General features: G+C 38.9%; 1 protein-coding gene across 1 annotated transcript; it reads left to right on the top strand.

Annotated features, from left to right (window-relative positions):
- Positions 1 to 30,460: 30,460 nt before the first annotated feature.
- Positions 30,461 to 50,426, top strand: TBCA (tubulin folding cofactor A). The gene is made up of 4 exons (XM_089495259.1): positions 30,461 to 30,536; positions 45,876 to 45,981; positions 49,623 to 49,709; positions 50,346 to 50,426. Exons 1-4 carry the CDS (start codon positions 30,484 to 30,486, stop codon positions 50,424 to 50,426), a joined length of 327 nt encoding a protein of 108 aa, XP_089351385.1. The 5' UTR covers positions 30,461 to 30,483.
- The last annotated feature ends 21,663 nt before the right edge of the window (positions 50,427 to 72,089 follow it).

The following is a 72,089-nucleotide window of genomic DNA, read 5'->3' as shown; positions in this document are numbered from 1 at the left end:
TGTTGGACAACAGAGGAGGTAGGGAGCTGCAACTTCTCCCTAAAGCATGTGCTTCATTTGTTAAAGAATGCATATTAAAGTATTCATAATGTACTTTAATAGGCATTATTTTTGTTGAGGCTGTCTGAGACATTAAACTATCCATGTAATCATTGCTCAAATTAGACTACTTCAAAGGAGCTACAGTTACATTTACTGAATGCTCTATACTGGATCAGGTGGCAATTTGGGTTGAGCTGTGCCAGTGAACTAACGCAGTGTAACAATACGCAGTTTACCAGTTCAGCATCAGTTGTGATAAGAAAGACATGTTATTGCTTTATTAACAGAGCCTTTTGCCCAGGGGCAAGTAATGCTAAGTGCCCCTGGCATCCCTTCCCCATGTACATGCACACACACAGGTGGGCACATATACACAGACACACTAACTCTTACATAATATAGCTGCCAAAATGTAAAAAATAATAAAATAATAATAATAATGCATTTTTAATCATGGGGAATCTGTATCACTTTTGTATAAATCTCTTCCTTCTGACTTCCGATGAGAGTCCCATAAATCAGTGGGGCCCTATGCCATATGGAACCACCATCTAGGTACATTCTTCTTCACATGTTTATCGATTGATGAAAAAATTCAAGCTTGCAAAACTATTTTGATAATCCATATGAATATTTGGTGGGCAAGTCTGAAAAAGAGTTTTGTTTGTGTATGTAAAATAGCCTGCTATAAAGCGGGTTATTCTTGCTTGGCCTCGACCTAATGAAGGCTTCAGCTTCTAATATGATTGATGGATTGATGCAGAAAAATCTAATTTGACTACATTGCAGATATGATTTATTTTTTGGCTAGGTTCTACATTTTTGGGAGGCTGCCACATTGTGGCATTTTTGGGATCATTACCCTTATATTACATTGCATTATGTTCATGTACTTTTACACAATAATAAGCTTCTACATCATTATTGTACACAGATGCACTGCAGAATTCAATACGATATAACACAGTGGCATTGTTTTCGTTTAACCCTTTAAAGATTACATGGATTGCATTGCTCATTATTTATTTAGCTCTTACATTTTTTTAAATTCAGTTATCATATTCTGGTGCACAACACATATCATCCTGTTTCTTCTTTTCATTTTCATACTACAAAAACATTATGTTTGTTTTATTATACATTCATTCCCCCTACTGGTGAAATCTATTTTTTATTAATTTATATATTTATTTACAGTAGTTTACATTTGTAAAGTAAATAGACATTAAAACATGAAATATATTACCCGCCGTAAGTTTATAAATTATTATTATTTAGTGTTAGTGTTCTGGTATGTTTTACATGAAAAATTAGATAGATTTTTATATTATATAGGATGAAGGCCATTTGACCTAAAAAGTCTTGCATCAACTCTGGAATGGCTATAAGAATAGTGGGTCTATTAAACCCTTTTGGTGCCCATTCTCTTCCCTGATGTCCCTGTTTTCTAGGAGCTCAGAAGGCTTGCCGGGTATGAGTGTATCACGTGTGTTCTACAAAAAGATGTTAAAACAGAAAGCATGTCCGTAAACTAAACTGTATAATTAAATATATATATACTGTCCAAATATATAGTGTATACAAAAATCAAGCAAAATAAACAGTTATAGGTCACACACCTTGCCCATAATGATGTCTTGGTCATAAAACACCTTTACCATGAAATAAGTTTTACACAAAACCTCAAAACACCTAAGAAGCACAAGTCATTAATGCTAAATGGAAAAGGTGCATTGAACTAACCACACCAACAGGCACATAGGCTCTTGGATACAAAAATAGGCATCCTTTTACCCTATGTGGTCCAGGAGGCCCAAGCCTCAAGAATGAGTAGCTTTATTCTTCCCTCGCTGTTAAGTTACTGCTCCCCTTGTATACAAAGTTAATTCATGAAGCCATCCCAAAGCCCCTGATTGCATGTACATCACCCAACATGGCTTCCGCTTGCAGGTGCCCATAAATATAATAGAGTAACACTACTATATTTTGCATTGTAATAATATTTTAGTTCCAACAGCTACCCCAGAAACAAAAAACAAAATACATTTATCGTAATGCAAATCTAGCACAATCTGGTTACTAATAATCAAGCTTACATTGCAACACTTCTTGTAACAGCACATCCGTAGTAAATACTACAAACTGGTAATATTTATTACACACATATATATATATATATATATATATATAATGTGAGCTTGCTACATAGTGTAAATCAAATGAGCGTTTGGGGCACACAACCCCCTACTTCCCAGTTAATAATATCCATTGTCATTTTTATAATTATAACAGTTATATATAGTTATAATTTTAAAATATACCACATTTCAATGACACTCGAAAAAGCAGATGAAGACACCCTTAAACATATTCTTTGTTGAGCACAAAACAACAGGCCCAGAAGCAAACGTGTTATTAATAAATTTGGGGAGCTTTCCATGTATTTAGACACAAAATTTTATGTATTTTGTAACTTTAAAAAAAAAAAAAAATTATATTTCTGTATCATTATGTTACCATATATTAATAGCTATAGGCATACAACATATATAGAAGACATACATTATATCACATGTAACAAATTTAAGTAAAACTGCCCATTACTATTTCTTTAATAAGTAACGTTCTATACATATTTTGTGTGCGTTTGGAGCAATTCCAGAATTCCGATATTATAAGATATTTTTGTACATACTGTGTGCTTTAGCCACAGATAAGCGCACATAATGAGAGGAACATTGAAACACGGTCAGTAAATGTCACTGAAACCCTACATTAAAGCTAATGGCCTGTAATTTGCAACTCTATCAGCGTAGAAAAGGCAGTAAACATAAATATATTCAGTCTAAAACCATCGCCATCATGCTGCAGTGAATTGTAGGAACTGCCAGTGGAAATATATTCATTCTATATTGTTTTACTCTCCATTACTTTATTGTAATTATAGATCTTAAGACAATCTATTTGTATCCAGTTCTCTTTTTTTCATATTTTATCACGCCAACAGGTATACTACAAACGGGTATTAATACATGCATCATTTCAATAAAATCGATAGTTAAATCCTAGATTTAAACTATATAAACTAACATAAAGTCTACATAGTGAATAGTAGCAAGGATGGAATTTTAATGAGGAAGACTATGGACTCACCCCATTTTTAGGGGGTGAAACAAGTGACAAAAGGGTTCTAAATAAGAATTAGACAGTTATGGAGCACCAGCAGTTTCCATAGCACTGTTACAATAGGGGTGTAATACAAAATATGTTTATACAGTTCTATACAAAAGACTTTACTATATTGTAAAGTAAGTATCATTTTTTGACTCATCAGTCCAGACGACCTGCTGCCATTTTTCTCTACCCCAGTTCCTGTGTTTTCGTGAATAGTTGAGTTGCTTGGCCTTGTTACCACATCGGAGGTATGGCTTAAAGACTTCTGACCAGACTTCTCCAGACAATAGACAGGGTCCCACTGTTTTCTGCCATTGCTGAGTTGATGGCACTGCTAGACATCTTCCAATTGTGAAGGGAAGTCACCATGATGTGTCTTTAATCTGCTGCATTAAGTTTCCTTGGCCGACCACTGTGTCTATGGTCCTTTTTACATTGCCCGTTTCCAATATGTGAAGATTATACGTGTCCTGGAAAACATGGCTGATCATGTTTCATCCTACACACTTTATAATCTAATCTAGGCTCACCCCTACAAAATACTATTATTTCTTTTAAACAAGGCAAGAAAAAAAAGAAGAAATTTTCCGCTCAAATAAAGACACCTCTGTAGCTAGGAATTTGGGGAACAACGTAACATAATGTTATTTTAGCGTTGAGTGGTCAACAGAGTGGTCCAATCAGCAGGAGAATTTTATTGATTGTTTTGGTGATAAACTTTTCACCAGAAAGGCCACAACCAATGTTCCCTCTAATTTTTCTTAGGTGGTGTGCGCAGAAAATTTCTCTTGTGCTACATTTTGTGCCACAATAAATTGTTATTCTATATTTTTGGAACAGCTCGCTCATGGTTAATAACACTACATTATAGTGTGATAATGTAGTATTAGTTACACAACAGTATTACTTACTATAATGTTTTTTTAAAGGTGAAATTCTCACTACATAAGTAAATTATGAGCGGATCACGAGCGGAGGCTCCAGGCCGCATAAAGGATAAAAAAAAATTGGGAAAAACTGTTGTGCGCAGGGGCGTACCTAGAGTATTTGGCACCTGGGGCGGCTCCTGTACGTGGGACCCCCCCACACACACAATTTAAAACTGCATAGCTTCTATCGTTAGGCAAACATTGACAGGGGTACAGCATAACTGTTATCATTATTTACTAAGGCAGACATTGAAGGTGGTACAACATAACACCTATCACTATATACTGAGGCAGACATTGACGGTGGTACAACATAACACCTATCACTATATACTGAGGCAGACATTGACGGTGTTACAGCATAACTGCTTTCATTATATACTGAGGCAAACATTGACGGTGGTACAGCATAACTGCTATCATTATATACTGAGGCAAACATTGACAGTGGTACAGCAGAACATCTATCACTATATACTGAGGCACGCACTGACTGTGGTACAGCATAACACCTATCACTATAGAGAGAGGCACACATTGACCGTGGTACAACATAACACCTATCACTATACATTGAGCCAGACATTGACAATAATGCAGCATAACCCCAATCACTATATACTAAGCCAAACATTGATGTGGTGTAGGCCTACCACTTTAGTGTCTGGCCTAGTATCATATATATATATATATATATATATATATATATATATATATATATATATATATATATATACACACACACACACACACACTATATATATCTATATAGGGATGCACCGAAATGAAAATTCTGGACCTGAAAATGTAGCATTCATTTGACTGAAACTGAAAATGACCCCCCCACACACACCTTTAAAAACAAAAATAAAAAAAACACTTATTAAAAGTAAAACCAAAATTAGACAAAAAAATCAATAACATATGTATATATATATATATATATATATATATATATATATGATTAACAGCAATCACACTCCCATCATGCCCAGGTTCTAGCATGTACTGGTTGTTTGGGCATGATAGGAGTGGGATTGCTGTTAGCAATCATATATATATATATATAAATTAAAATTGTTATCAAACTTTTCTGTCCAATTTTGGTGTGTTACTTATTTGTAATAAAGGTGTGGTTAACACACCAAAATTGAACAAAAAATATATATAATTGCTACCAGCAATCTCACTCCTATCATGCCCAGGCAGCCAGTAAATGCTGGAACCTATGCCATGCTATCCCCCCCACACACTTACACATCCATGCTATCACACACACACTCATTCACAAACATTCAGTTTAAACTACAACATAACACCCATCACTCTCACACACTTACTAATTCACTCTCACAGAGTGTTTTCCTACCTTTTCTCTGTCACTTTTCCTCCTCTTCGTTCTTCCTCTTCTGTGTCCTCTCCTTCCGGTGCAGTAAAGATGGTGGGCGTGGCTTCAGTGCTGTGCGCCGGGATCTGACATCAAATCCCGACGCACAGCATCAGTTGCCGCCTGCATCGCAAGGGAGCAGGATTGAGCCGCTCCCTTGATTGATTTTAAGCCGGTTGGAGGGAGATCCTTGATCTCCCCAACCGAGCTTGCTCCTCTAGCGGCGGACATTACTGTCCGTCTCTGGAGGGGTGCTGTGCACACAACCGGTAGCGGACCGCCCCCCCCCCTTCGGTACGCTACTGGTTGTGCGCACAATTTTTGTTTGTGTGCGCTCCCTCTCAAAGCTATGTGCGCGCGCACAAGCGCACAGCTTAGAGGGAACACTGGCCATAACCACCTCCATCTCAGCTAGTGAGTTAAGTTTTTGGTGCTTTTTACTCATCTCAGTGTTTTTTTATTGGCTTTGGTAGTAGAGAAGTATCCTTCTCTACTTAAATACAGTTAAGGTAGATGGACTGCCAGACGTTTATAGTTCAATGCTACGGACTTGGTAATGAACACATGGGGAAATCGTGTGCTCCTATGCATTGTCTCGGAACTGATAAAGTATGCCTCACAGCTGCAAGACATGTAGTACATTTTTTACTTATCGTTGTTTGCCACTTTATACTGGAAGTCTGGTGACAATATTATTGTTATTATTATTTTCTTAAGTTATATAGCTCCAACAGTTTACACAGGACTTCTTACAATACATATACTCAAGGAATATGACAACCCCTATCTTTTGCTAAATTAATCAGTTGACTTCTTTTGCTTCTTTGGTTTTATCTACAAATAAAAAAAACACTAACTGATTTTATCTTGACCTCTATGTCTTGCATCTAGATCTTATATAGATATTTAAGTAAATTTTCAAGTTTTATATAGATATACACGTAAGCTAAAAATCCATGTGGTCCATTAAATATTGTGTTAGGAACATATGGTTTTACAAAAACATAGCAGAATTCCTCTTCACATAGTTATTTCAACTTCTTTTTAATTTGTTATGATAATGGTAGCTCTGTGTCTCCTGGTCACTTTACTCATTCTCCAGCTGGGGGGCATTGTTTGGCCATGCCCAATTCCCCCTATCTCCAGCCACCTTAAGCCTATCTGGGGCTTGCTCCGACCCACCCGGACCATGGCTAGCCCCATGCCATCTTGAAACTTCCCAGGTATACATATCATTAGATGACAAAATGTCACATCTTAAGACCATATGGCACTTTGTTATAGTTTAGCATCTATACGGTTTCATCTGCACTGCTATCATCATTAATATGTGTTGAAATGGTTGTTAGTACCATTTATCAAAAATTATAGTGCCATCCTGAATATATTTATAATAGTTATTAACACCTGTGAAATTAATAGTATAGAGTAGCTGCCCCCCTTGTGTAGTGATACTGCCAGCAGTATGGGGTCTGCACATCACTTACAGCCACCCTGTACCAGCATGTACTGGCTGACTTGGCATGATAGGAGTGTGATTGCTAACAGCAATCACAGCGAGCACAGTCCCATCATGCCTAGGTACCAGCATTTACTGGTTGCCTGGGTATGATAGGAGTGTGATTGCTGTTAGCAATCACACTCCTATCATGCCAAGTCATATTGCTAATTTTGTCCAATTGTGTGTTACATACTTTTATTAAACATGTGAGTTTTTATTATTATTTTTAAAGGTGGGGGTCATTTTCAGTTTTGGCTAAGTGAACCCTGAATGTTTTGGTCCAGAATTTTCATTTTAGTTCATCCCTAGAATAAATCTAGGGAATCCTGAATTTGTAGTCGCAAAACTTTCAAGGCCCAGAAATCAGTGAGAGGAAGAGTAAAGGTTTTGTGTCATTTTACTTTATTTTAATCTGCATATTTTATTAAAGGCCATATTTTTTGTCACAGTGAAAAATGAGTGCGGCCCGCGCACGTATACAATTCTGATGAAGTGGCCCACTGCAGAAAAAACTTGGACACCCCTGGATTATGCCCTTTGTACATGCGCCCCTTTTTCTTTGATTTTTTTACAGATATGATTCAATATGTAAATTGAATTTGTTGAAAAAAAATTGTTGGGTAAAAATCATGTTTTTTTGGGGGGGTGAGGGGGTGGGGGGGCCCTTAACAGATTCTCGCACCCGGGCCCTGAGGCGTCTAGTTACGCCCCTGTATAGAGACTTTATTGTCATGTCATCTGCTCTTACAATTGGCGGTAGTTACTATTGCCGCTTTAAGGCTCGAGATCTTGTGCGTGGGTCATTCCTGGCAGGAAGCACCGTCGAATGCTTATAACGTTATATATGATCATGTAGAGCCTGAAAGGTCATCACTATGGTTTTTCTGTGACAGAAATAGAAGCAAGGCCTATATAGAACACCTCCAACTTTTAACAATGCCAGAAGAAGCACCAAAATCTGAAAAGTTAATAGCTCATAAAATAGCATGACCTGGACAAAGCAAGGCTTCACCCAGACTGTGGCTCGAGTTCCGAGGTACAATATGTTTATATATATATATATATACGGTATATGTATTTCTTGCATACGGTCACTACTTGTTCTATAAAAAAAACAATGTCAGGAAGTAAGTGAAGTTGAATGGGTTAGGGGGATAAGGTGACATCCGTGAACTTGAACTCTCTTTCAACTTGAGCACAACTCACCATTAACTTGGGGTTAAACGAGCTGCTCTATTTTTTTTCATCGCCAAGCGGCCGAGTTGCTATTGAGCTGCGGTTAGTGAATCTGTGAAAGGGCCATTTTTTGTCCAACTCACAAAGGTCTTTCTTGCAAACTTGATTCAGCCGCCATCTCAACTGCACTTGACCTTTAGTGAATAGATCTCTCTAAATGTAATTGGCAACTAATGTGTTTCCAATGTGCATTAATGATAATGTTATCCTAATACGTATTTGTCTTATGAAATATATTTTATGTTCGCATGCATAAAAACACTTTTCAAGCATATGTATGAAAATCTAAATGCGAGTTTCAAAAAAACATCAGAAAAGGAAATTCTTTGTGTCTCTCTCCGTTCACTGCCTGGGAGCTGTGGTGCAGGCAGGCTGCAGACAGTGCAGGCATATTGCGCATGCGTAGTTCCTGCCTCCCCCACCCATTCCTACTCACTGGAGAACTTGGCTTCTTGCCCATTCAGGCATTCATCGCGAGCTCCTCTGGGATCAGAAGGCAAAGTCACAGTCTGCACAAACAGAGCTTTCAAATTCATAAAATTCATAGGATTTTTCACAAATGAATGAACACAATTTTCTACCAATTTCCTCATTATGCAAATATGCAAAATATCAAATTTAGGCCAATTAGGGTCCTCCACAGTCCCAAATTCACCCGTTTAAGCCATAATTGCAGAAACTATCAAATAATTACGGTCGCTAATTGGAAATATTTGTGACAGATACAACAAATTCTTGCACAAATTACATTTCATTCTAGGAACCACTGCGCGCCACTGAAATTTTATCGAAGTCTAATTTAACTTACATAATGAGTTGAATTGAGTACTTGTTATCAAATTTGAGCAATTCATAGCCCCGTAATGTGGAATGATCAAATAAATTAAAAAGGAATTTATTCAATATTTTGTTGTGATCCTTTTTTTTTTAAAGCTATTGCTATTTTGGAGGGGTTATCCTGAATGCCTGGTACCTTAATCCTCACAGTACCATGAAGAGTTAAATCGAAGGGTAGTATTTATCCTGATTTCTTCTCGCCACCGCATCCTTCTTATAAAGGGCAAGAACATCTGATCGACAGGCACAACAAGACCTTTATTCTTCGCCTCTTTTTGCGCTAGTCTTGAAGGGTAAATACATCCGGGTGACATTAAATCACTTCCTTTATAACACACATGCTCTTTTATATATGTTTATCACCGTGCTATTGCTACAATTTTTATTACAGTAACAATTTCATTATTTTCTTAAGTATATTTTGGATTATACTTAATGTATATATTTCAAAATACTGTATGCTTTTTAGTGTGTGCAGAAAGAGTTATGAAAATAAATAGCTTAATGTACACCTTGCACTATATTCCCCTTATAGAAGGTCAAACTCTGGACATGGTCATTTATTTTTCTCTGCACAACACCGGTATGTCTTTTTTTCCCCCCCAACCGCCTTGTGGTCCCCTTTGGCGGATTATAAATGTCTCCTTCTAGCTGTGATTTGTTTAATCCGTGGAAATGGTGCCGGTTCTATGTAAACAAGCCAAGTGCGGAATGAAGGCAGCCATCCATGCGTAGCCAGCCTGCCTATTTGTCAGAAAAGCTTCATAAATACTGAGCTGGTCTGGGCAAGATGATGTCTCCATTTTTGCCAGCAAAGGGCACTGGAAGACAAAGGGAGGCAGAGCAGCGTGTAACCTTTAAGGGACATATAATGTGCATAGCAATGAGCTGTAAGTCACTGGCAGAGGGCTAGTGCTATTAGCCTTTTTCATGCCGTTAATCTACCTATTACTATTTAAACCCTTTGGTTCCATGGTTGTGTGCAAAGTACAAGGGCTCTCACTGCAGCATTCAGGGGGTTAACAGCTACCAATAGCTGCTACTTGCTCAAGCTATAGCAATTTGAAGCTCGTGGTGCATTTTAACCACAGAGAGGTAAACTACTACAACCCCCATCATCACACCCTGCAAGTTTCTTGTGTCAATGGCTGCATTTTTTGCCAAGATTTGGGGAGGAAACAGAAGGGGTTCTCTATAACTTTGTGTACATCAGCAATGCCCCTGCAGGGTCATTTCAAGAACTAGGGAAACGGTTATGGGTAATTGGGGGTTTGGAGCATAAGAAGAAAAAAAAAAAAGAAAAGTGAGGAAATTAATATTAGAGAAAAATTTACATTTTCCCTTCTAGTGTCTTGTACTGCGAAACAACATGTGAGTAAAATAATAATAATAATAATTTGCATGTTCCCAATCCCATCCACCCTGTAGCCTTAAGTATTTAAAAAAAAACATAAAAGGACAAAAAAAACCCACCCTGCTGTTTTAACTCTTTCAGTACCAGAGTAGTTAGCAGTTATGTGTGGCTCAGTATGTCTTCTGGCTCGCCAAGTGTTAATATTACAGACCGTCCCTGGGCTTTGTGGATTGAATAGCTTTCCTGCACTCACTCTGCGTCCTTTGGAAACGGAATTAGAATCCCAGGAAAACGCAAAATGCTTTTTTATGGCAATAATGCATATGTCCTTCATTAAATTCCCCTTATTAATTGCAACAATCACCTGCTCTAATTACCTTGGTCCTTTCTTATTTAGGAAGGACTTTTACCAAATGCCTGGCATTAAAACCTGCATGCTGCTATTAATCAAATTTTTACACTTTCCTTATTTCAGGCATGATGCTGGGGATTATCATAAATCTATTCTGATACTAACACAAGAATAATGAGTTCAGTAATGATAGCAATAATGATCCTAATGATTTTAACCAACAAAGAACGGATGAGATTTATAGCTAATAACACGGTGCAGGAAACCCCTTCATTAAAAACTATAGGTGCTCTTCATTATATAGATGAGCAGAATAAAAACATGCCGTTTATTACTGCTTGTATTGATAGTCGATTAATAACTATTTAATTTTTTTTTCCCTCTAAAGGCCACAATCCTTAAAAATCCATGTAATAAAAGGTCCATGATAAGGACTTAAAATAAATATTTTAAAACAAAATATTTCGAGTCTAGCTGGAAATAGGGGAATCTGACTTAATTTAACGCGCAGACGTAAATTCTAACTTTTTATTCTGTTATGTAAATACATGAGATTTAATGCATTTAATCAGCGAGTGTGTTATTTGCAGTTCGTAGATCCACGGGAGCTCTTTGTAAAAATTTGTTCTGATTCGTCGTGGTCTGCATATGGTGCATGTGACAATTAGCTAAATAGTTTTCATTAAAAGTAGAACGGTATAAGCAAAGGCTTTAGATATTCTGATAACTAAGTTACTAATTGACTTCCTGATTAATTAGGTAGCGAACTAATTTGTCGCTGAGGCGTTGAAAACAATGAAGCCGTAAAACTCGGCAGTGTTAAGAGGTATATTCAGATGTGATCTGATTAATAAATATACGAGATTGGCAGAATTGCTGTTCAAATCCTAGTTTAACCTCCAATTAAAATATTCATGAAATGCCCCAAAGTATACATGTTCAATATACACCCATGAATGACGTACTAATTAAAATATAAGAATTCCCTGCATGCATCCTTCAGGTATAACCCCACACTTTAAGATCACATTTATAAATGGGCATTTTTCTTTTATTTATACATTTTTAACCCATCAATATACAATATCTTGCTCTTCTTAAATATGATTTGTGGCTTTAAATATATTGCCAACCTGTATTTCACCCAATTTATCTAGTAATTGTAGTTGAAAACCATATTTACTTTAGATCCACCAAAATGTGTATTTTAACTGAGTGACAACGGCATAGTTGGCATCTGAGTTGAGTGTCATTTCCATTAGCATGTAAAGCAGGCTGGCCGAGCGTATGGCTTCTTCTCCAAGAGCTGGTGTGTGCGTGGCCCCGTCCTGTAGAAAGCATTTTGCCTTATGGCAGATCATTCTCTAACTGAATAGAGATGAAGGCAAGGATATTAAGAGACTCTATAAAACATCCCGGACACAATTGTGTGATTGATGGAGGACAAAGTAGGAACAGCAGGACACAGGATCCTGGAGAAGCAACCCTGTCAATTGAAGAAAGCCATCTCTGGAAGCCGCCTGTCCTGGAGGAGTTTGCAGTCTATTTGTATGAGTAATCAGCTGGGCCCCCTCTCTGTCAGCCGTGTTTACTCACTGATTTTCTCAACAAGACAGCCATTGACACCGAATGGATGGGGCTAATCTGGCACAGAACTGGTGGCTTTGCTAAGGCTACAGGTCCCGGGGATGAGGTTGCAGGTGCCCGGGCCCCACAGCTAATCTACAGGCTCCAATCCATCATTCCCTATTGACAGGGAACAGACAGAGCTAGGCTGGGGCCGGCAATGGTAAGGGTATGCAAAGGCGAAGAGGCATGGGAAGAGACTATTATGGTGCAGAGTCCCTGACTAATTCTACAAATATACAAGTATCTATACTGAACACTACACCGGCAAATGAATAAAACAAATACCCAACACAGTAATAATAACACTAAAAAAATAATAGCAAAAAAAAAAATATATGTTACGTACAATGAGATTGTGCATGGAGAAGCAAAGCGATATGGAAGAGATTTGTCTAAATATACTGTCATTTTCCATCAATCCAAAAAAATGATTCTAGCGATTGTTCCAGCTCAATGTAATTCCCATCACATAAAGGAATTTATATTGCATTATACCGGGGAATGTATCTACATATTACGATTTGTATGCTAACATAAGAAAAGAAAAAACAGGAATACAATTTCCGTTTATTGATAATGCCTAGTTAAGGACCATTGGATTTCCAATTAAAATGCTATACGACATGTAAAGCATCTAAAATATCACACATATATACGTTGACCTATGTAAATAAATAGGTATATATATTTATATATATGTAGGTATATATATATATATTATTTTTTTTTCATAGATAGATAGAGAGATCGATAGATAGACAAGACTTGATATTGTGGCCTTATTTAAAGTGACATGCTGTCTTTCTAGCAGTGTATCAGTGTTGTTTAGATGGGGATTTGCGATGCTTTAAATAAGGCAAACACTTTTCTGGCAGGGGCTGTGCACTGAAAAGAAGATGTAACAGAAGAAGATATGTGAGCTCCTGCTGGTGATCTGGGGCTGGAGGAATTGAATAAAATGACAGCCTTAGATTGGAAATGTCTTTCACCTAAACTGTCATATTTCCAGCTATACTCTTTTGGATGTGGGGGAGAAGGGAATTGAGATATCCACGGCAGAGCGGCTGCAAGGAGCTGTTACTCGATTTCAAGGGGGTGCCATGATCAGTGCCTGCTGCTGCTGCTGCTGCGGCTGCCCTCGTACCCATTCAGCCCCTGGCACTGGTCTCCCCATCTCTTCCCTTTCAGAAACCACTAATTGCTTTGCTCCCTTCCTTCACACACCTCCACTAATTTTCCATTTCTCATTCTGCAGAGAGCTGGAAGGCGTCTGAAGGAATACAGCGCATTCTCTTAGCTACAGCATGCATATACCGAGCCATGTCCATCAAGTCATCTGTAAGGGTCGTTTGTTAAATTAACAGCTGTGCTGTATAATCAGGCACTCACCACTGAGGCCAATGTGCTGCCCGGCTTAAACAGGTGAGATTTCCGCATCTAATGGACTGGGAGGTATGACACAGATACTAAATTATCAATTAAATCACACAAATACCATTCCATTTCAATTCTAGGTCACACATAGGTTATTAGGAAATTTGCACTTTGCAGAACATTTAAATGTTTTTTTTTTTTTTAACAATAAAGTAATTTGATAGAAGATATTACAAATACCGTCATTTTTAATATAGCAGCATCTTTCATTTAGATCATCTGATGGTATTTGATTCTGTATATTATACTTGTAAAGGTGGCGGTGATTATTCCATAATCTCCAGCCATGTATTCATTATAGAAATCCTTAAACAGCGAGATGCTATAAAGTTTGGGGAAGGGTAAATCGCTGACATTTTTCTATCAGAAACAGGGACAAAAAATAACCCGAAATGCATGATTCACAGTAATGTTAAAAGCAAGCGGATGTGTTAGGATTATCAGGTAATCGGTGACGTTCAATTTTATTTAGGTTAACTATTTACCGGTATTTAAGAAGAATTCAGAATACATTTAGTTTTCCTGTAAGAAAACATTAAAATATTGCATTCAAAAAAGCTAAGCTTCCCGAATACACATTTAGATGTATTTCTTCCCACCACAAGGAAACGTCGGCAGGGATTGATATTTAAATGTAACCCTTACCTTACCAGCGCTGTTTGCAATTTATTATACTAGCAGTGAAGGGGTTACATGAATGTACATCTGTTCTCTGAGGTTAATTCAATGGTACAGATATATATTCTATTTAGGGTCACAATAAGAACCTTGACACGTTAGATCAGAAAAAAAAGAGGTAGAAATAATGTTTCCAGATAAAATATAAGAATTTGGGAAGTGTGTCCAATGTATGGTGTATATTGATAAACACCTTCCAAATACAGACACTTACAATGTATTTAGCAATTAAATATATTGTATACTAATGTAGACATATACTATGAAATATATACGTGTTGATTTATACTAAACCTTGTATACTTGTTTTTTGATACAATGTATAATGTTCTTGCAACCCATAAATTTATAGGCGCAGTGTTTTGTATATATATTATATTATATCTGTACTGTGTATATATATATATAGGACATATCGTGTATATTGCATATGCTGTCTTAATATGCCCGTAGACTGCTTTTAAATGCAATTAATCTACCATCGTATAATATGAAGCCAAATGAATTGCTGTGTTTTCCAGTGCCAGAAGATAGCAGGTCTTGGGAAACAGAAATAAAAGTGAACATCAGAGCATTATGCCAATAATTAAGCTGTTAAACCACAATACTAATACTATGGGAAATTGGTATTATTTAGTACGTGTTTAGTGCTACCTTAACAAGGTACAAAACCAAAGGATTTCTCGTGCAATGAGCATCAGATGCATTAGCTCAGTCAGCTGTCAGATTCATTTGTAAAGAGAATTAGGTGGCAGTCTGGGAAATCAGTCAAAGGGAGGCGCTATAGCAAATTCCTAAACCTATAAAGAACATGAAGTATTGATGCAACCTTAAAAAGTCTACCAGAAGGAACAATATGTGGTTTAAAATAACAAACCTCTACATTTAGTGACTCCCAAAATGTAGTCATTTTAGGTACTTATCCCCCCAATTATGGAGATTATGTATATCATGCAATTCTGGTGCTAAAATTCATCATTTCATCGGTTGCTATGGAGAGGAGACTTTGCACCTTTCACTTTTAATACATAAGCTTCAAAAAAATGTCTAAGTTCACAAAAAGGTTGTGTGTTCATTTTTGTGTTTATAATATACACTATATATATTTTACAAATAAATAAATATATATATATATATATATATATATACTTTTGATATTTCCGTAGATGAATGAGGCATAATTATTCCTATTCAGTGTTGACGTTGACATATTTTGTAAATGTTGGTGGGATAAAATAGTATGAGGTCCACTGATAAAAGCACTGTTACAAAGATCCGTGGCCGTGTTCGTAGCGCCTTGCAGGCATCAGTGAATGATTGGTGACGATAATAAGAAAAACATGCTTCAAAATGGGCGGAGTACATTGGTTGGAGGAGGTGGGGCTACCACTAAGCCCCACCTACACACATTTCCTCCTCTAGAAAAATGTTGCCTATGGTGCCCTATGGAGAATGTGGCCCATGGTGGTCATGGTGCTTTGCCTTTTGTTGAAGGGTTTGATACAGTAACATAACATCAATTGGCCGGTCGGGTCTTAGTGCGTTCCGGCCTGTATATGTTTATCTGATCGTGAAACTCTCTGGAGAGCTATGTAATAGATACTCTGTATAAGAAAGTTTTAACGAGGTATGGCTGCAGCAATGAAAACGTATGCAAGCTGTGTTTCTGTTTTTCCATCCCTCCTTAGGAGTTTATGTAAAGATCAGTGGTTTCTTCTAGTGTGTATACTGGAGGATCATATGCCCAAGGGGTCTCTAGCTGAATTGTGCACGTTTCTCTTTGCATTAGCAAAGCCCAAAGTCATCCAGTTTGCGCTAATCACCACAATTAGTCCAGAATTATCACCGGACTCTGACAGACGTTCCTTGTAACTCTCTTTTATTTCCAACAGCCCTAATCAGCAGCTCTCATTACAAACGCTGATTAAACTGCAAATTATCCAGCAGTGGCCCTGTTCCCGTCTACTAGCAGCTCGTTCAATATCAATTAAGTCAGCAAGCAGCAAATCTGCAGCCTCTGAGAGCTTCCAACTGCCTGATAGTGGCACTTATTAGTTTGGAAAACCAGGAAAATACTAATAATCCACAACCAAGGGAAAGAAAAGCCAACCATAGACCTGACTAGGAAAAAAAATACGCATCCCAACTCAATGTTCAAATGAAGCCCCAGTGGCTGTGGGTCTGACTGGTGACAGCCCAGTTACACCAGAGGTCAGGGTGCAGCTAGGAAGTAAAACTGTATTAGATAAGCTAATATCTGCAGCTTATTGAAGTCAGTTTGGTTTATAATGAATTGCATTAAGGCATATAAAAAATGTGAAATCCGACATCATTAGGTCGTTCCGGCTTCATTTCTAATTGACGACTTTTCTTATTTGACCTACTCCTCCTCTAAGTGAAACGGAAGCTAATGACAGTTGATTTTATTTATTTATTTTCCTAAATTGCATTTAGATACGCACATAAAGAAGCATTGTCTATTTATTATCCTTGATGAAGCTGGAGGGGCAGAAAAGAAGGGGTAAACTCTATAATGAGTTATTGCAACAATCAGGTAGAGAACCTGACAATGGCACTGATGTCCCTGGGGAACGTCTGCATTAACCTCTGAATGACTGACAGGTGGATAATAGGTTGATAGTCAAGGGTTAAAAATGTGAATTGAGACTGGTGGATGAAAATCTAGTGTATCGAAGTATAAGGAATAATATGTCCCATGGTGGGTTATTTTGTCTAATAATTGCTGAAGGAAATAAATGATTACATATTCTAAATGTTAACAGAATTAGTCGTCAGTATAGTGACCGCTCATAGCTCATATGTATTTATGCATCCAGTTGTGGACCGGCTTATAGAAAACTGTCTAAGAGACCCTAATGTCACTCCTATGCATGTTATTGTGTGATAGAAGAAACACTCTGCCCAGCCATGTATATGTATACTTTGTGTTGGTACAAATCTAGCATATGTTTTTTTGTCCTTGTAACCTAGAAGAGGAGATAACAACCATGTTTCTAAGAAAACTAACAGAGTTTAAACATTTAAAAAAAAAAAGGAATACTTAAAATATAAACTTCATGTATGGGCCATCAGTAAAGTTTTATCAAATTTTTGGTGCTGGTAGAAAACGCCCCAGATAAGGTTATGTATAAAATGTGACTGATGCAAAGTTTGGTCTTATCACTATAGCAACCAATGCAACTGCTCATTCATTGAGGATGTTATTCCGGTAGGTTGCTATGGAGATAAGTCTACATTTCAAACTTTATCACACTCGTTTTTTCACCTTAACTCCTAGTGATGTCATGTTCGGCTGGACTGTGCTGTAGAAAACGACGATATATCATAAATCATTAAACAAATCAGTAGAATGGTGACATTTCTGCTTATGTACCCCTTTAGTAGAACACATTACTGGAATATAGGGAAACAACGTGGTTTCTTCATTTTGATCGCAGAAACCTTTTAAACATGATGTCTGTTTTTGTGGGTAATATTTATTACTTGTTGATGGTTCTTAAATAAAGGTTCAGGCGCATTATCTTTAGGAAGTAGGGGAAATTAGTATTTTTACCTTATTCACACTAATTGATGTGCATCAGACTAGAGAACTAGAGAAATGTAGGTAGCGAAATCCATCTAGGTTTATTTTATGCTGTGTCGTTTTTGGTTCATTGACACATTTTAGATTGGGAGTTCAGGTTTTACATCTCATACATCTGTTGCCACTTTTCACACTGAACCACAATTCTTAAAGCGGCAGAAGGCTTCGGGAGTAGGTTACCCCATTCACACACGCACTCTATACTAATAGGGTAATCATATGCACACCCACATTTCACATCACTAACCTCAGCCACAATGGGATACTTTTAAATAGAATGAAAATGTCAAATTGCACCAAGGTTTGACCGTGTTTATCAGCATACAGATGTCCCAGAAAGTAACAATGTTTTTAAAATATTAAAAAATATAAACAAGGATATACTCTGTTGCATCGCTAACCATCTAGAACAATCTATATCAATGCAGGTTCTTAACAAATGAAGAAGTGTTAATAGGACTACCTTGTGGCAAATTCTACTTTGTGGAAAATTCTGTTCCTATTTGGAAAACAATAAAATTTTGACCGTATAACAATCTATTTTTTGGTAGAAATTCTAATCAATCTGTCAAAACCTTAGGAATAAATAAAGGCAAATAATGATGAATGGGGTGTCGTACATGTGTATTTGCATTGTGTTTACATTACTAATTGTGCATTGTTGCAAGGAAACGTGGACATCATGTTGTGTGTACCTTTCAGCATTAAACAGGAGAGGGAGCCAAGTTAGAATGTGTACTAACTCAAGGTCCAAGGTTTGTTAGGATTTCTGTAATATAATGATCGTTTTCAGGATTTATTCAGGATTAAAATTGTAACAATAGTTATTTATGAACAGGTCTGTATTTTACTTAGTTTTATAAACTCCCTATTTTTATTCTAAAACTATAAGCATTTGTTGTGAACAGTATAATGTATTTTAAATGCATTAAGTCACTCTGCTAACTGGCATTTCAATAGTAAGCTAAAAAAAAACATTTTTAAAGAATAAATGGTCCAGAATGGGTAGAATTAAAGCTGATAATGGTAAATCGCTGACTGGCATTACATAAAGCCTACATTACAGCAAAGTGTATAGGATTGCTGAGAAGTATGCAAATACATCTTGTGTATTTATCATGACACATAGTAATCTAGAACGCTATTGTAATAAGGAGCCATTCAACCCATCTAATCTTACAATTATTTACCAAATACCTCAAACCCAGTTGTTATGCTTGTGTTATGTTTAGGGCAGCCTTATGTATTAGAGAATCAGCCATATAATAACTCCATACATCTGCTTGCTAACATCTTGGCCATGTCGCGTACCAGCTCAGAGCCCAAGGCAACCACCTAAACTGCTGTTATGGTAAAGCCTCCATATGCTTAATTTCCCTTCTTGGATTAACCTGTATCCAAGAAACTAAAACAATAAATTGTGCCAACAATTGCAACCTTATCAAAGAATGGATCTTTTGTTCAGTCTGTAGACAGGACAGCACTGTCACTTTAATGTAATAACCTGTCTGTTACTTTGCATAATCTAGGAAGGAATTTATCCCTCTGTTCTATGTATTAACCTTGCATCTCTCTTTCACACCGTGTCAGCCGATAGGTAATGGAGTTTCCATCTAGAGATAGCATTGTGTACTTGTCACGGAACATTCTATGAATATTGTGTCATAATTATAATAATGTTATAATAATGGCATGGCATCCAATATATAGTACATTATATATATATATATATATATTTATATATATAAAACATCCAAAAATAGTTACCGGCACTCCAGGGACTTCTTTAAATAATCATGATTATTTAAAGAAGTCCCTGGAGTGCCGGTAACTATTTTTGAATGTTTTATGATTTGCTGTTGCAGCTACTTGGCACCGGGCTAAAAAAGTGGTAATTGGTGTGCAATTGTTAATTTTGGACTTTATATATATATATATATATATATTACCATCCAAGTTTACCTGTGATGATAAACTAATAATCGGGGGTAATTGTTCCAACAGAACTTAATAATCGTATGTTAAAATTTGAAGAGCTAAATTGTGTTAAAGTTTACGGACACTATATATATGATCATAGACTGTAATCTACATGGTAGTAGGATCCTCTTTTCTTATGTATCCATAATTATTGGACCACAATCAACATGTCTGTGGACCACTATATATAACTGAACTCCCCATTATACTGTAAAATACAAAGAGGCTAATACAGTGAGGGAATTAAAACATGTATGGGATAAGCATAAAGCTTTCCTGAATCAAGATCAAGGACTGATTAATGTTGGAGTCTTTAACATCAGGAAAAATGGGCAGACTAGATGGGGCCAAATATTTCTTCTCTCTCATTAAATTCTGTTTCTAAAAGAAAATTTCTAGTTAAAATGTGCTATTTAATGCCAGTGAAACCTAGTTGTATCTGAAAACCTATTAAATCAAATTATTCAATATGAGGCTAGCAAGAGGGAACTTTCTTTAAAACATAACATTTTTATTAAAATGTGTTTAGAAAAAACGATAATATAAATTAACAACTACATGGATTACCATACTGGTATGGATTATGGTTACCATGGCACTTAAACCTTCTGAAGATTATATTTTACATAAAATTAATATTTGTTAAAAATATGCACTGACTAAGCCATAAATGGTTAACAAAATATTTAAAGAAATTAAAGGTATTTAAGAAATTGTAAAACACTAGTAAATATATGTTAATTAGAAGTGTATACTGAATTGTGTGCCATATTGAGACCTTAACCCTTTCTTTTGCCATGGAGGGTTAGCTGTGGAAAGTTCTGATAATAAAGGCATGACAATACAAAGACATGGCTGAGTGATCTGGAAGAAGATGGGTCAAGAATGTGACAGATGTTGCTTGTGTCATGGAGATGAGTTGTTGTCTAATAGGACCTCACTTATTTCAAAAGAGATAATTCAGGAGCAAATGAAAGCAGTACAATGTATACAAAAAACAAAATACTGTCTGCGCTTCTCACCCTAATAAAGTTGGCAACAAATATATAAACATAATATAAATGAGAGGTTTTGGTTATATGAATTGGCCAAAGCATAATTAAGCTCACCCGCCACGTCAAGGCACACTCTCAATAGGGTGAGAACCTACTCTCAGTGCTTTGTGTGCCCACTATGTAGGAGGTGAGAGTAGGTTCTCACCCTATTGAGAGTGTGCCTTGACGTGGCGGGTGAGCTTAATTATGCTTTGGCCAATTCATATAACCAAAACCTCTCATTTATATTATGTTTATATATTTGTTGCCAACTTTATTAGGGTGAGAAGCGCAGACAGTATTTTGTTTTTTGTATACATTGTACAGCCAACACACTGTATTTGCAGCATGCTTACACCTGTTTGGTAGGCCTCGTATTATACATTTGTATTATTTGAGCCTGAGACTAGCTTAGCGCACCGACATTTTTTCTTTTCCCTTTTTTTTCTTTTCCCTGTTTGCAAATGAAAGCAGAAAGGGTGCTCTCATCTACATTTTCACACAGTTTCCTCTTATTTCTTAATTAGAATACATAAATATGAATGATCTCTTCTCTAAAGCTCAGTATCTGTAAAACCCATTTATTGAGTAGTAAAGAAGAGATCTCTGAAAGGCATCCTTTCATCATGATTTCTTAATGTCAGCAGTAATGAATGTTTGTTTATGACACTCGACTTAAGTGAGCTTGTAGTGTGTACATATTTAGTAAACAGGGACACAGCGGTGACAAATAATAATGAGAACAGCCAAGGCTACAGGTGCCCATTCTATAAAATAGTGCTACAAACTTTAAAGGAGGCTTGGCTGGACACTATTGAGTAATGAGGAGGCAAACTGCCTATTGTATACTAATTTTCCTTAATTTTGCAATGATAATTACAAGATGAACGGGAGCTGTGCTTGAAGAATACGTACTGCTTTTTGCTAACAGTCAACACTCATTGACCTCTTGTAGTAAAACGCAAGTCCTCTACAGTGTGGATCACAAAGATTACTTGGAAGGAATGGGTCTCTGGGCAACTGTAAGTCAAGTCTGATGTTTACATCAGACCAGAGTGTATGATCTTGATGAAGGTCTCATGCCCACCCTTTTTATCTCCTTATAGAAATTACCTTAACCTTTTTTCAAATAAACTAACAATACCCAACATATATGCCAGCCACTCAACAGTAAATATAAAATAATTTAAAATGTGCTACTTTATAAAAAATAGTTAAATATGAACTGTTTTGAATAGAACATTCAAAACAATGCAATGTTTAACCCCTTCGTGACAAAGGCTGATTTTACTTTTTGTACCCTTCGTGACAATGGCCGTTTTAACATTTCTGCGCTGCTCGTGTTTAGCTGTAATTTTCTTCTTTCCCGTTTACTGAACCCACACACATTAGATATTGTTTTTTTCAGGACAAGAAGGGCTTTCTTTAGATGACATTGTTTTGATTGTATCATATTATTTACTATTAAAAAAAGTATAAAATATGGTGAAAAATTTTGAAAAAAATGACTGTTTCTAACTTTTAGTTGAAAAATCTTTTACTCATCTATAAAAGGTAATAAAAAAACCTGCTAAATAGATTCTACTATTTGTCCTGAGTTTAGAAATACCCAATGTTTTTATGTTTTTTTGCTTTTTTCTGCACGTTATGGAGCAATAAGTACATGTACCGTTTTGCTATTTCAAAGCCATTTTTTCCAAATCTGGTAATTCTTCCCCCCATGTGCCATTTCGGGTATCTTTGAAGCCGGCCAATGCAATTTACCCCATCAAGTCATATATTTTTGAAAACTAGACAGCCCAGGGTATTCCAAATGCTGGTATTTTAACCCTTTCCAAGCACTTATTCTACCATCAGCCTTTGTCAAACTTTATGGTAGTAATTTTTTTCCATTTGTTTTGTCACACACATTTTACTTCAGGTATGAATTAAAAAGTTCTCGTATATGTCACTATCACAAAACACCCCAATATGTGTTCAGCAACATCTCCTGAGCGCAGTGATACCCCACATGAATGATTTTGCCTGGCTGTTCGGGGGCAAAAGAGCCACATTTGGGGCATGCACATTTTTCAATGTTGAACTTTGGCATTTGGGGATCCACTGCCCGTGCCCTATTTGGTACATCTTTGAGCCGGGCCATTTCAGTATGCCCAACAAAACCATATATTTTTGAAAACTAGACACCCCAGGGTATTTTAAATGCTGGTATTTTAACTCTTTGCATGCACACATTTTACCACCAGCATTTTTTTAAAGTTTGCAGTAGTATTTTTGTGTGTGTATTTTTCCCACACACACCTACTTTATGTATGAATTTACAGCTCCTGGTATATGCCGCTGTCACACGACACCCCAATATGTGTTCAGCAACATCTCCTGAGTACAGTGATACCCCACATGCATGGGTTTGTCATTTTTGGGGGGAACTAAAAGGCCACATTTGGTACGTGTGCATTTTTCTAATTGGAAATTAGATGTGTGGCCATCCTTCCCCCCCGTGTTAATTGGGACCTTGTTGAACCCGGCCAATTCAATTTACCCCATCAAATCATACATTTTTTAAAAGTAGACACCCCATGGGCATTTAATATGCCAGTATTTTAACTCTTTCCATGCGAGAATTGTTTTAAGCTAATATGCTAATTTTAGGACTTGCTCACAAAAATATATTTTTTATATATATATTTTTTTTTTTGCCTTTTTTTTTTAACATTTTTTTTCAACTTGAAGGTTCCCCTGATAGTGACATCAGTGGGAAATTATTTTTACATTTTACTGTTTTTTTACTATTTTTTTTCTAATTATTATTAATTTTATTTTATTTTTAATTTATTTTTTCTAATCACACTGTGATTAGAAAGCTGAGCTCCATTGACTTGCATGGTTGAATGCAGTACCTATATTCAACCTGCAAGTGGAGCCAGAGTTCTCTAGAGGGTCTGGAGACCGTCTAGCGAACTTTTTAGACTTTATTGTTTCTGTATTGAATTTTCATCTTGCAGATGGCGAAGATCACCGGCAGCTGCGGCTGTGACCGCTCTCCGGAGCGGTCACAGCCCATCCAAAGGTAAGTGTTTGGTGTCGCTGGATGCCTCCTGATCGAGGCATTCCAGCGACACCATTTAAGTTTAGGAGGCGATCGTTGATCGCCTCCTAAACGCTTTTAAAACGGGCGTCCGCCGCCATACAAAGTATGGCGGATGTTGACGCCCCGGGGAGGGGCCAGAGATGGCCCCTTTGTGCCGATAATGGCGTTGCTGAATGCCTCGAGGTCGAGGCATTACAGCAACGCCGTTTCGGTGCAGAAAGCGAAAATAGATCGCTTTCTGCACCCGTTTAATGACGTGCCGGTCCTGGCACGTCATTTGTCGTTATCGACATGAATTTCCGTGACGTGCCCGGACCGGCAATTGTCATCAAGGGGTTAAATGAAAAGAAACATCAGTGTGACAGGGCCAGGCTAGCTGGCTCATGTGTCATATGAAGTTTAGCCGGGTCACGGAGCACTTTTGTGTCCGGTTCCGTATACCGTGACCCGGTAATATTTTATAAGACGTTTTATTGTGTGACCGGCCCAGAGACTGATGTGGCTTCAGCTCCAGCCTTCAAAGAGACGATCCTATAATCTGGCTGGGGCTCTTAATCAGCCAACACAGCCCTGTCTGCCCAGACGGCACCCGCACTACAGGGGGGATAACACAGGTGGGGGAACCCATTGTATTCTGTAATCCCCTCACCTGATACATCCCCTGTATACTGATGGGATTTGTGATGGGATGTGGCTGATGGGATTGGGGGTTGGGTTTGGTACACATTGCATTGAGATTGTATATAAGTTCTGTGTGTTTGTAATAAAGAGAGTTCTTCTTGGTTTACTACGAATGGTGGTCTGGATGATCCGTGGATAGCTGAGTGCTATCCGTATGAGGGACTGACTGGTGATTCCTCAGCCCTCAAACAAGGGTACCCAGCCTTGGGTACGGTGACCCTGTAACAATCAGGTAGGAACCCTTGTAGTCATACCTTTTAGTGGTAAAATCAAAATGTAAAAAAAGATCTTGGATACATCCCTGAGTCTGCCACAATATATATAGAGAGATCAGGTTTAGCTATTTGACCACAAAACAAAGCAAGAATTCAACGCATGGCCAGAGAACACCATTCAAAAAACACAGATCTAAGGCATAACTATTGGGGATTCCGTCACACTATATGGTCATATATTGCTTAGCCCACCACTACATCAAAGTACCCCAAGATTGGCGAGTCCTATCTAATTTTTCATGGCTATATTGCTTACCAAGGAGCTGAATCAGTGGGACTGTACTTTTTAAATGTACAATTTAAAGCCTTCTCTGGACACCATTGATGACGCACCTGTGTGGCCGCAGGGGCTGCTCATCACTTAGGTTTGGTCAGAACCTGCAAATATGCACAAAAAAACAACTATTCGATACATGCTTGGCTGGGCCAAGTTTTGGTGGTTTTCTCTAGCTTTATTTAGGTGACAACCTTATAGGTATGGTAATGGAGAAACCTTGCCAACCAAGTCTCCTAGTCTCCCTTTTGCCATTTGACAATGGTTCAAAACCTGTGAGCTCAGGGTACCTTGGCTCTTGTGAGCTCCGGTGGCTCTGTAATTGTAGTATTACAAGTGCCCTCTTGCAACTTCCTCTTTATTGTGAAAGATTATGACAAACTGATCAAAAAAGTTGGTATCTGTAGCTTGGTAATCAGTTTTCCTAGTGTTGTTAGTGTAAACAACTGTGCTTCAAATGACAACTATGGACAGCTAGAGGTTACCTTTCCTTACACCTGAGGATTTTGAAGACCATATTAAAAATAATAATAAAGGTAGAGACTAGTTTTGCATAATATCATCTTAAGATAATGTTAGACAAAATAATGTTCCTTCTTTTAGTCTTAGTATGAATGGTGGTCTGGATGATCCGTGGATAGCTGAGTGCTATCCGTATGAGGGACTGACTGGTGATTCCTCAGCCCTCAAACAAGGGTACCCAGCCTTGGGTACGGTGACCCTGTAACAATCAGTTAGGAACCCTTGTAGTCATACCTTTTAGTGGTAAAATCAAAATGTAAAAAAAGATCTTGGATACATCCCTGAGTCTGCCACAATATATATAGAGAGATCAGGTTTAGCTATTTGACCACAAAACAAAGCAAGAATTCAACGCATGGCCAGAGAACACCATTCAAAAAACACAGATCTAAGGCATAACTATTGGGGATTCCGTCACACTATATGGTCATATATTGCTTAGCCCACCACTACATCAAAGTACCCCAAGATTGGCGAGTCCTATCTAATTTTTCATGGCTATATTGCTTACCAAGGAGCTGAATCAGTGGGACTGTACTTTTTAAATGTACAATTTAAAGCCTTCTCTGGACACCATTGATGACGCACCTGTGTGGCCGCAGGGGCTGCTCATCACTTAGGTTTGGTCAGAACCTGCAAATATGCACAAAAAAACAACTATTCGATACATGCTTGGCTGGGCCAAGTTTTGGTGGTTTTCTCTAGCTTTATTTAGGTGACAACCTTATAGGTATGGTAATGGAGAAACCTTGCCAACCAAGTCTCCTAGTCTCCCTTTTGCCATTTGACAATGGTTCAAAACCTGTGAGCTCAGGGTACCTTGGCTCTTGTGAGCTCCGGTGGCTCTGTAATTGTAGTATTACAAGTGCCCTCTTGCAACTTCCTCTTTATTGTGAAAGATTATGACAAACTGATCAAAAAAGTTGGTATCTGTAGCTTGGTAATCAGTTTTCCTAGTGTTGTTAGTGTAAACAACTGTGCTTCAAATGACAACTATGGACAGCTAGAGGTTACCTTTCCTTACACCTGAGGATTTTGAAGACCATATTAAAAATAATAATAAAGGTAGAGACTAGTTTTGCATAATATCATCTTAAGATAATGTTAGACAAAATAATGTTCCTTCTTTTAGTCTTAGTATGAACTGGGTAGGGTGCATTTTCATTTAACATATAAAAGCCTATCTACTGATGGGGTTCTTATGCTGCAACATGGGGTGTACCAGAGGGAGAACTATGTTATGCCAAAATCAGTGTGAGTTTGAATATAGAGACTCCTTTTTGGAAGTTAAATTTCGATTGGGTTAACCTCATTACTGCTTTATATTTCATGTATCTGTAAGAGAAACGGAAAAAAATTAGTATAGAATGAGCAGCTGCTTTAATTGACTTATTCACTTTTGTAGGTGATTTCATCTTCTAACGCTGCACACGAGCTTATTAAACAATTCTGATTCTAATTTTTTGACTATGCCCATGACATTTTCCTCGCACTTACCATCATTAAAAACTTGGCTCTTGAGCTTTCGAATTACTATGAAGGGCTATTGTAAAATGAAGATACTTAAATAGTACTTTAATATCTTAACATTACCTTCAAAAAATGTAAATTATTACCAAGAAATCATGTGTGTGACATGTGGATGGTACCCATGCCTCTGTTCAAACTAAATATTTAAGCACTGATTCTTATTAGGTTACAAAATGTAACAAATGGAAACATTTCCAATGAGAAATTTAACTAGGCAATTTAGTTAACCCTTTGTGTGACAACAGGGCAATCACCATACATTGACATGTCATGGATAGCACTCCAGGTATTGTGGAACTACAAGTCTCATCATTTTATGCATATTATCAACACTGTATATTTTCTTTTAAGATGCTGGCTGAGTTTCTTGAAAACTGGAATTTCACGACTGTTCTATAGATATAACTTGCCCAATGTTCATAGAGCTCACTCACTTACTAGGACATGGTGTTTCAGGGCATCCTAAACAAACTACATTATGATTTCTCCCCTATGTGCCCTAAGCAGCCATCTTGTTTGCCTTTACTGTTGGGACAGCTCTGCTTAGTGACAGATCATAGGCACCTTGTTAAAGTATGCATTTTTTTCATATTTAGCTGACATTCCTTCACCCTTCTTGTGTCTCCAGAACACATCCACCAGAAACACTAAGCAAAAACCTCACTTGCCTTTGCTTTGCATTTCTCAATTTAGAATTGTTCATCTTGGCCCCCATGTCCTATTTAGAACATATGTGAAACTGGCCAATTCAATTTACCCCATCAAACCATATTTTTTTGAAATAGGGTATTCCAATTAGTGAAGTTACTCTTTAAATGCACTAATGCTATCGTCGCCAGCCTTTGTCAAATATTGTGGTAGTAATTTTTTTGTGTGTTTTTTTTCATGCACATAGTATTTAGGTATGAATTTACAGCCCTTGTCATATGTCACTGACAAACACCACCCCAATATGTGTTCATCAACATCTGAGTACAGTGATACTATGCATAGGTTTGTCTGGTTGTTTGGAGCTAAAAGGCCACATTTAGGAGGTGCGCATTCTTTTCATTTTGACATCTGGTTACTCTGTGCCCATGTTGGGATAACTTTGAACCCGGCCAATTTACTTTACCCCATCAAAACATATTTTTTTTTTAAACTAGACACTTCATGGGTATTTCAAATGCTAGGATTTTGGGGAATATACAGCACTATTTCTTAGCAATGCTCATAAAATAAACATTTTTTTTTATTATTATTTGTTTTACATTTCATTGGAACTGGATGTTTCCCCTGATGGTGACATCACTGCATAATTATTTTTATATTTTACTAATATAATGATGAGATAGTGATTAAAAAGCTGGGCTTGCACGGTTGAATGCAGTACCTGCCTACTGTTCACAGGAGGGTCTGGAGAGACACTCTTGGAAGCGTATTCTTTAAAATGTGCCGCCATCTTGCAAAACCTCTCATAATGCCGCTTTTGACTCTTTGGACCGGTCACAGTGCATCCTGGGGTGGGTTTTCATTGTTGTGAATGCAAAGTTTGGTGGAGGAGGGATAATGATTTCGGGCTGTTTTTCTGGAGTTGGGCCCCTTACTTCAAGTGAATGGAAATGCTTCAGCATACCAAGACATTTTGGACAATGCTATGCTTCAAACTTTGTGGAAAATGTTTGGGGGGAGGCATTTTTCTATTCCAAGATGACTTTGGCACTCCAATTTTCAGTAAAATGGAACAGTATTGGAGAAGGAGCTCCATTGGAGATTATAAGGGAGGACTCGGATCTGGGCAAGGTGGCACCCAGGCGGAAAGTAAAGTCAAGGGTAAGCCTAGGGCTGGAGGCACCTGGGAGCAGTATTTCATTGTAGGCCTCAGTTGTAACTAACACACACACATATACTATTACACAAACTGTCTTTCAAAACAAACATACTAGCACCATACCATAGCACACACTCAAACATTGATATGCTCACACATACACTTTAACACCACACACCAACACATACACTCATGCTAACACCATACACTTATGCTCTACCACTATACACTCTACTTTCATATAACTGATTGAACAAGCTGCCACACGCTTGTCTTGCGGAAAGCTTGCCTTCAAGGTAGAGAAGCTGCACAATTATGTCAGATTTGCCAAAGTAACTCCCTGTCCCCATTCTGCCTACTCTCCACCAATTTACCCCTTGCTTCCCACCCGATTAGCGCTCACAAAAGGCTGTCTGGGGTTAGCCCTGCCCCTACGGGTTGCCGCCTGTACCTGGGAACTCTCTGGGTGAAGCACCGCTTCTCTAGGTTAACACCCGAATCCTCCGGGTCCCGGGTCTTGACACGCTAATTTCCCCTTTAAATGGGGCTTTTCCTGCAATTATGTCAATTATAATTGTAGGTGGGAATGCACCTGACGCATTCCGCAAGGGAAGGCTCCAGGTAGCCGGAGCTCAGAAGTTGCCAGGTATGTTGCCTACCCATGGAAGTTCACAGATATGTTCATACAACCTTGTGGTGAACCATAGAATGGCTCAGACTTAATAACCCTGTTTAACATTCTGATTAATAAAAGCCTGTGCATGAAAAGAATTCATTGGACAGGTAGGACTTCATTAGGGTCGCCGTAAAGAATCTTTACGGCCTCCAAGTCTGTAGATAAAAGATGCTTACTGGAACAAAAGGAGCTACAACCCCATCAGTGTACACAGCGCTGTATTTATAAAAATAATTATAAAATAATTTTCATGGCACTTGTCCTTTAAAACTTCAAGCAAACGAACGCGCTCGCAGGCACGCACAATGACAGAGAACGCCGTCTCCACGGCAACGAAGGATACGCGGGCACGCGCACTTGTTCTCCTGCTCTTCGTAGTGTGTTTAGCGCGCCCAATCTTTTCTTCAAGCAGCCGAGTCATTGCCGCGTTTTGTGTCCGTACAACCCGGTAACATGGCGGACCCGCGCGTCAGGCAGATCAAGATCAAGACTGGGGTGGTGAAGAGGTGAGTGAGAAAATAATTTTTAGCGCGGCGGTTGAACCGGAGCCGTGGCTTTGCTTCTGTATTGCAATCAGGCAGGGTGTGGAAGGCTTCTGACAGGGCCCCGAGCAGCAGCATCACCAGCCTGTGAACGCAGCATCCATGCGGAAACGGGGAGTTCGTTTAGGCCTCGCCAGTTTCAGCGTGCGGGCTGGAGAAATGACAGGAGCGGCGCAGTTATAAAGGAACCCGTGTGGGGATGCTGGGTTTGTGTAGGCCGCACAGGGGTCGCTGACGCAGACAGTGTGACAGCTACTTCACAGACAGAGCATCCATTCCACGCTGTACAGACGTATTTACGAATAAGTGTCAAAGTTATTAAAAAACTTTTTTCTTATGTCTAATTGCCAGGGGCGCGCCCCTCTGGAATACCGTGTGACCCCCTGTACAATGCGTCTAATGAAGTGTAATAACTGAACGGTGACTAGCGGCCACTGCCATTCACGCTGCTGTGATGGCAAGGGGTCATCGAATAGGCCTGGCCAGTCAGTTGTGTGTGTATGTATATGTGTGTCTATATATATATATATATATATATATATATATATAATATTGGCGTGTCTGTGCAGTGGGCATTACAGTCGGTTAGTGCTGGATCATGGTTAGTGCTGGATCATGGTTAGTGCTGGATCATGGTTAGTGCTGGATCATGGTTAGTGCTGGATCATGGTTAGTGCTGGATCATGGTTAGTGCTGGATCATGGTTAGTGCTGGATGGGTCCACACTGTGTTTCTTTCAGGGCTCCAGTAATTTATGGGGTTGACATTTCTTTAAATTGGTTAAATAGGCTCTTCGTAAGATTGGTTAATAGGACAACAATATATTAAAATGCTTAGCTGCCTTTTGTTTAACAAAACAACTTTATCCGCTGACGATTCTGCAGCCCCCTTCCTTTTCACAGGCATACATCAGTGGGAGTGCTCTAAGGAAATGCATGTGGGGGTCTTGTTAGACATGCATTTCAAACATTTGGGTTATAAGGTGACCCTCAGCTGTCATATCCACACAAGTGTACATTTTAATGGCCGATATATATTAGATCATTATAAAATGGCACAGCCACTTGGGAACCAGATGTAGAAGTATGGGTGCCATGGCTTTCTGACTGCGACTGCAGGCTTTGCTGATTTGGCACACTCTCCATAGTGTGGATGGGCCAGTTGAGGAGATCAAAGATCTACCCTGTAACAGGTCCATTGAGCAACAGAATACTGGGGGGCCTTATCGCCCAATAGGATGATCTGTCCCCTGGTTTGACAGCAGGGGCATTTCCCCCCCCTCGGACCTGCCACCCTAGGATACATCGATGCATGGATGATATATTAAGTGGCTTTTCATTTGGGTGAGAGTGAAATCTACATGTGAACAGTTACAAGGTTGAGTGGTACATAGGAGCTAGCCACCAACAAGTCTAACTAGAATTATGTAAGTACTTCAATACGTATTTTTCTAAAATGGAAAAATCTAAGGTAGAAGCTGAAGCTCTGCAGCTGTCGTCTTCTCCGGCTGAAGTAGCCAATCCGTGACCAGAATTGTTGGAACACAATTTAAGTAGTTCTCCCCTCTGTTCCTTGCTGGACTGTTTGGGGGTAAATTACAGAGTTATCTCAACTCATTGCGAGAGTTTGCATGAGGGTTGTGGATTTAACTTCCTGAATCCCCTATTTATTGTGAAGGACCAGCACTTAGGGCTGAGCTGGCCCTGTAAAATGCATAATTTAATGGGTTAGATGATGAATCGAACAGATTAAACTGTACATCATATGGGGCCAGAAAAGCTCTTTCTGCTACAAAAGCTTACTGAGGTTTGTCCTTTATAATTATTGTGAGGTCGAAACACAATTCTCCTTTATTTATTTTTTTAATAAACCAAATTGACATCGTTATTCATTATAAAGGTGCAATCTCACTGAGCTTTTGCTTCAGAAGGCACTTGTGTAATGTACAGTTTAAGGATCGGGCTGTTTCTTATGTTATTTTACTCTTCATGACTGAGGCTGTTAACATTTTTGCTAGTGAACCCACACTAGTTATATATTGTTTTATTTTTCAGAACAAGAAGGACTTTCTTCAGATACCATTTTTTTTATCATATCATCTGATTTAATCTAAGCTAAAAGCAATAATAAAAAATCCTTTACTCTTCTACAAAAGCTAATGAAAAAACTGTTAAATAGATTCTACTATGTGTCCTGAGTTTACCTAATGTTTTTATGTTTTGTTTGCAAGTTATGGGGCAGCAAGTAAAGGTACCGTTTTGCTATTTAAAAACTTTTTTTCCAAATCAGCTTATCCTGTCCCCATGTCATATTTCGGACATCTTTGAAGCCAGCCAGTTCAATTTACCTGCATCAAACCATATATTTTTGAAAGCTAGACATCCCAGTGTATTTCAAATGGGAGTATTTTAGCCCTTTCCATGCACTATTTCTACCACCGGCCTTTGTCAAGCTTGTACTAGTCATGGGGGGGGTGAACGTCTAGGGCGGACAGTGGCATGCCTGGGGTCAGATGTGTATAACTGGGGGACAGGTTGGGAAATAAAAGGAAATAAAAACAAGAAATGCATTTTTGCATAGTTTTTTATTGAATATGAAAAAATAGTTTACATGTGAATTAATATTATTTTTCCTATAGGGTCGTCTTATATTCAGGCCTTTTTCTTTTTTTCCTAAAATATTCAAATTTTGGGGGGTCGTCTTATAATCAGGCAAATACAGTATATTATATATAAGGCAGATTTATGTGGTGACAATAGCTTCCAAGAGCTTATCTATGTGTAGTAGTGTCCTCCCCCTTCCAGAACTTTTAGTGTATCGTGGGACTGATCGGCAGCCATCTTTGTTACCTACGCTGGAAGTTGTCTGTTTTAACTGTTCACGCAAGTTACAGTTCAATGCAAAGGCTTCATTCATGGAACAGAGAACACTGCTGATCAGTCCATGACAGCTCACATGTTTATATCTTTACTATATAAATGTTAAAAAAGCTAGATGATCTTTGGTGGACCATACATCCCATCACCCTCATCCAGCCAACCTATGTGAAGCTGGTGTGCAAGTATGTACAACCATATCTACTGGATATATTTACTGATGGGATTGGATGTAGTTTTGTGTTTTCGCTATTTACTCTTGTGTTTATATTATGTGCTAGAATGGAATGCTTACCCCCTTAACCCCTTAATGACAAAGTCCATACATGTACGGGCTCAAAATGCATTGTTTTCAATGGGTTTAGGGACCGCCCATTGTCCTTAAGGGGTTAAGGACCGGGCTCATTTTTTCTTTTTGTACCCTGTGGGACCGAGGCTGTTTTAACACTTTTGCGGTGCTTGTGTTCAGCTGTAATTTTCTCCTCACCCATTTAGTGTACCCACACATGTTATATATTGTTTTTTTCAGGGCAAGATGTGCCCTTTTCCAGATACCATATGTTTTGATCATATCACCTTATTTACTATAAAAATAAATAAATAAAACATGGTGAAAATTTGAGAAAAAAACCCCACCTTTTATGACTTTTCTTTGAAAAATATTTTACTCACCAAACCTTTTTTTCCAAATCTGGTCAGTCTGCCTCCATCTCCTCTTTGGAACATATTTGAAGCCGGTTAACTCAATTAATCCCCATCAAACCATATATTTTTGAAAAACAGACACCCCAGGGTATTTCAAATTGTAATAAATATAAGTCAACTATTAATCTCCAAGGACAACAGCTGGATCCCAACACAATGGGATTCCTCTTGAGTAAACCAGTTTCAAGGAATTACACTAGTGGCGAAACCCAAATGTCCAGGAACTCACAATACATCAAAGAGCTATCTCTCTACCAGGTGGGAACAATAAACAGGAGATACAATCTACAATCTCCTACAACAAAAGGACTGCAGGAGATAGTATCTGGGCTGGAGACAAGCACGTGTTTCTCCTACAACAAAAGGATTGCAGGAGACAATATCAACCCACCCTGAATTTGCCCTGAGGACCATCAACTTCACTGTGGGGGCAATCTAACTTCCTGGACAAGAGCGGTCTCTACAGGCAGCTGGTGCAGGTACAAGATTGTGCCTTCCTAAGGATGAGTGGACACAAACTAAGAAGATGATTGGCTGGGACTGTTTGGGCATAGTGGCTATAAAGGTGTTGTGTGAGCAACAAAGACAAGAGAGAGAACCAGAAAGAAAGAAGGAAGGATAACATCAAGGTGACAGGGACACCCCATCCTTACATGCACACATAGTCATTAGCATAGTATAGTAAGTATAGTTAGAGTCATAGAGCCTTGTATTTCAGACGCTTCTCTATATACTCATATATATGTATTTGTTATTTTAATAAACCCATTGTTTTAAGCCACTGGTGTAAGTGGAGTTTCATACGACGAGGAATCTGTAGTAGTTAAAGGAAAGCCAGACGGGTGAAGGTTATATATCCCGGGATTCAAAAGGGCTTTTGTACACAAATGCATTTGTATTTTAACCCTTTCCATGCACTAATTATACAACCACACTTTGTCAAACTTTGTAATAGTACTTTTTTTAATTTTTTTCACACTAATTGTAATTTAGTTATAAATATAAAGGTCCTGGTATATGTCACTGTCAAACAACACTCCAATATGTGTTCAGCAACATCTCCTGAGTATGGTGATACCCCACATGCATAGGTTTGTCAGATTGTTTGGCTGGTAAAAGGCTACTTTGGGGACATGAGTAATTCAGGTAGTCATTTGGTCAGTCAACCTCTATCTCCTCTTTGGAACATCTTTGAAGCCGACTACTTCAATTTACCCCAACAAACCATATATTTTTGAAAACTAGACACCACAAAGTATTTCAAATGCTGGTATTTTAACCCTTTTATGCATGAGATTCTACCACCTGCCTTTCCCAAACTTTAATTTTGTATTTTTTTCCACACAAATTGTACTTCAGGAATTAATTCATAGCTCCTGGTATGCGTCACTATCAAACAACCTCCCAATGTGTGTTCAGCAACATCTCCCGAGTGCAGTGATACCCCACATGCATGGGTTTGTAGTGTTAGTTGAGATTTAAAAGGCCATATTTGGGAAGTGCACTTTTTTTCTCTATTTTGGTCAGTCTGTACCTACTCTTTGAGCCCGGCCACTCCAATTTACCCCATCAAGCCATTTTTTATTAAATTAGACACCCCTTGGTTATTTGAAGTACTTTTATTTTAACGCTTTGGTTTTTTTTTTTAGAAATTTTAGCACTTGCTCAAAATAATAAACTTTATTTTTGTTTTTAAATTTTTATTTTTTTTTACACATTTTGCTGGTACTGGATGGTTCCTCTGGTGACATCACTGCATAATAATTTTTAAATGTTAGCGCATTTTTTTTTTTTTAAAGCATTTTTTTCATTTTTATTTTTTTTTTATATTTTACTAATCACATTGTGATTAGAAAGCTGGGCTCCATTGACTTGCATGGTTGAATGCAGTACCTGTATTCAACCTGCAAGTGGAGCCAGAGTTCTCTAGAGGGTCTGGAGACCTTCTAGCGAACTTTTTCAACTTTATTATTTTTTTTTTTTTACAGGGCGGCCGCCATCTTGCGGATGGTGAAGATCACCGGCGGTGGCGGCTGTGACCGCTCTCCGGAGCGGTCACAGCCTGTCCTGGGGTAAGTGTTTGGTGTCGCTGAATGCCTCCTGATCGAGGCATTCCAGCAACACCATTGAAGTTTAGGAGGTGATCGTTGATCGCCTCCTAAACTCTTTTAAAACGGGCGTCCGCCGCCATACAATGTATGGCGGATGTTGACGCCCCGGGGAGGGGCCAGACATGGCCCCTGATGCCGATCTCGGCGTTACTGAATGTCTCGACGTCGAGGCATTACAGCAACGCCATTTAAGTGAAGAAAGTGATCGTTGATCACTTTCTAAGCTTATTTAATTTTTTGACGGTTCAGGACCGTCAAAGGTCGTTAAGTGACCGTTTTTCCGTGACGGTCCTGAACCGGCAAAGGTCGTTAAGGGGTTACTCTCGACTCAATGACTTTTTGACTCGTCTCATCCCCCAAAATAAATCCCCTAGGTAAAGCTATATATAAGGTCATCACTCAAATCTCACTATATGAAAATTGGGCCAGCCTCCCACATGGCAAAGAAAGTGCTCTGACACTTAAAGGGTTAAACATATTGAAACAAAGCCTTGTGTTCCAGGATTCTTTTTCAACCAGTCTTTAATTGCATTAAAACATCTTTAAATATGTCTTTTTCTATCAATTTGAAACTAATGATGGCCTGCAATTTAAGGCGAATAAAGAGCGCTAGGGGCACGGAAAAGCGGCTCTGACACGGCCCCGTTGTTTCCTTCCGGTTAAATGAAAGTGACACCAGTAGATTAGAATGAGACTAAGACAATTCACATTGCAATTGTGTTAGTTTAACTTTAACAATCTTTTAACACTCTTGTTTAAATGCGGCTGACATACCATAATTACAAATCTACAAGCCTTGATTAAAGAATTTTACATCTGAACCTGTAGGGATCAAGTATTGATTTTTTTTTTCTTCTGCTCTTCTCAAGGAAACCACTTTCCCCCTTTCCAAAAAATGTGAATCTGTCCCTGTGCCGCATCACATGTATGTTTAAAGAGTGCAGAATCACAGTGACCAAAAGCGGACCCGTGTGGTCCCGAGTCCTGCATATGACGGTGTGCAGAGTTAAACATATTTGATGCCGTCTACATGATAAAATAACCCACTGTTTGTGGGCCATAGCTACTAACTAATGTGCGTTCTTAGTTTCTTAAAACATCTAAACATCGCTACAGGTACTGAGATAACCCATTCAAATGATGTCTGCCTTCAAGAAATAGAAAGCTCATCTGTCATCAAAAATATCCTTGAGTCCCCCAACCGACTCCGGCCCATCTGTTAGCTGGAAGGAAGTAGAAAGGGTCACGTGACTAATTAAAGGCAGCTAGGAAATGTCCGGTTACAGTGTTTGTCAGTAATAAGCAACTTTATACTGAAAAAGATTTGAGTGGGCATTTATTTAATAGCGATGCACTTTAAAAGCTAGTCTCTCGCCACTCAAAGATATCAGATCCCCCCAATAAGCACAGCCTATACGTTTCTGCACATAAAGTCTGATACGAGTGGAATATCTGTTCTCAGCTGATTAATGGATCAAAGCAACTATAAAATAGTGAGCAGCGAGTGCTATTAGAATTCATTGTACTGGAGCCGTTTCAACATCGTAACCGTAGTAGACTTAAGCAGCGGCTGGAGATTGTAAAGCGGTCGCTTGGTCGCTCCGGAGTAACTTTATTCAGAATTGGATGTGCGCTCCTCTGCCAAGACTTCTGTTGGATGGTTCTTGTAAGTTGTCTTATGGTGATTATTGCCTCTTATATTGTGTGACTGACACCAGAGAATGATTTTTGTTTTACAGCGAAATTTGTACTTCATTTATTTTTAGTCTCTGGTCATCTAGCAATACCAGTCCCCATAATAATTGGCGAGTGCTTGCTTGCAGTGCAGGTGTGTATGAGCATATGCAATACATACACATGCATGCATATTAGATTATATATATATATATATATATATCACATGTCGGGGTAAACGCTTGCCTTGTAGCTCTTCGGTGACTTAAACATTTTACCCCTTTTCGTTAACACTTGCTTCATATAGCTATACGTGGGTTTTTGTTTTGGGTTGACTATCTGTCTTTGCCTTTGTCAGCTGGCTTTCACAAGAAGGTGTTCTTTCCTTTCTCATTCAGACGTCTATCGATGCCGTAGCCTTTAAGCTCTGGGGATGAGGGTCCTCATTACGTTTTATATCCTGTAATATTCACCATACGTCAACCCAATAATATTGTACGGCTCCGTGGAACTTTCTACCAGTGACTCCTAATAAAACGCATCTGTCTCTGCAGAGAATAGTTCTGCTGGTGAATCTTTACAGCTGACAAGGTCGGGCAGATCAGAAACTTGTTTTAAGAAGATAAATATATGTGTATATCTCTGAAAATCAGCGTAATTCCACTGTTTGCCTCTTACTAAAATACTGCATAAATGTATACGTATTTTGTTTTCTGTATTGTATAAATTCTGCAGATCAAACACACACAAAGTGGAGGTTTAACTTGTCGAGGTCTGTAATCGAAAGATTTATGTAGTTTGTTGTGGATATGTGAAACTTGGGAGTAAACGCTATCCGTACATTTACTTTTTGCTGAGAAGTTTGTGTGGAAGGCTGTCGTTCTGAGCTGGCAGCCAGCGTGTGTTCATGAAGGAAAGCTCATGCTTGGCGCGTTTGCTGGAATTCTTTTAGAAGATTAACAAATTGGTTGGAGAGCTGCGAGTATTGGGGAACGGCACGTTTTTAATAAAGTGCCTCTGCTTCAGGTGGCGCGTCCGCGCTAATGTGAGGGCGTTTTTAATGTCGCCGTTAACACGTTTTGGCTGTAAGTGATAACAAGACAGATGCGCAACAGGAACCGAAACTTCTAAATGTGACAGAGAATGTCTGATTATGAGTTAATATACATGTGATCTTTAGTTAGCATTTGGAAAACTTTTAGTATATTTTACTTGAATTTTTCTCTTTAATAATAACGTTCTGATTTAAAGTATCCCGGCTGCGGTTTGGTTGTAGAGGGAGAGGGGTGGAATCCCAATCCCATACCAGTAAAGGTGTCGGTGATCTGTGCTGCTCTTGAGTCTTTGGCCAGAAGAAAGAATTCATCCTCAAAATAATAATAAATAAAAATAACAGCTTTGGGGACTGTACCCTGTAGTTATATGGGTTCAGCTGCCACTGAATTGTACTCTGAAATTAAGTAGGTCCTTACATTTAGTAGTTATAAGCAAATTAAAACATGATTGAATATTAATATATTACCTTCTAGGGATGCACCGATATATATCGGCCAAAAAGGGCATTATCTGCAAAATGCAGAAAAAAAAATGGCCGAAAATAATCGTCTGCAGGGGCCAGGCTGCTTACCTGCGTTGGTCGCACAGTGTGTGAGCAGCTTCTCTTGTACCGGCCAGGAGAAGCAGGAACCCAGTGGAGTCACGTGAATGCACTTCACATGATTCTGCTCCATTCCTGCTTCCCTGGGGGGGTGGAAACAAGAGAAGTTGTTCACACAGAGGAAGCAGCAGGGCCCCTGCGGAAGTCTGCGAGTAAGAGCTCTGCAGTTCAGGTAAGGGGGTGGGGGAGTTTGAGCTAGAACGTGTGATTAAGGGAATGAATATGAGTATATGAATGTGTGCGTGATAACATGGAAGTGTGTGTGTGTGTGTGTGTGGGGGGGGGGTAGCATAGCATAGGGTGGCTGTAATCACACTCCTATCATGCCCAGGTTCCAGCATGTACTGGCTGCCTGGGCATGATAGGAGTGTGATTGCTGTTAGCAATCATATACATATATATATATATATATATATTACTGTTTATTGTTACTGATTTTTGTAAAAAAAAAATTTTGTCCAGTTTTGGTTTGTTACTTTTATTAAAAGTGTAGTTATTTAATTGTAAATTTGTAAAGGTGCGGGGTCATTTTTGGTTTTGGCCAAGTGAATCCTAAATTTCCGGTTTCGGTCCAGAATTTTCATTTCAGTGCATCCCTACTTATATTTATTGTGAATGCTAATAACAGTTTACCTTAAAGTTCAGCTGATTAATGTGTTTGTGCTGTGTAAAAATGCAATTTTTTGTGTCAAATTGTTGGCTTAACATGTGATATAGTTTGTGTTTTCAGACATTTTGAATTGACTCCTTACTATGTAACAGGCCAATACATTTTTATGTTTCTAGAAGTAAAATGGACATCGGAGACCATGCTTTGCAGAACTATACAGGATTTCTTATTACCAGAGTCTCACAAATATGTTCATTTTTTTCAAGCATACGGGAGAATGATGCCGTCACTGATACTGTCAATGATTCAGAAGCCATCTGCAGTTATATCATATGGCCAAGGGCTCTGCGTACGGTCATGTGACTTTCTTATTGCAGGATTTTAGGGTTCATTTCATCTACCTTTAATCAGGGCTCTCCGTGAAACATTTATCTACGAGTGCATTTTATTTAAACTGGCCACAGAGTGATGGCTAAATTCACCTCTTTAACAGGTGCTGGGTTATAAGCCAAATGATAACGGCCGTTTCTTCATGGTCTCCCACGTGTAGGCCACGTCAATAAATCCAAAATAATTCAAACTATAATTCCACTCATCTCTGGTTTACCAAACTAAAGGAACGCTACAGACTTTAACGTTTGCAGTTAGTCCGAGATTTCATTCAAATAATTGTGCCAAGGAATCTGGTTCCTCGATGAGGTCCCTCGCCGTAGTGAAAACGGGAGAGTCTTCATTAACTTCTACGCTTTGCGTTGCTCTTTTAGTCTTACGCAATTCGTTTCTGGTTTAGCCGCTTGCCTATTCAAACCCGAAGAAGCCAGATTATGATTAATTTCTCGCCTGTAATAAAGAAATTCATTTGAGTCGGTGGCAGCGTGTTCTGTTACCGAAATAGAAATTCAGCCAACGGTGGCTTCTCTTCTGTATCATTTATAATTCCGCCTCAGTGCCTCGTGCGCATTTACTAAAGTGTGACCTTGGGCAGGACCTGCAGTCAGAGACTAAAGTAAAATGAAGCATTGCCCCGGCTTCCCTTCTCCTCTTTGGAAGTTAAAAACCCCGTGCATGGCTTTTACACAGCTTTGCGCATTTCAGTTGGCTCCTTGCACAGCGGATGCCCTTAATAAAATGACAACAGTAATTTAGCTTTGTCGTTTGAAACTGGCGCCGGCTGCATGCCTCAAAAATACAGTATTAGGGTTTGCTGAATGCGTGTCGGCTCTAATTCTTTTTTCCATTTTCCAGAGAGCGGCTTTTCCATTAACTCTGGGAAAACACACTGGCAGATTCGTTTAAAACAAGCTGAGCTCCACCCTTCGTCTAAGTGACTTAGCCTCGGCAATCAGAAATTAAGATCCAGGGACGTTTTTCCCATTAAATCTGTTTTTCTTTTCTCTGTGTTATTTGCATTCCAGAAAAGGCGCCGCGCAAGCGTATCCGCCGTATAACTCATCCCGAGGAGTCTTAAGACACTTATTGTAGCGTATGTTAACTATTACAAGATGCCGTGATGGAAGGATATTAAAATGACTGGTAATTGACATAAAATATGACAGAGTGTTTTAGGCTTTGTGAGCAAAGCAACACACGGTATTGAGGCGCAGCCCGATCATGGAACTGATTGACGGAGTGCCGAGGCACACGCTATGGGATGTTATGAAAAATGAATTCTTTGTTGTCTTGCCGACAACCCGGGAACGGCAGCCGGAAAAAGACTATTAGCGAGAATCATTATCAATAGCGATATTTTCAAACTCTATTATAGCAATCAGGTTCGAGTTTATTCAATAGATTTAGTTCATTTGGCGGTAATTGATAAATAATCAAAATTTATCAATCTTCTTGCACACATTTCACTACCAATCAAGCAAAAATGGTCCATTTACCACCTGACTTGGTCCAAATTGGGATTAAATGGATGATCAATTAATCTTCGAAGGGCCAGTGTTGTGTTTTGTAAAGGAGCAGCAAAAGTGTCAAATAAATGGAGTAAAGACAGTAGATTAGTGCAATGAGCAGAAATGAGCAGAGCTGCCACGGTTCGCGGCTAATAAGCATGCAGCCGCATTACAAATAGCTGAAAACGGCTTCTACCGCCGACTGCAAGTTCAGAGAGATTGTGCTTTGCAAAAGTTTATACGCAGTCTTTCCAAGGGAAATGTTCTGTGCTTTTACACTAAATATGGGAAATAAAGATTTTCAATCAGCAAGATGGACTCATAAGTAGAAGTCTTCTAGCTAGTGAACGCTGGCAGCTTTGACCCTGTTCATACGTTGCCACTTAGCCTTGGGTTAGATTTGAGAATGTTGTGAGCGTTACATTTTTTATTTATTTATTTTTTTAAAAGCATTTTTCAGGTAGGAACGATTTGTTTAGAAATATGGAATATACCGGCAGTCTAAGTACAGTGTGATAACTGTGATCATTTACTCATCAAGAACATTATTGTTTTACTTAAATCTCCATATCTCTCTAATTCTAGCATTAAAAAGAACTATTTGTTATGAGTTAGACAGTATTTACTCTTTATGCAACATGTATCTTATATGTAACCCCTAAGCCGTCTGTGCTATTATAGGCCATGGTGTATATTGCTTCTGAGGTGCTGTATATAAATCGCCCAAATAATCCATAGGGTTTTCTCTGGATGTTCTCGGTAACCTTTTGAGATGCTGAGGCATTGCCAGCGGTTCTGATCATGAGCAAAAGATTACACGTCTTGGTTTGGAGTCTTTAGTTGAAGTTCCTACTATTTATTGGGACAACAAGATGTAACGTTTGATCCAAATAAAAGTCTGTGCTAGATACCAAAAGGATAAAATCAGAAAAAAACATTAATAGATAATATTTTTAATACACTAAATATTATAAAAGAAGCAGCCGCTTACCATATTGCAAGTGGTGCTCTAAAACATGCATAAATACCACTAGGGCTGCAACTAACGATTATTTTCATGATCGATTAGTTGGCCGGTTATTTTTTCGATTAATCAGATAAAAAAAATGTAAATTTTTCATTTATTTAAAATTTAATAAACAAATGATGTTAAATACAAACAGCAGAATACATTTTTTTTTTATAAAATGCATTTCTTGTCTTTATTTCCCAACCAGCCCCCCCCCCCCATTTATGCACATTTGAGCCCAGGCTTGCCACGCTGCCTCCCATATATGCCACTCCACTGTGGCCCCAGTTATGCCACTGTGGCCCCTGATATGCCTTATACCCCCTGATACACCACTCCATCCTCCCCAGACATGCCACACTGCCTCCCAGACATGCCACGCTGCCCTCCCCACATATGTCACTCCACTCTACCCCCACATATGCCACTGTGGCCCCAGATATGCCTTATACACCCTAATACACCACTCGGTCCTCCCCAGACATGCCACACTGCCCTCCCCACATATGCCTTATATACCGTATATGCCTTATACCCCCAGATATGTCACTCCATCCTCCCCAGATATGCCTTATACCCCCCAGATATCTCATAGTCCCCTCAGAGTCACAGACCCGTTCGCATCACACTGACACCATACTTTTATAAATAAGTACTGGGTTAATCTTCACTGCTCCCAGGATTTAGATTCCCCTTAGTCTGCCCCCCTTTACCTCTAACTGCACCTTAAGTTAACTTTATTAAATTAACCCTCAGTCCTCATCATTAAATTAACCCTAACTACCCCTAAATTAACCCTAAACACCCCATTAACCTTAACTGCCCCTAAATTAACCCCCACCTCCCCTAACTTTCAGTAGCCCAAATATTAATTTTATACTTAGATGAGTGTCACAGCCATGTGGTTCTGGAGAAGAAAGGGGCGGGGCCAGTTGTCACAGTGATTACAGGGAGGGGCTGGTAAGTAGGAGCTGCTGCTGTGAGTCAGACTAAACGGATTATATAATGAGGGGTATTTTTCAGAGCGTTCGATAAAAATCAATTCAACTAATTGATAATGAAATTTGTTGGCAATGATTTTCATTATCGATTTTATCGATTAGTTGTTGCAGCCCTAAATACCACCAGTATGTAGGCCACTGGGTTTTCGCCATCTAGTACTGTTATGTATTGGAGTGCTCTTGCTTTAATGTTCTTTTGCCACCCAGCTTCCACACATCAACCCCCATGGCACCCCGAGAAAAGGGACCTTCCAAGAGCAGCATGTCCCTTCACCCCAACGCGCTTCACGGAGCGAGCGTGTCCTCAGAGCCGACATTGTAAAGTTAGATAAGCTTTTTGGACATCGGGGGGTCTGTTTTTCAAGCTGAAGAATAGAACACTGGGATTCCCAAATGTTTATCTACCAAAAACGGGCATCATCTTTAACTGAAAAAGTTAGTTTGTTCAAGTTAGTAAGGCTATATACACTTTTCATTTTTGTTTGGGAGAGATACCATTAACGAGCAGCAGGTCTAGATGTACCTTCAAAGCATTACAGATCAGTAGGGTATCTACTACTGGGCTCTAGGCAAAGTGCCAAGTACTCCGCAACAGTCCTATGCAACAAAGTGCAAGAAATTCATCACGCAGATACAACAGATTTTAGCTGCTGATTAAAAATAATTTCTTTCAGGGATTCTGGCAAATGTATTATAACATGCTATTGATACATGGTAATGAGTCTATTTTAAACATATTTATATAATCATACCAATTTAAGGGAAAAAATATGCCCCTTGGTTTTCTGCAGTATGGGTCACCGTTGGTTATCTGTTCTCTCCTGTCATATGTCGTCATCATTATGGCCGCTGCTACTACATAGCTACATAGGCTGAAAAAAGACATGCGTCTCTCAAGTTCAGCCTTTCCCATATCCGTTTATTTCTTGCTGTTGATCCGAAAGAAGACAAAAAAACCCAGTGTCTCTTTCCGATTTTGCAACAAACTAGGGGGAAAAAATCGTTCTTGACCCCAGAATGGCAGTCAGATCTCTCCTTGGATCAAGAAGCTGTTTCCCCATAATTTAAAAATTATATCCCTGAATATTATGTTTTTGCAAGTATTCATCCAGTTGTTTAAATGTCTGTACAGACTCTGATACAACTACCTCTGCAGGCAGAGAATTCCACATCCTTACTGTCCTTACTGTAAAAGGACATTGTTTCCTATAACAATTCCCAAATCCTTCTCATTATCTGCTGCTAATCCTGGTAGTTTGACATTCGAGGAGATGCTTTGAAAGTGATGGGCTGAGAGCTGTTTGTCTCCGTTTGTTGTATGAAAAGGAACGGTGGAACCAGGCTTTGTAAATGACAGGTGCTAAAGATAGTAGCAACCGACCATTTTATAGTAGTGATAATTGAGAGTGAAGTGTCGTTATCGTGTTTCTCTTTTGGCATTCACTTCAAGTTTTCTGCAAAATCAGTAGTCTATTCCTGTCCTGTCTTCTTACATAAAAGTAAAAAAATTATAAATGGAGGGCTGTAGCTGGCACGTCTACAGCCGCTCCCCACACATATACTCTTTAAATTCACTTTTATTGTTTTCATCGTGGATCTGTTGTGTGGGATAAAATATTGCCCGTACAGCCTTTAAACGTGGTGGGATTTACCTGTTGCTAGAACAGTGTTGATCCCGTCAGTACATTAGTCGGGGTGGCGCATACTGTATATCACCATAGGCCAAAATGCAATTTATACCACTTTTTTTTCTCTTTTATAGATTGGCCAAAGAAAAGGTCATGTATCAAAAGGAAGCAATACAACAGGAAGAAAAAATAGAGAAAATGAAGAGTGAAGGCGGAGATGAATATGTCATTAAGAAACAGGCAAGTTAACAGAAAAAAAACAAAACCTCACAAATCAAGCTTAAACCCTTATGAAAATACCCTTTTTCAGCAGCTTTTAAAGCATTAGCAAATATGACATTTGGGAAAAGCAGGGCCTGAAATTGGTATCAGTTGATCCAATCCCACCCATAGAATAACAGCACAGACCCAGAGCTGATAATTATTGAAGAGCGGGAGTAATCTGCTGTTTTCAGGTGTTCTGTTCGTGGCCGGGTGCGAGTAACGCGGCTGCCGGGTGCGACTAACGCGGCTGCCGGCTCCAAGTCAGGAGATAAGAGCTCTCTGCCACTCGGGTAAGCTGGTCATTGGGGACGTGTTTGTGGCTGAGAGCAGTAGGAGTGGCTGAATGTGGTATGTAATAAAGATCCCTAGTAATGCTAATTTCTGGATATACGGTTTAATGTTAATAATGCACAAGAGCTGCATTTCTGGAATCCTACCCTGTACACCTAAAAATGCCAGTTAATTTCAGGATTTCATCACCTGTTAACTATATATATTTTTTTTCTTAAAAATTAACTACAGAGCTACGTTGTGTCCCTTGTGTGTAATATTGCGAGCGGCACCGCAGCCCTCCTATTGAATAGCGTTTCATTAGAGGCAGCAAAGCACTGGGCATCGCATGCACATTTTCCGCTCTCCGTGTGCCTCGGCTCAGCAGGCCAGAGGCTCCTCGTCTATACTATTGCCACGAGCATCGGTTTGAATGGCAAGATAGCTTTTCTCAATGAATAGTGGTTTGGTGCATGTAAGGACGGCTAGGGAACCTTCGATAATTTGTATGAATTGATATTTATATTTTAGTTAACAGATGTACTTTGTGCTTTACAATTTATAGTAAAGGGGCCATACTGTGATTTAATAAGTACATTAGTCTTTTAGACTTTTTGGTTGAAGTACTGCAGGTATGAATACAATTTTACAATCTAAAACAAACATATTTAACTAAAGTATTCACACAGACCATACCTGCCTGTTGTGTCCAAACCGTACCCAACGCATTTTTACACCTCTGGCATTAGTTTTAATTCCATGTTCATGTTTTCAGTTGGCGGAAGGCATTATAGCGCATGAGCAGTAAGATAGACCCCTTTCTTTGGGTTACAGGAACTGTTAGAACGCTCAGAGGTTCTTTTGTCCGTGGCGGAGGCTGCATAGGTAACGCTTTATCATTACTGTGTCATTTAATTGGGCAGAATAATTAGTTCTGCAAATTCCCTCATCCTCCTGCAATGCCGACGAGGTAACTGGAGGTCCAAGTGATGAGGGTCCAAAAGACCAAAACATGGACTGCTGTTTATCTTAATTAAACATTTGAACCCTCTGAGCGCTCCAGAATATCTCATTGGCGTCTATTTGTGTCCTGGCTGTATGAGAAGATATGTCTTGTGGTGCTTTCATTATTCTACTTCATTCTGCACATAAATAAATAACTGCATACGGCTTCTTTATTCCGACTATTGTTATATATGCATGTACCATCCCACGCAATATATTGCAATTGGAAATTGGATGGATTTATTCATTATCCCAAAGCTATTTTGACTCTGGCTCAATCTCAAGGTTATGAACACGGCGGTAGAGCCGAAGATTAAGTGTGTGGAAGATTGGTCTGTAAACAGGTGTGCATGCTCATTATACACTATAAAATACATAGTTTGGGGCCAAGCTGAGGACGCGCCAACAATGAGAGAACCACGGCGGAAATTCTAAATATCTGCTCCTTCGACCATTTCGGTCTGGTTTCTGGGTTGATCTGGCCAGGGTATAACCCGTGTGCAGCAATGTAGTCACAGCAGCATTGTTGCTAATAAAAGCATGCGCTTTTCATTCTAGTTTCCCACATTAATAGATGCTGGTAAGTTGAATAGATTTTGTTTTTGTCCCCAAAAATTCAGATAGACCATAAAAACCGCCTCTTATGTAGTCCATAGAAGTACATTTCCTGCTGAATTGTGTTTATCATAGCCTATAACATCTATATTTCTGGAATCCTACCCTGTGTGAATAAACAGGCCAGCTCATTTCACGATTTCAAGACCTGTTTACTATACACCGCGTAAAGGTAAGCAAACGTCTCTGCTGGAAATGATGTTCGTAGTGACCCAAAGTTCTCTGAAATATGAAGTTAAATCAGGCATTGGCTAAAATAATATCCAAGCGCATTACAGACCTTATTTTACCGCATACTCCTTGTTCCATCTTAACAAAAGTGACTTTTTTTTTTTGGTTTCGCTGATGCATTAACTTCCAGAGCTCTCCTTGTTAACTGCGTATTATTGTGACCGGCGCTTCGTATGAAAAAGAGAGAATAAGGTTTTTCACAGCACAATATTTAAAAGTGAGAAGGCCGGGGAAAAAAATGTTCGTTCAGCGGGGCGCCAGTTTAGCGTTATTACTCAAAGCTGCATGGTGAGAATATCATCTCTTCCAAAATGAAGCGCGGGGATAAGTAATAACTTTTTTATGCATGATAAGCATCAAAATAAAAACCTGCTGCTTTCCGCTTTTCCATTTTCTATACCGCTCTCTTTCCCTTGAAACCTCCTGCCGAGGCTCGCCGCGTGATCAATATACTCAATAATATTTTTTTCATGCGGTAATTATCTCTATGTGATATTATCTTAGCGCAGTATTTCTTTATTATCCAAACGATGCAGGGGTTATCTATGCAGCCAGCTGATCCCATCTTGCTAGAGTTGCGTCCTGAAAAGCAGGGGAGAGCATTTAAGTTTTGGTTTTTTTTGTGTTTTTTTTTTTTTTTTAAATAAAAGCTGCAAAAAAGAATTCTGCTAAGTGGCGAGTTTGACAAGGAACTGGCATGAAAGCTGTTATTTCCATCGCATAGCGTACAAATGATATGCCATTTCTTTATGTTGGAAACGAAATTTCATTGCGGGAAAGAAAGGGAAAATTGGTTAAATGGACAAACATGTACAGAAAATGATGCTCTTGATAACTGAAAACTTCAGTAACAAGAATGTCAAAAGTGATATCGGGAAAGATGAGCACATGTAGTCCGGAGCGTTGGAGAGCGCATTGGGAGAGCAGTGTTTTGAGTCTGCAGACAGAGAGTAAAACCCTTCCAATGCAGTGAATGGGCTTATTCCTGTCACTCACAGCTTACGCAGCCAATTGGTGAGAGGGAAAACGATCCCATTGAAATCAATGGGAAAACTTTACGCAAAGGTGCACTGGGGTTTAAGCACAACCCTGCGTGCAGCGTGCAGTAGAGACAGCGCTGTAGGTGACTGGGGTCGAGTACATCACGTGCAGGGAGAGGCATTTAGCTGGGGGGTGGGGGAGAGGGGCAAATGCATTTGAGAATATTCTGCAGAATCCCCCCTATGCGTTCGCGGAATGGACCACATAAACTTGTAAAGGGACCATGCCCCCATCATCATGCATAAAAGTGAATTTTGATGGCTGAAGTGTCTAATAAGAATTCAGCAAGTGCATGTTGTACCTCGCCATCCATATCACTGTCAACCTGAACACTTCTGCATCTTTTAGTATTATTTTAAGAGCAGGTTTCCATCAAGATCAATTTTACACGTCCTTGTTACTAAACTGGCGATATGTATTCTTTAGCAAATATAACATTGAATATTGCCTTTCAGATTGAGGTATTGCAAGAATCCCGCATGATGGTCCCAGACTGCCACCGCAGATTAGAGGCAGCGCATACAGATCTGACGCAGCTCTTGGTAAGTAATGTGCATACATGTAATTAAAGCCCGTTTATTCTCACAGAAGCTTTTGCACGGGTAACTAGAGGAAAGTCATTCTGCAGAATTGTACACTGGTGGCTAATTAAACACTATACTAATCTGAAATCCTAATTTTCATAATTATATACGAGTATAAACACAGCGGGCTGAAACACGTGATCGATGGTGTCTGGATAGCGGTATCGTATGCATTGCACTTCGTCTACCCCATTCTTGCTGTAAGCATACACATTTGGAAACAAAGATAAATGCAGTAGGCTGCACGGTATTCAGTTATCCACACACAACTAGCATAAGAATATCCCAAACTACCAATGGCCGTACAATTTGCTTGTATATAAAACTCAAAACAGAGTAGATATAGATATGAATGTCAAAAAGGTATCTACAATGTTGTAGGGGCAGTTTTTAAGTTGATGTAGGAATTTTAGGATGTCTCCATAAAATTAAAAACAAAACTACATTCCTAGAACCGCTATTATTGATCCATGAAATGGGACATTGTGTTTGCGGTATTGTGCCCGTCATTTGCAGAAGCACTCATTGCAGCATTACTTTGATCTGAAGATTTTTTAACTGAACTTACTTGATGTAACGTTTTTCATTTTTAAGGAGAATGAAAAAGACTTGGAAGAGACTGAGGAATATAAAGACGCGCGTTCAGTACTGGAATCAGTGAAGTTGGAAGACTAAATACAATCAAGCCTTTTTCTTTCTTTTCTTTTTTTTAATGCCTTTTACGATTTAAATGCGTTTCTGTGGAAGCTCTGTATAATTCCAAGAGTTCAGAAAATAAAATAATAAATACCTTGAGCTGTGTATTTATATTTCATTAACCAGACATACAGTTGGGGGGGTGGGGGGTTATGTTAGTAAATTTTGCCTAGTTTGTGTGTCAGCATCTCTCTCTGTGATGCTTTATAGAACTGCTCTATACATATGCAGACAGGCAGGTTTTGTTTTTTTATTCAACACCACTCACCCCACACATAACACTTTAAAATCTCATGCGTGCGTTATGCCGTGATTGGCTTCCTCAGCATGTAACAACCATCTTCCCGTCCGCCCTATTTATAGCCCTGATAAAAATTGGAGCGAAAGTCTACTGGAGTATTAATGTCCCAAAAACATATCTATAGGGATAAAATAGTAAACATAATAAATACGATCACTATTTATCACAATAAACAAAAAATGCAATGATGAATCTTTACGTATTAATACAATATTAAAATGTTTAAATGGATAGACCCCAAAAATTAATATGCATTTTTCTGTAGTAGAGGTCCCAGGGGCATTACACTGTGCATTTTAGAGCTCAATAAATACAAATATACATGCATACAATGACACTACTTGTACAAGAGAAACTCGTGCATTGCCTCCACTGTCCCAAGGACTATAAAGATAGAGAGCTTGTAACCGGGATTGCTACATTTTTACTTTAATGTCTTCCCAAATGTATTATGCACTTAAAAAATTGACATCTCAACAATGTTAAAATTATTTTGTTTAATATGAGGACTTCAGTAAAATTATTCAACTAGAATTATTATTGTTTGTTTTATGGTGTTCATTTTCCGGCCAATTTCACTATAAGCTTTACTTATTTCAATATTTGCATTTTGGTATTTTGAGTTGTTTAAAATGCAGGTAAACTTTAAAGTTAAGTTAGAAAAAATGAGTTTGTTTCATGTGTTCATGTAATGGTAAAAATGTTAAATATAGATGTACTTTTCAAGATTATTCAGAAATGGATTTTATGTAAATGTTGTTTTATCTGAATTACTTGAAATTGAAATTTCAGCCTGACAAAAAAAAAATGGTTCATGTTTTAACACCAAAAATGTAAATGTATGGTCACTGTAGGCTTGACCTCATGAACAACAAACAAAAAGTGCAATACGAAAAATAAATGGAAAAAGTGCTGTATAGCGCTCTGTAGGCGTCTTCTGCTTGTATCGCCCTCCAATAAATATTATCTCATACTCATTATCTTTTTGATTTAGTTTTGTGTAACAATGTGCTTGAGTGGCTTGGTGATATTTATTTGTGGGTCTGCTCATCCAGCCCCAAAGAAAATAAAAATCTGAAATCTGGTCTCTACCAGAAAATCCTGAGGAAAGTCCGGCCATCGGTTCTCCAGCCCAGTTGGGTTATGCAGCAGGACAATGATCCGAAGCACAGAAGCAAGTCTACCTCTGAATGGCTCAAAAGAAACAAAATGAGAGTTTTAAAGCGCCCCTCCAACGGGGCTGAATGACTACAATTCTCCCAAGGAGAGAGGCCAAGATTCCTCCGCAACAATGTAAAAGACTCATTCCGAGTTATCGCAAATGTATGATTGCAGTTGCTGCCACCAAGGGTGGCACGAACCGTTATTAGGTTTGGGGGCAATTTCTTTTTCACATAGGTTATATAGGTACTGATTAACCTTTAACAAATGAAATGACTATTAAACGCTGCCTTTTGTGTTTACTCACTTTGTCTTATATTAAAATGAGCTACATGATTTAAAACATTTAAATGCAACAAATAAACCAACATAGACGAAATGAGCAAATTCTTTTTTTACAGCACTGTATAAATAAAACTATTTCTTTACATTGAGTCCACAAAGGTAAAATCAATAAATCCCAATATTGTTAAATCTGAAACAGATTCATTAAATTTTAAATATTACAATGTGTTAACCTTCATGAAAATAGCACTTCATTCCTAATAGAAATTAAAGCTTGTATTCTATAATAGGGGCTTGTGTGCAGTAATTAGCTTTATATTGATATATTTCATGACCAACGATATTTTATCCAGGTATATATCCTTATACAGCTGGGGTGGGTCTTTAAGTAGTGTGCCCCCTTTCTTTCAAATTATATTACAGGTTTAGAGAGATGTAATAGGCCTTTATTCACTAAAGAGGGTGTTTGCAGGAGAGTTGGCGTTTGCAGCATCAGTGGGAATTATGAATGACCACTGTCGTATCTCCTGCAATATTGAGTGAGGTGATGCTCACGAAACGTTGCTGAAGAGCTATGTATTTAAGGGGCACCCAATCTCTTCCTGCAGGAAAAGTGTATGGAATTAAAATAAAACATAACTGACCTATAAACCCCAGCATGGGTAATAGGCTACCTAGTTCAGTCCTCTCAGACACTTGGTGTGAAAGCTTCTTTGATGTCGGGCTGTACTCTATACACGACAGATTTTACTCCATTAGTTCTGTATGCCACCGATGCGACCTGGGCAGATGTCCACATTAATAAATTGGCCATTAACTTGGGCTACACAAAAAGAAAGGCTGACCAAAAATCTATTCGCTAAAGGGAGGATTGGCGTGAGAATTTAAGGAGAGTTGTGGTTTAAATGCCTTAACTCTTCTACACATCACAAAGAAAGAGCTTAGCCGGCCCTGTATAATATAAGGCTCCTCATCCATTGAATTATACATTATACAGGGCCAGTTCTGATCTTCTTGCTGGAGAAATTTGTCAGTGTTATACCGTCATAATAAATAGTGAAGTGAAAGAGCTGAAATCACAGCTTTCCTGCCAACGCTCCCATTAGTGAATAAACCTCAAATTGTGTTGGTTTAAAGTGTCAATGGTGATGGACGAATAGGGATTAACAATGACTTTGAAAATGTAATCAAGATGCATAAAAAATTCAAAGCTGTGACAGGGACCGTGTCTCTAGGGGGGCCGGTGAAACCCCTATGACCCTTTCTTCCTTTGACCCAGGCCCTTTCTAAACTATTTTGAACCGGCATGGTGAGACAGGTGACGTCACGTGACTCCACGGTGAAACAGCGTGTGAACAGCCGGGTAACAAGCTGCAGGATCGATGAGAGGTGGGCGGGAGGTGGGGTGCATAAATATATGTGTGTATATATATATGTATAGATGTGTACTTGCATGTGGGAGCATGGAACTGTACTTGTGTGCGTGTGTGATCATGGGTGTGTACTTGTGTGGGTGTGAGTTGTGCATGTGTGAGTATGTATGTGTACTTTGTGTGAGCATGCATGTGTACTTGTAGTGTGTGAGCAGGGTTGTGTACTTGTGTGTGAGCAGGGATGTGTAAGTGGAGTGAGATGGAGTGTGTTAGTATGAGTAAGTGTGTTTACATTTGTTGTATATATATGGCACAGGCTAGCTGTTAAAGTTTGGGGGGCAATATCCGCACCAGCGCCCTGTGGTTTCTAGTTAAGCCCCTGGCTGTGTTGATGGGGCTTTGTTTGCCTTTGTATCGGTACAAAAGTATTTTGTAAAGTTTGAACACTGTTTATGTTAATTAGGAAAATGATGACCTGTATGATGTCACTATGAGGACTACCAACATTAATCATAGCAAAAGTGCTTGGTGTACTTTGATGGATCAATGTAAATAGGAATAACTTCTTATTACAGAATGAACCAACCAATTCATGCCATGTCACCAATATTTTTTTCCTGTTGCTGTTACTCAATATATGCATTTATCTAGACCAGGCCTGCACAACATGTGGCCCACAGAGGAACACTGCAGCCCACCCCAGCTGATAAAGGTGTTCAAGAGCCCCTGCAGGGATGAGAAAGAATATATGAGTGATATGAGCGCACCCTCGTATGTAAAATCGTACATATTTTGTAAGTTGGGATGAAGCCCCTTAAAATAATGAGAATTTTCATCTTATGTTCTTAAAGTACCATGTGTCGTGTCAAGCCATCATTTTCAATAATCAGTAGAATTTTTTTGAGCAATACATGGTCTCGGTAAATTGTATTCATGATACTGGAAATCCGAAGCAGTGTAATTCGGTAATTGTCAAACCAAACCTTACCATGCTGCTCCTATTTTACATCTGATTGCTGTCCTGTTGTTCGGTGCCTCGTATACATTTTTTTCTTATGTTTAACTGCTAAATTGTATCACTGCTGCTATAATTTTAATTTAGATTTTTTTTACTACAATATTTTAACAACTTCACTCTTTTATATGTCAATTTGCCAGCTAATGAATTTATTTTTCTAGTCTCAGTTTAACAGTTAACGTGAGGGAAACAATCCTCCATAAGTGCACTTGTTGCGTTTTGAAACACTTTAGGTTTACAACAACGTAGATTTAAATGAAAATATTTATAAAATGATAAAGGTAAGGTAGAGAATGCAAAAAAAACCCAAACCATGGCATTTTGAGTATATAAAGTATAGCAACAGCAGAAACATAATCACATAAAATAAAGAAATAGATCAGAGCAAAGCAAGAATTTATAAACCTTTCTAATATTACTTTTGTCCAAAAAAGTATTACCTTGGCATTAAAGGCTTTACGTCCATAGCTGGTAAATTCTCTGTGCAAATGGAAAGTAGGCATCAGTCTCAGAACCACTGTTCTTTACCCAGTCCTGACCAACAGAAACTAATACATACTCCAATTTGAGCAATTAAAATGAACAAGGAACAGCAATATATTTTTATGATTGCTTGACCAAAAGACACTGTTTATTTCTGCCTCTGGTGAATGGCCGTTCACATAAGTCGTTTGGCGCTGAAATGGGTTCCTTGAACGATGCGGACACAAGTAATCTGTGCTGTCATGACCATAAAACCCTATGCCTCAAGCAAGCAAGTTTCCAACAAGTGTGACAAATACAAGGTGATATCAGATGAAGAAACCATTGTCAGATCACCTACACGCAACCCATACCCAATGCATACCCAATCCTTATCTCTCTATTTTAACAGTAAATGCTACATTGACTTTTGGGACATCTACCTTAGGACAAAGGCAAGTTAATGGCTATCCTTTCGACATCTAAAAATTGCTTATTGAGGGTCTCATGGAACTACTGACCCATTACACAGACTTCATGTGACCATCAAGGTCATCACAATGTATACCTGTTCATATAGCTGTTAATCTTTAAGGAGACAGATATTTACAATAAATATTAGTTATGAAGAAAGACTAGAAAAACTGAACTTGTTTTCACTTGAAAAGAGACGTCTAAGAGGGGATCTGATCACATTGTACAAATACATACAAGGTCAGTATAAACAGCTCTCTAGTGATCCATTCACCAAGAGGTCTCTACAAAAGACACGGGGTCATCAGTTGAGACTTGAGGAAAGGAGATTTCAGCATCAGCATAGGAAAGGGTTCTTCACAGTAAGAACAATAAGAATATGGAACGCTCTGCCTAAGGATGTTTTAAGAAATTTATGTTATGCTTTTCTGGTTAAGCATAACATAAAGAGCGTATTAGAAAGTTGATCCAGGGAGTAATCTTATTGCCGATATGGAATCAAGAAGGAATTTATTTCCCTGTTGCGGCGTAATTGAAGTCTTTTTTCAACCTACTATACCAGGGGTGTCCAAGTTTTTTCTGCAGTGGACCAATTCATCAGAATTGTATACGTACGCGGGCCGCACTCATTTTTCACTGTGAGAAAATATGGCCTTTAATAAAATATGCAGATTAAAAGAAAGTAAATGACACAAAACCTTTACTTTGCCTCTCACTGGTTTCTGGGCCTAGAAAGTAAAAATGAAATAGTTCTATTTATCCTAGGGATACACCAAAAACCGAAAATTCAGGGTTCACTTAGCCGAAAACGACCCCCCCATCTTTAAAAATAATAAAAAATCCCCCACTTTTCATAAAAGTAAGTTACACACCAAAATTGTACAAAAAATGTCATAACAATGTTAATATACCGTATTTGCTCCATTATAAGACGACCCCCCAAAATCTGAAATAATTTATGAAGAAAAGAAAAAGCCTGAATATAAGACGACCCTATAGGGAAAAAGTTTTACCAGTAAATGTTAATTCATGTAAACTATGTGAACAAATGTTTGTTAATAAAAGCTATGATTGAGAAAAATATTTTGTTTTTATTTCCAGTTATGCACATCTGCCCCCAGGCTTGCCACTCTGCCCCAGAAATGTCTTATACCCCATATATGCCACTGTGCCCCATGATATGCCTTTTAACCCTCTAAATGCCACTGTGCCCCATGATATGCCTTTTAACCCTCTATATGCCACTATGCCCCATGATATGCCTTTTGACCCCCTATGTGCCACTCTGCCTCCAGAACTGCCTTATACCCCTATATTCCACTCTGGCATTTAGGGGGTTAAAAGGCATATTATGGGGCAGAGTGGCATATAGGGAGGTATAAGGCATTTCAGGAGGCGGAGTGATGTATAGAGGGTTAAAAGGCATTTCTGGAGGCAGAGTGGCATTAAGGGGGTTAAAAGGCATTTCACAGAGCACTCTGCCTCCAGAAATGCCTTATGCCCCCCATTTAACACTCCCTCCCCCAAACTTACCGGTGCTCCTGAGTCCCTGGTGCTTAGTCCGGGCAGCGTGTAGAGCTCTACGCAATTCGCGTAGACAACTGAGCGGAAGTTGCAATACAGCTACTATACAGCCATTAAATCATGTCAAGTCAGCCAGTACATGCTGGTACAGGGTGGCTGTATGTGCAGACCCCATACTGCTGGCAGCATCAATACACAAGGGGGGCATCTAGCCAGGTTTCAGCATGTACTGGCTGACTTGGCATAATAGGAGTGTGATTGCTAACAGCAATCACAGTCCCATCATGCCTGGTTCCAGCACTTACACATCCATGCTATCACATCACACACACACTAATTCATTCCCTCAGTCACACATACTCATTTAAACCCCCTCCCCCACCACCTTACCTACACTGCAGCTCTCTCAATGCCGCTCACAGACTTCAGCAGGGGGCGCGGCCTCCCTCTGCGTTCTCTTGTACTGCACAGAGGAAGCAGGACTGGAGCAGAGTCATGTGATGTCACGTGAAATCTGCTGAGTTCCGCTTCCTCTGTGGAGTACAAAAGACCCTCCCACAGGTAAGCAGCAGGGCTCTTATGATCCCGGTTGCCCTGGCTGCTGATCTCACGCGGGCCGCATCTCGAGGTGCCACGGGCCGCATGTTGGACGCACCTGTACTATACTGTACTATACTAATACTCAAATTCCATGGATTACTGCATTCAAAGATAATACGACTGTATGGCCCCCATAGGTGTATTGAAACTGCTATATTTAGTGTGTGTCTGATGGATTACTTCTTTCAGGGCTGCCAATTTTCTATGTGGACTTCAAAAGTTTTGGCTAGGTCCCTACATTTATTAAAATTCACAAAAAACATGGAATTTAAAGCTTCAGGTCTTATAAAGCCATTAAATGACTTGTGTACTTTGTAACTGTCATGCCTTATGTTAGAACAGCTTTCCTAATGTTTTCCTAATGTTGGATGCTCAATTCAGCTATCCCAAAATCATGATTAATAAATGATGGTCACAAGCATATTGTATAAAGGATGGTACGATTTCCTACAGCACCCTTTGTAACATTTGTACATCAACAATCTTCTAAAATGTTTAATTACTCGTGTTTATTTTACTTTTGGGGATTGAGAATTCTTAGAACCACAGATGACAAAGACAAGAACATGTCTTCTTTCTTGTCCAACATGCTAGCTACGCTTCTTACTTTGTTGTTGACTTAAGTCAAGCAAAGTCGAGGTAGAACATTTTCTGCAACGGGACCAAAGTGCTTCTATGTTTTCAATATTTTTGATCCGTACGTCAAAAGTAGAGACAAGAAAAATCTGGTTTAAAAGTTGGTTACAGTCCAAATGCAAACAAGCTTTTCACTGACAGATGGCACAATAAACATATAAATGTTTCCTGTAATTTCTTGGCTTGCGAGGGCGAGAAATTCTGAATATTTGCAGCGAAGGTTGGCTGTGGTCTTCTATAAATAATTTAGATGTTACTGCGAATGCAGCTTTACAAGGAATTTAGGAAATGGAATTGTTTGAACATTTAAAATGCAGGCATTAAATTTTTGCAACAAACAAGGTAAAGGTGTAAAAAGGTAATTGTGCGGTAAATAAGTTAAGTCTTGCAGTTTCTCTTACTTACAAGACTATTGGAAATCATTCCTGATTGAAACACGTTTTTGGCATGTATTAAAATGCCATATGCTTGCAAAATGCTTTGTGAATTTGGGCACGCACATATTTAATGTCACGTGGGTTGCATATTTTATTTGTATTTCACCAACTATGCACTAGAAATGCGTAGAAATATTTAAAGGTGCTGTTCCACCTACTTTGCTGAATTTAGCACTTTTGTCGGGAGTTTGAGCGCAACCGTTGCTGCCGCCCAAGAGTGATGGGAGTTTGAGCGCAGGGCTTTCTTCTGTGTGTTTGTATTTCAAATTTGTATTTCACAGCCAGGTTACTATTGCTGCCGCCGACCACCCCACATGGTCCCTATTGAGGGCTAATAAATGTGTAGGGGTTTAGAGAATACCCCTCTCTGTCTCATTAGCGATTTTTTACCTTTAGCTCACAGCAGCGAGGTGAATTGTTCAGTGTAGGACTCGCCTAAGAGGTTTGCCGTGATGTGGCAGGTGAGCTTCCATTTTAATGGCCATTGGAGTGAAACTAAAAACCTCCATTTGTCTAAATAAGCACAGGTGTTTGGGATAGTGCGCAGGTAACTACTTTTTGGTGTTTGTTCTATGTATTTTGAGCTGACGAATACTATAGCTGTTGCTGCCGCCCAAGAGTGATGGGAGTTTGAGCGCAGGGCTTTCTTCTGTGTGTTTGTATCAGGAAAGATGGGCAGCCTAGACAGGCTTAATGGTTCTTATCTGCCATCAAATTCTATGTTTACCCACATGTAAATATAGATTTTTTTTTCATAGGTTTCATTATATTTTATGTTAACTTAAATTAATGGACGTTTATCTATGGTGAAATATTCAACTATCATCTAACAATCATCAAAACAAGACACCTATTGGATAATAAAGTACAGTCTATAAACTTTTAAGAATAAACAAAATCCAGAAACGCAGAACTTTCATTGCCTGATTAATTTGAATGGAGATATATGCACCAAAAATGAACCTTTTAGCTTATAACACATTAAATTACGTAAAACTGAATAATTATGCTTTGCAATAATGCCAGAAGAGTCATTTGTGGGGAAAAATATTTAGAAATCAAAACATTCAAAATGTTATTTAGTTTTTGATCCTAAGAAGAACTCAATGATTATTAAAATGTACTTTACACTAATTAATTACCATTTTCAGTTCCTACACAGGAGAGATTATTCTGCAAGATCGGCTCGGAATCTGTCTGATTTATGGGAGAGCAGAATTTAATTGTTCTAGTTTTGAATAATTAAATTGACTAAATTCCCTCTGCAGCCATTACAGGATATGTGTGTGTCATGGAATAAGGAACAGCCCCCCAAAATTACATCTAGAATCTGCATGAAGGCAGCTTTGTTTAAGCTTTATTTTGTTTTAAATGATTACATTTTCCCAAAGTACAGAGGAGTAGAATCTATAGATTATTTACAAAGTAAAAAAACAAAAACAAAACATTAGTATATTGCTTATGTTAAGTGGGACTTAACTTTTAAAGATGATACGAATAAACAATAATTCTACACAATTGAAGTCATATGAGCAATACAGATGCAGAGGATGTGACATTTCATGTCAACAAGAGTTCTCAATGTCAAGCTGCAGCTGCTAAGGTTGTTTCAAGCTACTACAGCCCCAACAGACCAATTGACTGATCTGGATTTGGTTCTTCGCACTAGCACTCCATTTGGCAACAAAGGCTTATCACATTGAGTTGGCCAACTAATGGGGTTACCAAAGCCTTTTTGAAGCTGATATTCCTGGTTTACAGGATGTTACAGAGTTGTGGTTGAGGATCGGAAAGGTCCGCCGCCGAGTGGAATAATTGTTTTTCCTTTTGTGTTATTATCAAACTGGTAGTAACACAATGTAATACACCAAGCAGGGCCGGCCCTACAATGGAGCCGACTGGGGCAAGCGTTTTTTTTTTTGTTTTTTTTGAAGCGGAGGAGAGAGAGAGGGGCACCGAGTGGTTTTCACTTACCCGCTCGGCGCCCCTCTCTCTCTCTCCTCTGCGGCGAGTTTCCCTGTTTGGTCTCGGTGCCGGCTTGTAATGCAGAGCGCCGGAAGTGACGTGAATTTCCGGCGCTCAGCATTACAAGCCGGCACCGTGGCAGCACAGGGAGACTCACCGCAGGACTGTTTAAGGGTAAGTACCGGGGGGGGGGTAGATAATGCCGCCCCCCCCCCGGCGTCGGCGGGGGGCGGCATTTTAAACTTCGCCCCAGGCGGCGTTAAGTCTTCGGCCGGCCCTGACACCAAGGGGAGTAAAAGTGAACGAGTTAGCACCAAATACGTAGATGTAGGTTTTTGTTTATGTGCTAAGCAGTTTCTAACATAATTGAGGTGCAATAAGTTAGTCGTGCAGACATTAAGACAGGGGTACAATAAGTTTGAATACATCAGGAAAGGAGCCGCTGCCCCAAAGTGCTTACTAAGTATTAAATATTATAGAGAATTCTGTAAAAAGACCTCAGGTGCCCATTCACTTACACAACTATTGAGCTTGATGAAGGACCTCAGAACACGCCAGACCAATGAAGACAGCACATTTTGTACATCGTTTTATCATTCATTGTAGCTTCCTATTCTCATCAGGGACCCATGGGTAACTGCTGGTATTATACATAATGTACATCATACAAGTTGTTATTATCTTTACTCTGAATAAGAATAAGGAAAAATGTGGGGCCTGCTGATGAATAGACGCATATAATAGGCAAAAGATTTATAGCACTAAGAGATTTATTATAAAATATTTAACAATAAAATCCAAAGAACCAGATATAAAACAAGGAATTTAGACAGAAGCAGTTTATTGGAACATAAAATTTAAGAATCGCCTACAGTTGAAATGGGATTTAAAAAAAAAAAAAAAAAAATATATATATATATAGTTGTATTAATAGCAATTTAGTTATTATTAATAAAATATAGTAATAATGAGGGATAAATGGAAGAATTTGAATGTGGTTAGATTTTAACATCACTTATAAAGGACCTGAACTGCATGGGTATTTTATAACGCATTTTATTAGTATCGCTTTCCTTGTCATTTTTCAATTGATCCTTAAAAATTAACACTGTTTCCATTGGAGTCACTTTCGATCATGACCAGCCCCAGTATGCGCCTCCTGCATAATGCATAGTTAAATCAGTAAGACTTCATTGAAGCATCAGCACGGGCTTAACTAGAAACCACAGTGCCCTGGGGCCCCCTAACTTCACCATCATTGCCCGTAAAACAGCTTGCGATTGCAAAATTTCCCCCCAAGCAGCTTATCAGTACTATCCTAAACGGCTTATCTGTGTCCTCTTTGTCCCCAAACATCTTGTCATGATTGCCCCTCCCCCTCCAACACACACTCTTGTACACATATGTAAACAGACATACACAATTTGCACATGCTAACACACTCATACTCACTAAACACATGTACACAATCATTCACACACACACTCCCTCCTACACCACTCATGCTAGCACACACTCCATCCCACTCCACACTTACACATAGATGTTCACACACAAATGCTTACACATACACATACATGCTTACACACAAATCCTTACACATACACATTTATGCCCACATAGCAATTCATGATCACATACACTTATACATACACCTTCATGCCCATATACGCTAATACATAGGCCTTTTATGCTCACATACATTTATACATACACATTCATGCTCACATACATTTATACATAGACATCCACGCTTACATACACCTATACATAGATATCCATGCTCACTAACACATGCATACTATGCTAGCAGCCTCCGTTTCACCACAGGGTCACATCATGTAACATAACGTGACTCAGCTGCGTTCCCGTCTCCCCGTGCCAGTTCCAAATTTTTAGAAGGGCCCTTTCTGTGGTTTGCTATGGCCCCCGTGCCTCCTAGAGGGAAAGGCCCCATCGCAGTTGTGACCCCACGTCACTAGTCATCAGTGATGCATTGTACAGAAATAGCACAGCCTTTCTTGCAGAAGAACACTAACAGGGTTGCCTTTTTGTTATAATATATTGAAGTCACAATGTTGGATAACTCCAAACTTAGTGAATAAACCCCCCTGACTTACAAATAGTAGAGTACATAGTCAGTGACTGAAATTTCAGCTTAATCATACTTTTTTACAGCAACCCATTTCAGGCAGGAAAATTCTGGGATCTTTTGGGATCTGTCTTTTGTACATGTGAAATTATAGGACGGTAACGTCAGAGAGACTGTTGGGGGAAGAGGAAGTTTCCTGCGCTCCCAGGGCAAGGAGAGGCCCTGAAGAGGAAGACCATCCCTGAGCCAAGTGAGGCAATACCTGCCTGGACATTTTGTGTGCTGTCTGGGGGAGGTTTTCCAGAGCCTGGCGTAGCTGGGTCTGACTGGGAGGTTGAGTTAGTGGGTGATTAGGCCGGTCAGTCTGGGCCAAGATAGTGTAGTTAGAGAGGGCTCCAATCGGGAGCTAGGTTTTCTTTTTATGATTTGGTTTTGGGGTTTGAGCAGTTAAAATAAAGCGCCGTTTTGTTAAAAGCTGGTGTTCCTGACTCTGATTGCCCTAGAGGACTGTGCTTAGGACCCCTAAACGTGACATGTATGGCCCTCATACTACAGGGTTTGTCAAGATATATACAGTATATATACCCAGGCCCACAAAGATGTGGCCTTACAACCTTCCTAAATACAACCTATTACACATGAGACAAATGAATGTCTCAACTAAATTTGGCTTCTGAAAAATATCTACAATTATTAACAACCTCAGTTTACACTCCCATATAAATGACGAATTTTACTAGACCTCTTAATTTTTTTAACTCTTTCGATAGTCACTGTGCTTTGCAATAGGAAGAATAGTGGCCATGCTGCAACGGAGTAACTAGAATGCATTATTTATGAGTTTTGATTGAGTATTGACAAGAAAAAACAATAAGTACAATTTGCTTGTTATATGTGACATACCTTTCCCTCTTTCCCTCAGACCCGTATATTATTTTGTTTTGTTGTTGAGCACGTAAGAGCCTTCTTCCTACCAGATGTTAATAAGAATACATATTGTGAATGATTTACTTTGTAAAATAATTCTATTACATGTAATCATGGTGCTTAATATTTTTGTCTGGTTTAGCAAAGAGATGGGGGCATAAAGCCCCGTAAAGCCCAGACAAGGGTTTGGGCGGATTAACAAATAATGCTTAATATACCCCAACAGACATTCAGTGTAATTTTTATATTTTATATCAAATTCATAGTAAAAGATGTGCTTACTGTTTTGTGAGAAACAGAGGCTCATGGGGCACTCTAGAGCAGCTTGCTCTTCCTCATTGTAATATATGCAATTTGACCATTATAAGATTTGTGTTTTAATATATTTATTTCTGACTTTGATGTATAAATTACATTTTAAGGATTTTGTAATACGTACGCTAAATTGGTGTCTTATCTGAGCAAAAGCAAATCCTAATGGGAATAAAATACACACCTAATTCTATCTTACCTTTCTGTTCACATTCGCAAGTGAGGGCTAGAAAGGAGGCAGGGGGGAAATGCCCCCCATGCATTTCATTGTTATGAAGATTTTGGACCCTGCGTGAAGTTTTACTGTGTTTTATGGACTTTCATTTTCATACCAGGGGTAAATGTTCTTTTACCATTTATTTGATGCTTTGATGGGGTTCTATGTAATTCCTTTTGCATATTGTTGTGTGTTGTCTACCAAATGTACCCAGGAACATCTGGCTGGGGTTGCACCCAAAGTCAAAGTTGTCAGACCACCCATGCTCTATTCACCCTTCAACCAACCTCGCTACCCCAATCCCATATTAAATATTACCTAAAGTCCTGTTTGTATGCTACTCTAGACAATGCTATGGCTACAGTGGAACTGCAAGTGTGTGAGGTCTGCCGCTTCATTGCTGAGCTGTTGTTACTCCTAGCGGCTTCCACTTCCACACTAATAGCACTCACAGTGGGCCGGGGCAGATCAAGCAGAGCAGAAATTTCATGAACTGGCTTGTGGCAAAGGTGGCATCCTATGACAGAGCCATGTTTAAAGTCACTGAGCTCTAAAGTATGATCCATTCTACTGCCAATGTTTATCTATGGAGACGACTGCCTATGTGCTTGATTTAGTACACCTGCTACAAGACAGCTACTACGCCCACTTTTCACCCATCCACTTATTTCAGTTACCCATACCACATCCTTATATTGAGAGCTCATGTACCATAAGACTATATAGCAAGCTTATAGGCAGGGTTCTTAACTCCTGCTGTATCTACATGTATTAATGTATATTTGTTAAGTATGTGTTAACTGCAGACATCATAACTCTCCTGGAAGTTCTGGGAGTCTCCCGTATTTTCATAGCGGCTCCCTGACGCCCACAAACCCTAAGAGACATCCCAGAAATCGATTTTGAGAGTGAGCGAGTTCAATTATGACTATTAAATTCTTTCTTGCGCTCTCAAAAATATATTTGTGCTCACATCCTCCTATGGCTTCCGGTGCCTGTGCCTTGGTCCTCTTCTGTGGTGCGTCCTGATCAGGGCTGGCCCAAGACAAAATGCCGCCCCCCCTATTATCTACCCTTCCTCTCCCTCCGTCCCTGCCGCCCCCCCATTATCTACCCTTCCTCTCCCTCCCTCCCTCCCTCTTATCTACCCTTACTCTCCCTCCCTCCCTCTTATCTACCCTTACTCCCCCCCCCTTGTACTTACCTTTCAGCAGTCCTGCGGCGAGTCTCCCTGCTCGGTCTCGGTGCCGGTTTGTAATGCTGAGCGCCGGAAATGACGTCATCTTCCGGCGCTCAGCATTACAAGCTGGCACCGAGACAGAGGAAGAGGGCTCGCAGAGGAGAGAGAGGGGCGCCGAGCGGGCAACTTGGTAAGCGAAAACCACTCGGCGCACCTCTCTCTCTCTTCCGCTTAAAAAAAAAAAAAAAAAAAAGGAGCAGTTGCCCCACTCGGCTCCATTGTCGGGCCGGCCCTGGTCCTGATTGTTCTCTGTTTGCGCTAACCTTTACAACCCGTCTACCAAGAAAACTGATAGGTTAGTTAGCACAAGAGAGACCAATCACACTCCGAGTGACACAGCGTGCGTGCTGATTGGTAGCTCTCCCAGTGTCTCCAGAGCCCATCTACCACAGTGGCTGACCAGGGCACAGGTACCGAGGCGTCGGAAGACCATAAGGCAAGTTTGGTGGTGGCAGCGTCGACGGGGCGGGGGGCGGCGCAGTGGCTTATGACATCATCTCCCTGAAATGAATTTTTTCAGGTTGGGATGTCTGTAACTGCCTCATTTAAATTTTACAGCACTGAAAAATGTGTTGGTCCTTCATAAATAAAAGATACTACTACTACTACTAATAATAATAATTATTTTATACACCTGTTAATACACTTACACACTTACTGCTCAATAATAAATAATTTGTGACTGTAGAGCTATATGATACTAAGACTTCGGTGCACCATCTCCCAGATTGAAAAATTAACACAAAAGTAAAAAATAAGAAATAGAAATAAAATGGGATTGAGATGCAAGCATATGAAAAGATTGTGATGAAAGTCATTGCATATTTTTTCATGTTGATTTTTTTTCATGTGGCTATTTTGGCCTTTTAGTGTGATCAAATACAGCATATTAAAACAGAAAAATAATAATTTTGAGAAATGAGATTTTTGGTATTTTTTCATGCATTGATGCATTTGTGCCTTTTAAACTAGATGGTTACCTTGTGACAGAATGCACACTGCTGTGGTATATCAGAATACCTGGGATGGTTTGACCCTGAGTCTCAGGGCCTTTGCCCCAATCTCAGGGTGAAGGGGCAGATTTCCAGGGTCACATGGTCTGGAGCTGACTCCTTTTTGTTCCACACAGTTGTGATTATATCTGCTGGGAAATAGAATGAAAAGAGTTCCAGAACATTATGATCCCTGACATTCCACCCAACATTTAAAATGACCAGAGGAACACATGTTTGGGAGTGTGATTAGATAGTGGACAGAGGGGTCTGGACCGTCCGCTTGGTATGTTACACACCTCCATGACTCTTCCCTCTTACAAGGTGACACATTATGGACTGAAAAAACAGTATTGGTCGTAATGGAATATAAAAAATAAATATAATACCAATATCTGCTATGCATGTAGTCATTTAGAGATCACTTAAATCAAAATGTAAGCAAACTGAGGGCAATCAAATAATATAATACTGTCTATTGTGATAACCCATCTTAAGCATGGAAACAAACCCCCTAGTGTTTAGTTATCATAATGACAGTCTTATTAACGGAACTATTGTATACAATTTTTTCTGGTGTTAAATAACTTCTGTATCTATTCAAGTAGTGGCTACTGTGTTTTAATGGGTGTCTAATTACCTATTATAACTCAGCTATGCAAGATATTAGGATGTTGACTTTTTTTGGTTTGTGTTAATAGACCAATCTTGTCCTATGATGACTGTCTCTTGGCAGTGGCTAAACACAAAATATCAGGGCTCCAGGACCATGCAAGCTGGAAGGTGGTCTCTCCTCTCCATTTTGGTATCCTGTGTTGGATCTAGGTGGCTGCTAGTTGTGGAACACGTCATAACTAGTGTAAAACTGCAAATATAGTTATAGTTTGGGTCAAGTCATCAAGTGATATAATAACAGACTTCTTGTGCGTACTTGGTAATAAATAATTGCTTAGACTTTTTTAAAGAATGTGTTATTAATCACTAATGCCAGTTTCAAAGAACTATCTTGGGCACCCCTGCAATGTGAGGGCCTGTAGTCCATATTAATATTGTATACCACATATACCAAATGGTACACACACACACATACATATATATATATATATATATATATATATATATATATATATATATAATTATATTAAAGCATCTCTTATATCATTAAAGTAAGATAAATCAATATCTATATATATATATATATATATACATATGCTTTTTTAGTTCAGTACCCTATTAAATATATTATAGTAGTTTATTTCATTAGGATTTGTGGTAAGAGTTATAGATGTGGTTGGTAGGCATGACATTTGTGTCACAATCTGAGGCAGGACTGGACCACGTGTGAGATATTAAAGATATACACTGGATAATGAAACAGTGGACATGGGGGATTCTGCTTTTTTTTAAAAAGACGTACAGCTTTTACTGTACCTTTAAATAGCACTCTTTCTTAATCTTAGCTTTAAACCGTATCACTTATTTTAGTAGTCTGGACAAAGACTGACACAAACCATTTGTGAGTAGGTTTTCTATATCAGCCATTTATTCCATAAATCCTCATCTGATTCTTACATGTTGCTGACCACCCCCTATAGTGCTGCCCTTCAGTATGTGGAATATATTACATTACAGTATATTTTTCTTTATGGCGCACCAGAAGGTTCACTGGCACTATTATGATATGGAATGTTAAAAATGACAATATACAAAGCTGACAATGACATTAACACACTTAAGACATACTGGTTATGTGAGCTTACATTCTGTTAGAGGTAAATACTCACAGAAAAAAATCAATGACTTAATCAAATGTGTGCATCCCCATAATGCAGTGAAATGCTGTATAGCAAGTGTAAAATTGTAAGAAAATTTCAAAAAAATGACAACTCGTTGTGAATAATATTGAACATATCATACATTGTCTCCCATCTCTAGATTGTGCCTTCAAATCTTACTGTTTCTTTTTCTAGCATATTAGTTAATAAATATAAATCTATGAGCATTTTTCTGCTTAAGCAAAAATTGTTCTAGTTTCTTTTAAGCAGTCACCTATATACATGAAGAGATTTTAATATAAATATAACATGGTGAGTATTCCTCATTGCCATATGTAATGTATGGGTGCATATAGTTAAGGAGAACACCATACTCAGCCATCCCCACTGCATATCATGGGGTCTCTTTAACATTAATCGGAATCCTATCTTTAAATATTTTATATCTCTTTGAAGTTCCTAAATCTCATCCTCGAAATATCCTTCTCACTGTCAGACAGTTATTTCCACATGAATACAAATTGTTTTCTCAAGACTCATTGTGCTGCTGAAGGATATTTCCCACAATGTCATTGCATATATATATCAGTTATCTAGAAGGTGCAAGCTGAAGTTTCATAAATATGGATTTCCTTCTAGATCAAGCATAAACAGATAGATTTGCCTTAAGTCCATTAGTGCGAGTTCACTGTCCCACATGTAGCCACAATGGCTAGTGAATAATAAATACACAATCACATGCTGTTGGCTTCATCAATGTTAGTGAATAACTCACCCTCTCCATGTATGTTCACCTAATATATTAACCCTTTCAGTGCCCCGATACTGAAATGGTAACGCAAACATGATTGTGATTATCGAAACTAAATAATTGAGTAAGTAAATAAAAAAAATAAAAAATATGTAAAATCATTAAAATAAAACATGTTTCCAGTCTTTGCCTAGAAGATTTTATCTGGACTTTTATTGTTATTTCTGTAATAAACATAATCCATTTTTTTTTTATAAAAAAAATATTTTTTTAATAAAAATCCAGAATGCCCCAAAAACATACAACATATTTATTTCCTTAAATCTCGTATTCATATATTTTATCAGGTGTTTTATGTATAAAGGGAAACTTGATCAATCTAGTTAAATATATATATATATCAGTGCCATTATAGGCAATGAAGTGCATTTTGTTTGTAATAATGTTTCTGTGAAATATGTTTTTTCTTTTTTTTTTTACTCATTTTTTAGCATATAGGCCCATAAATAAAGCAGTGTAACAGGTTTCAGGGCTGCACACACATTGTATACTAATGGCACTATTAGTGAGGGATAATGAGTAAGGTGCAGCCACGACACCTGTGGTCCCTCTGTCCCAAGGAGAAGTGGGTAGCTGGGCTGCAGGCTGGGTCCCAGAGCACAAAGTTTGGGGGGGTCTCAGAGGGTCTCCTTGCAATGGGGAGATTTTTGGTTGAAGTTCAATATTCGCCCAGGCTTTATTACCAGCCTTTAATGAGACCCCTTTAGTCCGTGACGTGCAACCGCTCCATCTCATTAAGGAAATCGCTCTTCAATGCTGATTATTTTATTTGCAGCCATAATTATATTTCTTTCGGCTAAATCACGGTTTAATGGAGCCCACATGGAGGGCAGCAGTACTAATTAGAGTAGGAGATGCAGTGCCGGGAGCTGGCGAGCTGGCGGCCGGAGGAGGAGCACCTGCTGCAGGCTGAGGAGCGAAGACCCACCGCTCTACAGGAGGCACCACGATCAGAAGGAGGAGAAGGGTCTGAAAGAGGAGGAGGGAAGCAGGATGGAGAGGGGGGAGTGCAGATAGGGCTGGGGGGGTATCAAACACAACAACTTATTACTTCTAATTCCCCAACTGTCACCAAATCACTTGCACGAAACAAGAATCTAATTTGTTAAGCTGGCATTTCAGCAGATAGAAGATCGATTTTCTCTTTAGATTTCTCTAATTTGGTGAATATAGAGACGCCCCAGAATTAGCTTTACTAGGGCCAGAGGAAGAATATATATATATATATATATTTATATATATATATATATATATATATATATATATATATATATATATATACTGATCTAAACCCCATCCTTCAAAAATTATAAGAACGATGGGATTTTGAAGCTAAATAACAATAAATTCACAGTAGCAGTGAGGGACACAAGAATTCCAATCACTCCGATCAGTGATACAGATCCAGCACACGAATGGCTGTTATCAATGGTAGTAGGGTGTCATCATCAAGCCGAACCCGGTAGAAATGAGGGGATGTTAACCCTTTCGAGGCCACGTGGACATAAAAATATATGGTGAGAGAGAACCAGGTAGCCTTTTAACTGCTGCCTGTCAGGAAGGGGTAAATAACCTGGCAATGAAGGGGTTAAGGGCAATTGAGTTAGGGAACGGTGTGTTTGTGTGTGATCTTAGGTGCTCCTCCAGAGAGAGAAAGAAAGGGGAAGACTGATCTCTGAAATTGCTTCCAGAATTACATTTGTTTTTTCTTCTGATTTTATTAAAAGTCACTCCTCATCTCCAGAACGCGTGAAAATATCTACTTTCCACTCAGATACACCGCATTAACTTGTTGGAGAAGAATTTGTTTGTTTGTCTGTTTTATTTATTTGCTGGATAAGATTGATGCAATGTTATTAGAGTTATATCTGGGTCTGGAGACTGATAAGGTTGAGATGTTTCTTCTTTATTCCAATTACCAGAGTTGTCACCAAACTGATATAACTGATATATGATTATTTATCTTGTGTAAATAGAAATCAGAAAAGCAACGAATTTAAGAGCATGTTCAAAGAAAGCATACATGTGTCATTAAATCCTATGTATGTAATTGGGGAGATGAAATCTCTTGCTAAGGAGATCAGACAGGAAAGGAATGAGCAGCCTGGGACTGATATACGCTTTATGGTTTAATAAAGTACATAAGTTGCTTCTGCTCAATGAAAAATATATGACATTATTCTGTGTGTTCTATATAAATAATCCGCTTTATACTATGCAGTGGGGTATACACACAATGTATAGATATTGACCTGGGTATAAACATTATTTTGTATTCATTATCTTCTATACTTACACTATAAATAGGGCATATTCCATATGTCTGGACTAATCTCCCATGGTGCCTGAGCAACCTCTTGGCTGGCTATGCTTCATAGGATTCGCAGTTATCTTCAAAAAAGTTGGCTATACCTGCCCTGTAAGAGTAATACAGATGAAAGCATGGATTATGCCACTGTAGCTAATGTGTCTGCTGAAAACTCCATACATTACTACTACTACTACTATTATTATTATAATTATTATTTGTCAGTTGAAAGGTTACTGGAAAAGACCAATGTTTCAGCAACATCTGATGGTGCACACTGGCACTAGCTGAGTGTGAGTGTGTCTGCTGGGTTCCTATGGCGCTGTCCAGTGCTGAATGTTTATACTTTAATGCAGGGTGATGTCGTTTACGGGAAAGGGAATGAGATTACGGAGTAGCAATTTACTCTTGCATAAGGGATAATGACCTAGGCTGATGGGAGTTATAGTCCCATGGTAGATAGAAGGGAGTGGGTTATCTAGTCCTGTAATGTAAAGTTATCCCTGAAATTAGGTTTTATTGTAAAAACAGAAGGCTCCCTATTCTGTATTTGCCCCTCTCCCCAGACATAGCAGGGACCTGCTGTCCGCCTGGATCTTTAAAGGCACAGCTGTCTTCTAGTGATTGATTCGAATTTTAGAGACCTCAGAGTCCTCACTGATGGAAGCCCTAACTAGACAGGTCTGACATTTATAGCCACATTAAACACAACTGCAAAAGCAAACAGGACCC

The sequence above is a fragment of the Sceloporus occidentalis genome, unplaced genomic scaffold, assembly GCF_023333645.1.
Source record: "Sceloporus occidentalis isolate IW3139 unplaced genomic scaffold, rSceOcc1.0.p SCAF_78, whole genome shotgun sequence".
NCBI lineage: Eukaryota > Metazoa > Chordata > Lepidosauria > Squamata > Phrynosomatidae > Sceloporus > Sceloporus occidentalis.
The sequence above is the reverse complement of the archived record's forward strand: the minus strand, read 5'-3'. Positions and strand labels throughout refer to the sequence as shown.

Bases quoted from the DNA above. Each gene is read 5' to 3' on its own strand.
- TBCA (XM_089495259.1), top strand. From the start codon at position 30,484: ATGGCGGACCCGCGCGTCAGGCAGATCAAGATCAAGACTGGGGTGGTG. The intron at 30,537-45,875 runs GTGAGTGAGAAA...TCTCTTTTATAG, and splicing joins AAGACTGGGGTGGTGAAGAG to ATTGGCCAAAGAAAAGGTCA. The intron at 49,710-50,345 runs GTAAGTAATGTG...TTCATTTTTAAG, and splicing joins CAGATCTGACGCAGCTCTTG to GAGAATGAAAAAGACTTGGA.